Consider the following 59,143-nt stretch of genomic DNA (forward strand, 5'->3'; position numbering starts at 1 on the left):
GGGAGCAGACCTGGCCCATCGAGAGAGGTTTGGCAGCAGGCGAGCCCCGAGCAGCTCCAGCTCTCCGCAGCCTCAGCATCTTTTCCCCGGGCTCCGGCTGCCACGGTGGGCATTAATCGAATAAGCGTTAATTTTCCACCGAGGACCATCTGCTGAGCACCAGCTCACGAATTTCTTTCAGAAACCAGGGCAATAGCACCATCTAGCAGAGCAGCCCAAAAAGTGCTGGAGGGACTCTGCCCGCGTTGAGGGGCGCCGAGGCTGGGCGAAGGCAAGGGAATAAATTTTTGGATGGGACCAGTGCCAACCACGCACACCGGCGTCCCCAGGTGCGAGCCTCAAACACCTGGCTCACGGAAATTTGCCATTTCTTTGACATCTTTCAAACCTCCTCTGGCTCCTCTGTGCCAGGCCCCAATTTCTCAGCATCGCTCCGGGAGAGCGAAGCAGCCGATAAGCAGCAGATAAGGGCTACAATTTCAGTAGAGGGAATCCTTTGGAAAAAAATAAAAATAAAAAATGAATCAAATCAAAACTGTTTTCTGAACTTTTTCTCCGTCCCTTATTTTTCTAAGAAGGAAAGGTTTCTTCCCCATTGGCCTCATTTAAGACCCCCGTGTAACATTTGCTGCCTAATACCATTATCAGGGGGAGATTAATGCTAATATTCCCCACTTTACTCTCCTGTAAAGTAGCTGGGATCTGGTTTTCTCTGTGAAGCTCTGTGAAAAGCAGGAACTGAGAAAATGTGCATCCCGGCCTTGTAATGAATGGAAATTTATACTTGCCAATCTCTTTCTTCTGTTTGTTTTTCGCTCCTCACACGGGGAAAATAATGGTATTCTCGTGTCTGGCAAACATCAGGCTCTGTGCTGTCCCTTGTAATTCCTTTTCTGATATTACTCATGCCATGAGATGAAGTCTTTGTTGATTTTATGCTGAAAGAAACTAGTGATGGCTTAAGCTGACCTCTCTGTTTTTCAGGGTTGATCAATTCTTCGCTTCCATCCCAGATTGCAGTCCAATTACGGAGTTTGTCTTCGGAAAATATGAAGCTCCAGCTCCGACCAAATCCCATCACAACCCCGGAAAGGATGCTCTCTGTGTTAATTACCCTCCCAGCAGGGTATGTGCCTCCCCTGCCTCGTCTGAAATTGTTCGCTTCAAGCTTTGTCTTCTAGGGAGCTCGCTGATTTTTAAGGAACATCCTTGCCTTTAGAGGACGTGTTTTCCTGGAAAGATTGTAACTGGCTCCAGATTTATTTCAGAAAAAAACGAGTAGACTTTCTTCTGCTGGGGTACAAACCACCTTTCCGGGGGTTTTTGGTCCTCTGATCCTCTCTGGCACATCAGGGATTTGCAGACCAGCTCAGATCAACAAGCGTGGTAAACAAAATGGATTTCCTTTCTCCAAAGCATCCCGAGATTCATGATTTGGAGAGATGAGTTCTGAAGAGGCTAGCTGAACACGTATTTCAAAAGAATATTTCAAAGAAAGGATATCGAAACCCTTCATTTCCAACCTTTTAATCCTAAAGAAAACATCTCAGAAGCCCTCAGACTGCGATGTTTTGTCCTGGTTTCCCAGAGTGAGACAAATGCAATTTGTTCCGAGCCATCTGAACATGAAATTGCATTTCCCTAACCTGAAATGCCTTTAGTCCAGGAGCTGGAGGCCTCATCCAAGCGGGCTCAAGAGTGAGGATGTCCTGTATGAGCACGGGACACCCGGTGGAGCACAAAGTTTGGCCTTTTGGTGCTGTATGGAGGTTGTGGTGCCAGTCTCATCCTCCTCAATTTACGTCCCAGGATGAATATACCCCATGTTTTATGGAAAGGCCGGTTGTTCTGCTTGCCTTCACAAGACATATGGTTTTATTACATCGTAGGAAATTTAATAAACCCCCAAAAACCATCCTCCAGGGAAGAATTCAAGCTAGAACCGTCACCTTCATTTTCCAGGTCCCTATGCTACAGAAATGAGCCTTACCATTGAGGGGAACAAAATACAAAATGAAATGATTTCAACGAGGAATCCAATTGAGCCGTAACGACTTCAAATGTCAGGTCTATGAAATCTCCGTGCTGCCACCTTTCCTGGGCAGACCTGCTGCCTTGGGATGTCTCTAGCACAGCTCCGATCCCGTCTCTATTTCAGGATTTTTTTAATTTTGGTTGGAAAATGTGTTTTATTCTTCCACCGCCCAAATAGCACGGCTATTTCAAGGCTGTCTATACGATTTTCCAAAGAGGCCGTTTTTATATTCGAGCAGATTGCATCTGCTCCGAGGGAGGCGCTGGGTTACTAGAAATAGGAGACAAAACTAGTGCTCACACCCAGATTTTCCCCAATTTGCCACGAAGAGCATATGGCAGAGAAGTACCAGCAGTTCCCAGAACGGCAACGAGAGTGCCTAAATACGAGAAGTTTTGCTGGGACGACCCAGAAATGATTTTTCACTTGTACATCTGTTGCCCTGTGTGCTGAGCTTCACAACTGCCGTGGTCTCAAGCTTACAGATGCCCTTCTCCCATTGAAAGGGAATGGCAAAACAGCTTCACCCACTCCCTTTCCATGTCCCATAGGTCTTCTGGGACCTCCAAAAGGATTAAAAGAAGACCTTGAGGTACCCAAAAGAGATTATGTCTCCATGATACATAGAAAAGCCAGCAAGACCCCAATAGGGAGTGATGGAAGACGGCTGCAAGGAGCTGTCGAGTACCAAACAGCAATCTGTCATACAAAAAAAAATAAAAAATGGTTAAAGATCAACCATCCTTCTCCTTTCTTGTGTCAGAAACCGCCCAGGCGTTGCACTGACTGGTATTGACATTTCACTCTGCTCGTATCTCGTGTTAGAGCAGCACATTTAAGCTCCTGTAGATAAGGTTGGGTTAACACCACCATTAAAAGCTCCCCCCGCTCTTTCCCTGGGGGGTGTGAAAGGCTTTCAGCCTTCCTCTAAATACTTACTCAGGGATGAAAGTTGGCAGAAGTTGTTTTTTTTTTTTCCATTTACAAGTGTTTTCCTCAGGATAAATTTGACCGTTTCCTTTAGCGAAAACCCCAAACTACGGAAACTTTTCAGGTGTTCCACGGATTTTCTTGTGAAAATCCTCTTCCCCAATTTCCCATTAAAACCATCACAACCCAGATGCAGACCAACGCATCTATCACACTCCCATCACTTCTCAGTTCATCCTCACGAAGCCACAGGCTCCAAATAATTCGGATATTGCTTCTTGGAGATCCATCTGCCACTCAAATCTCATCAATTCCCTTTTGCTTTTCTCACTGGTCAGGGGTATATCCGAACCTACTCCCAAATTCATCATTATTTGCCCCACTTTCCCCTCCTCTGTGCTTTCACAGGTTGCCTGTTAAGCTCAAAGGATTTGAGGGCACTCGGCAGAAAGTTCTTCCTCGACTCACTTTTTCCTCCTTTGATTTCCATTCACTTAACATCCACAGGGTTATAAAGCTTCGGGTGATGCAACCTTTAAAAGTCCCCAGATGATGCAGCAGTGGTCAAGGCCATTTTCCTCCCCGCACAACGGAAGCATTGCTGCAACCGGACCAGTTCAGCTGATGGATTTCAGACCAGTCATCACCTCTTTGTCTATTGAAATGGGGTCAATATTCAATTATCTGGAGCTCGCTACACGGTTTCTGCATTAGGAAAGCCTCATATTTCAAGATTTCTAAGGACGCTTTGTAACCGAGTGCCTCTGAGGCACAGCTAGTGTTCCCGGGTTGAAGTGGCATAAGAAAATGCAGATTAAATTCCTCTCCTCTGGACGGAGACCAAGAGCAGAGTTCACCCGGCAGCTCGCCCCGCAGCCGATGTAGGGATCCGTGCCATTTACCCCATCCTGGGGCTGCTGCCACCCGTCCTGGCATACAGCACGTCAAAAGATGATATTTTAAGCAGAAATTCAGAGCAGTCGGTGATGCTTTAAGAGCTGAACGTGTCTCAAAATATCCTTATTCCCCATCCAGTCCCTAAAAACAAATGGTTTTAGTATTGCCCGGCCGGGTGACCCACCACAACTCAACTTCTCGACCAAGTCCACGAGGTTTCCTTACAGATGTGGGCACAGCCAGTCCCTGCTCACACCAAAAACCTTTACAAGAAAGGTTTACAAGAAGGCGTTTTGATGCACGTGCCTTTCTCGCTGCTCTGGGTTTGGCTCAGGACCCTCTCCAATGCCTTCTCCATTGGGGAAGTCAACAGAAAACCCCGTTGTCTTGTCCCCTCTTTTTCAGCTGCATTAGTCCCGGGTTATTTGGGATAAAAAAAAAAAGGAGTGCTACCCAAAAACCTGCAATCCCTGCACCAGAAAACCCAAATGTTTTTATTCCCTCTGCTCAGGGCTGGTGGTGCCCCCAGCCCTCTTCCTCCACGTGCTCCTTGCAAATCTTTTCAGCCAAACAATTACTCAGCAACTATTTATCTTTCCCACTCAAGGATGGAAAACTTTCAGAGACACTCTTATCAGGAAAAAAGATAAACTTTCCAGGCACCAGGCAAAAAGGGGTCTTTTAAAAGATACTGGAAAATTACTCGTGCTGGTTTACAGGGGCCAGATCCTCAGCTCCTACCTGGAGCAAGAAGAAGCCTCCTTTCCAGAAGCTTCCCCAGGTGAGCAGGCTTTTTTTTGGCCAGTCTTCTTTTAGGTTTCATATCATTACTCTCATTATCAGTTATCTTTAGGGAAAGGGTGAGCAAATGGATTATTTTTTTCGCCTGGGCCACCAAGTTTCCAGAAAAGCTTGTGATGCCTCGACATCCTCGATATCCCTCACTGTTGGATATCCTCGATATCCAGCAAAGCACATGAGAATTTAAATGCACAAAAAAAGCAAAAGAAAGCTTTTTTTTTCCATTTTTTCATAGCACATTTTGAGTTTTTCCATGGCTCCTTATTTTGATGTAGGGACCACTCATGCTGTCCCTTTCCATGCACGTCTCTAACTCCTGAGGGCAAGCACAGAGGTTCACGAGCATCCAGATGCTGGAACCCAAAGGAAACACGGGGTTATTGCCCAAGAAACACCACCAGGCTCCCTTCCCACCAGTTTTTGGGCTGGAAAAGCAGATAACGGCTCCTCCAAGCTCCACGGCTTGCAGGAAGGCAGCCACCCCCCGGGTGGTGAGCGGCGCCTTGGGTTACGCTGGGACCGGGGGAAATAATAAGCCCCAAAGCTTGAAAGATGAGCAGTGGCTTAGGTTGTGCCGGGACTGGGGGAAATAACAAGCCCCAAAGCGTGAAAAGCATTCGGGAGCTGGAGAAAAGACAAATGGAGCTCCATGAAAATCGGACAGGAGAGCGCTGTTGCGCTCAATTATCCCCTTCAAAGCCACGATGGCATATTTGTATTACACTTATTAACGTCTTCCTCTCCTCTAAAAAAATCGCACCCTGTCCACAGGGTATTAATAGCTTAATGCCTGTTTTTGTTGCTAAGTATGATCATTTTTAATTCAGCTTCTTTATTTCACTGGCGCACCGTCTAAATCACTCCGCCAAGCGCTCGCCCTGGCTGTTTCTTTGCTGTGTATTTAAGCCAGCAGCCACGGATGGAAAAATAAATAAAATAAAATAAAATAATAAATAAATAACAGCCTTTCCAGTTGCTTGCAAGTAATTCAATCCTCAGCCCCAAGTTAAATCGATTAGAGCCGTGGTGCTGGCATCCGTCACACAGGCTCGCGTAACTCCAAGGGTTTTTTTTTCTTTTTGCTCAGGGTGGTGGCACCACCAGCCAGCGATTCCCAGGGTGAAAACTGTCCTCCCTGGCCGTCACTAGCAGGAGAGCTGGAGGGTGAAAAGGCAAATACAAGTTCAAGAAGTTTGGCCTTTTCCGCTGAGTTTCTCATTCGCATCCCCCTGGGCGCTATCCCTGATGCTCAGCAATCCCCAAAGCCAAAACACCTGGCTGAGCTGTCCTTTGTCCTTTGAGTTGCAACATTCATATATATATTCCATGGCAAAATCATCTGTACAGCCCCAAAAAAACAGCCCGAAGAGCCTGAGCACCCAATGAGCAGAGCGGGCTTTAATTTTGGGGGAAGAACCGGGCGTTACGAGAGTTTGTGTTTCTTCTTCACAGCCTGACCCCAGCTCTGCCCAGAGGGATTGAGAGCTGACAGCCCTGAAAAATAAATAAATAAATTAATTAATTAATTAATAGATAAATAAATAAATAAAGGTCTGTTAAACGTCAGTTGTTGTGTCGGATTTTGGGGGGGGAAACCCATAAAAACGTTCCCGTTTGCCATAAACTGGCAAAAAAACTTCACGGCGCATTTCCGTCAACGATTGCGGCTCCGTGGAAGGAGTTATTGAAGCGAAACTGTAAATGATTTCCGTGTATAATATCCATAATATCCCTTTCCATTAAATATTTCTGCATCACACCAGCAGTTTCAAGCAAAGGAGTAAGCAAACACGCCTCGTGCGTGTAACGCATTCCCATTAAGTGCATCCGTAAAGTAGAGATTTTTGTGATGATTATAGTGATTTTTCCTTATTATAGTGATTTTTTTTTCCTTCGGAAAAGCCCCATAAGCATTTTTAATCCATTCCAGCTCGTGGCAGCACCTATTTACGTTTACGGCAATCCTGAATTTTATTTTGCACGAATTTTTATTCTCCCCATCTGGGGGGAAAACAGGCCCAAAAAGATGCCTTGTGGGGAGCCCGGGAAGCAGGAATCTGGCCCGTTTTGCATATTTTTGGCCATTTTCCCAGGGAAATGAGTCATGCGGTTCGTCTGTCGGGTCCCTCCTCCACCTCCCCGCGGAGCTGGAAGGTTTGGGTGGCGTTCGTGGCAGCGCTGGATCCAAATCCATTCCCTCTTTGTTATTCTTTTTTGAGCACGGATCAAACCGGGACACCCCCGTGCCTCCTGTGTGGCCTCCTCTCTGCCTCGTTTGCCTTCCAGCAGTACCACGCAGAGCTACTGTAGGATAAAAAAAAATAATAATAAATAAAGTTTGCACCTCCCATTGTCTTCAGCTTTTTTTGCAAATTCTCTTTTGTTCCTGGCAGAGGAGTGAATGACAGAGCGCTCTGTCAAAGTGTCAAATTGCCGGTTCCTTTCTTTTCATTTGAAAACTTAAGCTATATTTTATTTAATTTTATTGTTTAACCCCCCTCTTCGTCTTTTCTGAACCAAATAGCACAAAGGATGGCACGCAATTGTAACCTTTGGTGCTTGGAAAAGAAAAAAACCTCCCAGGATCCAGCAAGAGCCCAGAAAAATCTCCACAGTCTCTGCTCCGGAGCCTCAGCATCATCCCTGAGCAAAGCTCCAAATTGAGGGCTTAGACCAAAAATGGGGACCATTTCTGACCTCCTTTCCCATTTCTCAGGGATTTGGCCCCAAAGGGACACCTTGGAGGGTCAAGGTACCCGGCATCAACCTGGTGGCACGTAAAGGACCAGAAACACCTTTTTCAATGGGTTGTTTTGATACTATTATCAAAATATTTGGAGATTTTGAGGAGAAGCGCTCATAATTTCAGGTTTCCCTAATAAAATCGGTGTATTTATGGGAGAAAGGACCCAGAGCAGCTTTATTGTGGCCGGTTTTGCTGAGCGAGCAAGGAGGCGATGCTTAACCTGCACGATGACGCCCGCTCCTCCTGCAGTTACCGGGGTCTGCAGTTTGGTGGCGGAGGCAATCGATGAGTCTTGGCGTGAGATTTATCGTGTCCAGGAGGGCAGCGAGCGCCTTCCCCAAGTGCACGTCGAGCCCAGCGAGCTCGGAGAGCAAAGAAATAAGGCCGAGGTGAAAAACCCCAAGCCCTTTTTAATTACAAAGCGGCTGCCCTCTCGCTGCTCGCCCGATCCACTCGGAAGCAGCGGGTTAAAAAGCGGGGTAAAAGGTTACGTTTGCTTCATTAAAAAAAAAAAAAAAATCAGGAGCCAGGTTTTGTCCTTGATGTGCTCTTGCTCCACTTTCTTTCATCAGCTCGGGCTTCGGGAGAGTTACAGGATGTCACCCACGGAGGATGCCGAGAAGTAGGTGCTTAAAAAAAGTTACCAATTAAAGCGCCCTTCGCCGGCGCTGCTCTCATTTCTGCACGTTCAAAACCTGGAGAAAAAAAAAAAAAAAAAAGAAAAACATAAAAAGTGATGATTTTCTGCCGGATTTATTCAGCTCCCGGCAAAGAAGCCGGCAAGTTTGGGATGCTCTCCCTCCTCAAAGCTCGAAAGCGATGTAAATAAGTCGGGGTGAAACCCATTTTGGCAAAAATGTCCTGCCCAGGAGGAGAAGGGCAGGAAGAAGGAGATGCGTAAAATATAACAATGTTTGCCACGTCCAGGACGTGGCACAGGCACCCCAATTTATAGCCCGTGCTCCAAATTAAAATCCAATCAAGCTCTTACAAAGGCTGCCGGAGGAGGCGCAGGCAGCACGGAGGGAACACGACATCTGCCGAGCACGCAGCCAGGTGCAGTCCCTTTGCCCCACCACAAGAAAAAAAGCTCATTTTCATCACGGATTAGCAGTGTCGGGTGTTTCCAGCACTCCCCTGCTCAATTCCAGTCCTTGCAAGGCATAAAACACGCCAGGAGGATGATATTTCTGGCCCTAAACCCCAGAAGACCCTGTTTAGGAATAGGATGTGATGCTGCGCGACGCGGGTGTCTGCGAGGGTTAATTAACGTGTCCGAAGAGCCCGTGATATAAAACAGCCATAAAACAGCTGTGCTATTGAAAACAGCGGAAAATATATTTAATAAAATCGCATCGAGTCGATCCCACAGCTCTGTCCACTCGATGGCAAAACTCTTGGGGAGCGGACGAGCGCCCAGAGGCAGCGATGCCCCCGCGGCAGACGCGGGGAAGGGCCAGCAGCAGATGCCTGCGAGGAGCTTGCCAAGCAGCGGCGCCCGTCGTCACAGCCCGGCGGGGGACAGGAGACAAAAAGACGTCTGTGGAAGGCCACCGAGCCGTGACAGGGAGCACAAGGCACGGCTGGGGACGGCGGGACCCGCACCACGCCGCTCGCGAGCTCTTGAGGAAAGTCAGCCGTACGCCAACCGTGCAGCTGGGGGCGGCCAAAACCTTGCTTCGTTCTAGGGAAGCAGGAAAAAATAACTAAAAATATAGATTTTCTTAACAATAATCCCGTTTCTCTTTTATCTGCAGGTGATGCTTGAATCCAGAAGCGAGCCTGCTGCCGTTCAAGTATGGTTTTTAAAAGGCTCAGCCGTGCCAAAAAAAAGAAATAAATATTTCACACATCTCAATATTTCCTCATCTCTTCCCTGGTTCTTTCTCGTTGTTAGTGAAGCGCTTCAATCGTCACCACGAAGCAGCAGAAAGCCTTTCTATTTCCTTTCTATTTCCTTTTTTTTTTTTTTGATTTCTTCATGCCTGTCAACCGCAGCTTTGCACCAGCTGTCTCCGTTTGGGACCGTCTTTGGTGGAGGACGCCGAATAAGTAAAAGCCTAATCAGGCAAAACAAGCAAAATTTCGGTAAAATGTTGAAAAAAAACCTACCGAGGCATAATTCCTTTCCTTTATTAGTGAGAAGAGGTGGTTGATTTCCACAGAAACGTTTTTCAGTGACCACCGTCGAGCGTGTAATTCTCGGGATTTAGCTCAAAATCCTGCATGGAGGCGCAAATATCCTCACTCACCTCTCACCGACTGCCTAAATTCTCCTCAGCAGAGACGAGCCACTCAACACGGGGTCCCCTAAATATATTAATGAATAACATTTGGCTCAAATCTGTATTTTAAAGCCTTTAAATCAAGCTAAAAGCAGGAGAAATGCTACCACGGGTGCTGGCACCCGCCGGTGACCGGCCGGTGTCTGCAGGGACAGCAGCAGGCCCAATTCCCCCTTCCAGCTGGAAAACCTGAATATTTTTGTAGGATTTCATCCAGCTTCGGCTACAAACAACCTCTTTTCCACCCTTGCTGGGGGTTTTATCCGTGCCAGGCATCGTGGTGGCGACCCACATGGGGAGGATGCTCGTGGATGCGCCCCGGCCGGCCGGGCACGTGCCCGAAATCCCCAGCAGAGAGCGAATTACATAAAGCCAAATTCCTGGCGTGACTCGGCTGCCTTGCCAACCCCGCTGCCCCCGAGAGCCGCAACAATTAGTCCACTGTTGGTTCGTGAGATTAAAGCCAGCGAGGTGTAAAGCAGCAGCTGGGGCGCCGAGCGCCAGGCATCATTTCGCTGCCACAGCCCAGACCCCAACGCTGGGCTCCTGGCTGGGTCTGGGGATGTTTTCTTAATTCCCCGGGGGTGGAGGAGCTCCCTGCCTGCTCTTCAGCTGCACGGGGACGAATCCATGGCTTTAGGGATCGGCAGGGTCCCTCCTCCACGAAGGCAATGGATTTGAAGACACGTTTCCCTTTTATAACCCCACTAAAACTCCCTCCTTATGCAACAAGCTCACTGGGGGACCGGTGTATGAGAAAGGATTATTTCAGAATTACAGACCTAGAGCCCGCAGCCTTTCCTTTCCTCTCCTTTCCTCTCCTTTCCTCTCCTTTCCTTTCCTTTCCTTTCCTTTCCTTTCCTTTCCTTTCCTTTCCTTTCCTTTCCTTTCCTTTCCTTTCCTTTCCTTTCCTTTCCTTTCCTTTCCTTTCCTTTCCTTTCCTTTCCTTTCCTTTCCTTTCCTTTCCTTTCCTTTCCTTTCCTTTCCTTTCCTTTCCTTTCCTTTCCTTTCCCTTTCCTTTCCTTTCCTTTCCTTTCCTTTCCTTTCCTTTCCTTTCCTTTCCTTTCCTTTCCTTTCCTTTCCTCAACATCTCCGGCTCCAGAAAGTCTCCAAAAAAATGTGCTTGGGGAGAACTTTTTAAAGCTTTACCAAAAAAAAAAAAAAAATGAAGCTCGGGAGAAATTGGACCACCTGAAAAGCATCCTTGCTGGTGGGATATATTTATTAGTCACCTCGCTCCCCGCAGAAGGTGGTGGCAGCACTGGTAGTCGAGTGCTTAAAATAGGCTGAGCGCTGCGCAAACACCCGGGGCTGAGCTAAACCTCCATCTGAGGCGCTGGGATAAAAACGGGGTTTGGTTGAACGAAATCTGCCAGATTCGGGCCAAAAACACGACGTGATGCGAGGGACTTGGGCTCGAGCTCTTCGGGAGCAGGGCTCTTTTCGAGACGAAGGACCAGACTGCACATCCCCAGGACGCCGGGGGCACGGCGACAACAAACCTGCTTCTTTTTCTACCCTGTGGTGGGTGAGAAAGAGCCAAGCAGCAGGGTTTTTGCCCCGTGGAGGTGTCCCAGGCTGTGCTGCTTCCTCTATTTCTTGGCATCGTGGCCCTTCACATCGCCTCCACCACCTCCTTCGTTCACCTTTCCACGAGCCCTTGAAGGAATGTGCGTGTTTGGGCATCTATCTGGAAAAAAAAAGGACATTTTTTTCATGGAAATATCTGCATTTGCAAGCATCCAAACATTTCACAACGCCTTGAAGTCTGCAAAGCTGCCCAGCACGGAAAGGAAGCGGTCCCGTGTGACAGAAATCACACCCACGACGAATAATCAGCCTTAATAATCCACGCGCTTCATCAGCGGATATTAATTGGTGTATAAATAGGATAAAAAAAAAAAAAAAAATCAAGGCTCTGCTGTTTATTAAAAAAAAAAAACACCAAAATCAACCCACGGTGGGGACACAAAAGTAAAAGGAACACGGAGCTATCGCAGCGATTCCTTTGCCACAAGACACCATCTGCCTGCCAGGCAAAATCCCAGTACATGCTCAGGAGGAAACCAGTTTGCTTGCCGGCCCCGTAACTGGTACAAAAGGAGAGGGTTTGGGCCAAATGGATTTCATCTTTACAGCAAAAGCCAGCTAGAGGGGAGCAGGGCAAAGCTCTGCCCTAAAAGCCAACCCCCTCTGCTAGCACTGTGAACACCAGCATCTCCTCCAGCTTCTAACCAGACTGGGATTTTTCCCGACGACCTTTTTTCGGGATAACATCCTTAAGGAACAGCTCTCCCGAACGAAAGCTCCCTCCGGAGCATCCAGCGAGGCAAACTCGTCGTTTCATTCACCTGGTAGGGTGTCCTCCTGCTCCACCCTGCATTGCATCGCATGAATTCCCCCGCACGAGCTAACAACGCCGTGTTTGGATAGGGATGAGGGCTGAGATAAGCCCAAACAATAGCTCAATAAAGAGACAAAAGAACAAAACCTAAGGATGGCATCCGTCAAAGGCTCATATTTTGGAAGTGAAGGTGAATTTAAACCTACTAAGAAGAGGTGTGGGGTGTTTTTTTTTCCTAGTTTTCCTCCACAGCTCCTCTGGAAGTCCCTGAGGACCAGGGGCTGAAAATTGCTGTGGTAACCTGAGTTTGGGATAAGTGTTGCCTTCTGAGACACCTCCATGGGCTATTCTTCCATGAAAAATTAGGGGAAATGGGCTAAAGTTGTGCTAGGGGTGTTTTAGGTTGGATATTAGGAAGAATTTCTTTACCGAGAGGGTTGTGAGGTGTTGGGATGGGCTGCCCAGGGAAGCGGTGGAGTCACCATCATCCCTGGAGGTCTTTAAAAGACGTTTAGATGTAGAGTTTAGAGATATGGTTTAGTGGAGGACTGGTTAGCGTTAGGTCAGAGGTTGGACTGGGTGATCTTGAGGTCTCTTCCAACCTAGAAATTCTGTGATTCTGTGAACTTAGTGATATTGTTTAGCGGAGGACTGGTTAGCGTTAGGTCACAGGTTGGACGTGGTGATCTTGGAGGTCTCTTCTAGCTGAGGTGATGCTGCGACCTCTCCTACATCTACGCACCAGACCCCACCAAAAAATAACACTAATAATTAAAAAACCTCCTCATTTCCAACTTCAACCTCATTTGACACGCCTCGAGGCCGTTCCCCGTGCTCCTCTACGAGGAGGGACGACCTGCTGAGGGGACCGGGGGGGGAGCTGAGGGGGACCCCGGAGCCACCCCCAGCCCTGCCCAGAGCTGCCTGGGGGAGCCGGGGCCGGGGCGGGGCGGCACCGCCTCCTCCTCCTCTTCCTCCTCTTCCTCCTCCTCCTCCTCCTCCTCCTCCAGCGCCGCCATGGGACAAAAGCAGCGCTGAGGCAGCGAGGGCCGCTCCGTGCCCTCCTCGGCATGGCGGCCCCGCGCCGCTAGGCTCGGCCGGGGGCTCGCCGCCTCCTTCTTCTCCTTTCTTTTGCCTTTCTCTCCGGCCATGCCGAGCGGTGGCGGGGCTGCGGCTTCTCCCCCTCCTCTCCCTTCTTCTTCCTCCTCCTCCTCCTCCTCCTCTTTCTCCTCCAAGGGGCAGCCGCCGCCTCGCCTCCTGCTGCCGCCGCTGCTGCTCCTGCAGCCGCCCGCCGCCCTCCTGCGCCATCGCCTCGCCGGGCTCGGGCTCCGCCACCGCGGGCAGCCCCCGGGGAAGAGGAGGAGGAGGAAAGGGGACGGCACCGCACCCCCGGAGCCCCCCGAGGAGGAGGAGGAGGAGGAGGAGGAGGTGGAGGAAGAAGAGGAGGAGGAGGAGGAAGCCGAGGAGGGAGACCTGGAGCTGGACGAGGAGGAGGAGGAGCTGGAAGGGGAGGAAGAAGAGGAGGAAGAAGAAGAGGAGGAGGAGGAGCCGGCTGCGCTGCTGCCGCCCTCCTCCTCGCCCTCGCTGCCTCCTCTTCCTCCTCCTCCTCCTTCTCTGCTGCCGGGGCTGGGCTCGGTGCTGCTGTCGCCGGCTTTCGATGCCCGGGAGGCGGCGGCGGCGCTGTACGGGGCGGGCGAGCCGCGGGGCATGATGGCGGCGGGGCTGCCCCCCGCCTACAGCAACGATGGAGGAGGTGGTGGAGGAGGAGGAGGGGGAGCAGCCGCCACCAGCGGCGAGCAGGCGGCGCTGCTCCGCCGAAAAAGCGTCAACACCACCGAGTGTGTCCCCGTGCCCAGCTCCGAGCATGTGGCCGAGATCGTGGGGCGCCAGGGTGAGCGGGGACAGCCCGGGAGGGGAGGGACGGGGGACGCGCAAAATGGCCGGGAGGGAGGGGAAAGGGGGTGGGGGGGGGGGTGTTCGCCTCAGCGCTGAGGCGCACGGTGGCTGAGGGAAAAAGGATAAACCCCCAAGGATTAAGGGGTGTAGAAGAGCCCTGCTGGCATGGGTTGGGGTTGCAAGGCCCCATATGGGGTTTCGGGTGGGTTTGTGTGTGGAGAAAGCTCGCCGGGGCGTTAGGGCTCGGTGGCTGCTTGGTGGGCTTTTTTAGTATATAATGATCCCTTTTTTGGTGTAAGAACAGGAGGGAAAGGGGTTACTGGGTGCCTTTCTCACGGCTCCACGTCTCGCTGAGGCCAGGGAGCGATGCAGGCTCTGTGCTGTGCGAAATCAAGGGGCAGGAGCGAGCTCGAGCTCAGCTCAGCCTCCTGGTAGTTATGAAGTGTTTTCTGGTAGTTCTGAAGCATTTCCCAGCTCTAAAACCCCACACACAGCCCAAACAGGTGCTGGGGCTTTATTCTTCACCTTAACGTCCTCAATAAGCCTTTCCCTTCAGGAGCTTGGCGCCGTATTTCACAAAACCCTACGGGCGCAGGGGCTCAGCCTGTGGCGGCATCCCCCTCGCTCTGCCCGCGTCGCCTCCAAGTTTGGGGCACGGTTGAAAACTTGCCTCAAGTGTCCACCCTAAATGCCGAGCAGGACTCCGAGGAGGTGACCCGGCGATGGGGAAACGAGCCACCGACAACCCCTCGCTGACTAAAAACGTCTGCTGCTGGTTTCCTGTTGATTGCCAAATTTCGCGGGCCCCCGTTGGGCCTTTACGTAAGAGGTCATCCCTGCGGTGTCCCTTGTTCGCCTCACACCTCCTATTCCCCTGAGACCCCACGGATGTGTTACACCAGCTCTCCAGCAGCAAACCTTAAAAAAAAAAGAGCTTTAAAAGCTCTTTTCCTACCCAAAGCGAAGCGCAGAGCAGTGGCGAGTGTAGGTGTGGCAGGGCAGACGGGGTAGTTTCTCTCTTCCTTTTCCCTTTGTGGGTTTTTCTGGCTGGGTTTGGGGGTTGTGTTTCTGGCTTGCTGAGCAGATAATGAGATGTTGGGCCGTCTGGGCTCTTACATCAGCGTGGCTTTAGCAGAAACAGGCAAATCAGTAAATCAGTGTGGCACCGGAGAGATTCAGGCACTTGTTTCCTCATCCTAAATTTATTGGGCTTTAAACATTTTTCATCAAAGGTGGGTTTTCTGCTGGGCGTTTCAAAAACCCGAAGCCTGTGCTGTAGGAACTGGCGTGTATGGGGTCAGATACCCATTCCTGAGACCGAGGTGGAAAATATTTACCCGTTGTTAAAACAGTAAGTGGCACGTCCCTCCGGTACGTCGACATGTGCAGGCTAGCCTGGCAGCCGGGTGGCTTTCTGCGCCCTTAAATGCAGAAGCACAAGACATCTTTTCCACGAAATAATGCTCGAATGATTTAGGGCCTTGCTTGTGTGTCACTGGGGACGGGGGGCAGGAGGAGAGCTGGAAAAGGGAACTGAAAACCAGGGATTGCTGCAGTCCTTTGCGATGAAACGGGGGAAAATGGGGCACCGAGGACCTTTTAGGATGTGGTGTTTGTTCTCCACCGGATCGGGATCGTTCTCTGTAGTGTGTTCCTCAGCACTCGGAGTCCCTTCAAAACAAGATAATGGAGTTTGCATAAAAAGAGGATCGTTGTTCCTGAAGAGTTCGTGTGCTGCTTCTGCTTTCCTTTCTCATCTGATGTCACGCTGTCGGGCTCGTGATCCAATATTTAGCCTCGGCGGAGAGGGATTGTACCGCAGAAGAATTCGGGCTGCGAAAGAGGAAGGGGTAGAAGGAGGAGAGCTTGGTGTAAGAAAACTTTACCAAATACATTTGCATGAAAGCTTTGCTTAAGGAGGTTTCTTGTCCTTTCCATGGCCGTCTTCGTGGGGTACAAAAAGAACTCGAAACGTCCTCAGCCCCTGAAAAATCAGGAGTGCTGAGTTTGATCTGGGCTTTCCTGCCGTGTCTGAGAGCGAATTTATTGGAAGCACTGCCCCCCTTAAGTGGCAGAATAACGATGAATTGGCAGTTTTGGCTGCTATTTTAACCAAAATTTAAGTTTTAGGCAGAGGAGGCAAACTTCCAGGTGGTGTTTATCAGCCCAGAGGAGCCCCCTGGTTCTGGAGAGCTCTGTACCCAAGCAGGGTGAGTTTCAGAAGCAAATCCAGCCCTCCAGGCGGCCAAGTGGTGCTCCCGCAGCCCCTGCTGTAGGTAACGGGATGGCAGATGCCCGCGTGGGGGGCTCTGCTCACCAAATCTGCACTGGGGAGCTGCTCGCAGGCTGGAGAAGGTGCCCAGCGCCTGAAATGTAAGCTGGGCTTTAAGGTTTTCGTGTGCACCCCGAGCTACGCCGGAGGATGCTGTTTTTATGGGGGCAGTAATTCAACGTAGAGCTACTGGAAGCTGTAAAAAGGGCTCGTGGAAGGTTTTCTTTTGACAAACAGGAGGTATTTCTGCTTTAAAAAGGGAAACAAAATACTGCAGTACCTGGATTTGTGTTTTTTTTTTAATCTCAAGTGTTCTCAACCTGTACTTACACGCTTTGTACCCCCAAAAACGAGCGTATCAGACCTGGTTGGGGTAGTGTAATGTAACTCCTGGGCTTTCTTCCACTTCAGAGCCCCCAGAGGTGAGCAGCAAAGGGAGAGGGATCCTTGTATCCTTTTATTCTTGTTTAGGCATGCGACTGGGAGCCAGGAAAAGTAGATTCCAAGCGTGGCATTGCACAGGCGTCCTGTGTGGGTTCGAGCTTGCTGTTGAATCCAGCCTTCAGCGAAGCGCCTGCACCTGGTGCTGCTCAGAAAAGCGATTTTCCTTTCCTCTTCGCGGCTGAAAATCCGCCGGACGACAAGTTGCCTTGCTTTAAAAAGTCAGGAAGTTGGGGGAAAAAAGCACCCTGGAGAACCGGGAGCAAAAGCAAGTTGCATCTCTTGGTGAGGTGACCTCGTTTGCCTGCAGAAAGCCGGGGTTAGCCCAAAGGATGGCTGCGGATCCTGAAGCAGGCAGGGCGGTCTCCAAAACCCCAGCTGAGTAAGAGGAGGAGGGATGATATCATCCCGTTTCGGCTGATTAAATCGATAATGACAAATCTGCTCGCAACGAAAATAACCCGGTGATGGATATTTAATGATCCCGGACTCCCCTTTCGCCCTCTCTCTGCTTTTGAACGTGGGCTCTTGAGCGAGAAAATCATTCCTTTGCTTAAAATAATCCTGCAAATTGAAACAAACAGGGGGAAAAAAAAAAACACTGATAAGCAGGTAGCTTATCAGTAACGTAGCCCAACGGCCAAATACAACCAGCTGCCGCTCTTGGGGAGCGGAAACGGTGCTAAAACAACCCGAAAGCTCATCCTGACTACAGCACCTAGGTGTCCCGTGGCAGGATTGAAAGCTAACGAAGCAGTCGGAGGGAAGATTTTTGGGGTTGTGTCTTTTTTTTAAAGCAAGCACGTTATTAAATGCTGTGTGAAATGGCTCGTTCTGAAGCCTGAAAGTGTAAGCTATTTGTTGAAAGCCACTCTGAAGGCTTTTATTTTTCTTTCTGGGAAGTTGCTGCACTTTGCTTTTTACAGCCTGGGACCTGAGGAACCGAAACACGTGAGCCTGCCAGAGAGCAAGAGAAATCTTGAAGCCCGTAATGCAAATTCCTCATCCTCTGGCTCTCTGCTGCTTGTTCGAACAAAGGCACGACAAAATCTCGTCTTTTATACCTTAACCCAAATCGCTGCCCTCTGGCTCTCCTGCTGCACGGAGCTTGTTTACCGAGCTGCCATCTGGCTCGGGAAGGGGAATTTGCCTCTGCCCGTGCAGTTTTGGGGTTGATAAATGACCCCAACCTGATAAATGGAATTTATGTGATTGATGCGGTGTACCCGGGAAGCCTTGAAAGTGGCGTGTGTCGACTTGTACCCGCGAAAACACAAAGCAGGGGCCCAAAAAAATGGTCGTTTTTGATTCTGGAACGGGTAAGTGTGATGAAATGATGACGGGAGTAACATCGGTGGCTATACCCAGCACGAGTCATAATGAAACCTTCCGCGGGCGGGCACGGGGTTTGGGGAGCTGCGATGTAGCCGAAGGCCTCGGATTGCGGCCGTGAGTTAAGGAAGGGGGGTCAGGAGGCGGGGAAAAAGGGTGTAAAATGTTCATCCCGCGTGTCCAGGTCCCGCTTCTGGTCTCACCCGCTGGTTTTTTGAGCCTCCGAAAATAGGTTGGCTTTCTTGTGGCTTTCTCAACTCGGCCGCCTCGCTGAACTTGGCGTGTTTCTCCTTCCTCCCGACAGGTTGCAAAATCAAAGCGCTGAGGGCCAAGACGAACACGTACATCAAGACCCCCGTTCGCGGCGAGGAACCCGTCTTCGTCGTCACCGGCCGGAAAGAGGACGTCGCCATGGCCAAAAGGGAAATCCTCTCAGCCGCCGAGCACTTCTCCATGATCCGAGCGTCGCGGAACAAGAACGGCCCCGCCTTGGGAGGTTTGCCCTGTACCCCCAACCTGCCCGGGCAGACCACGGTGCAGGTCAGGGTGCCTTATCGCGTGGTGGGGCTGGTGGTGGGACCGAAAGGAGCCACCATCAAAAGGATTCAGCAGCAGACCCACACCTACATCGTCACCCCCAGCCGGGACAAGGAACCCGTCTTCGAAGTGACGGGGATGCCGGAGAACGTGGACCGGGCCCGCGAGGAGATCGAGATGCACATCGCCATGCGGACGGGCAACTACATCGAGCTGAACGAGGAGAACGATTTCCACTACAACGGGACCGACGTCAGCTTCGAGGGAGGCGCCTTGGGCTCCGCCTGGCTCGCTTCCAACCCCGTCCCCCCCGGCCGCGCCAGGATGATCTCCAATTACAGGAACGACAGCTCCAGCTCCTTGGGAAGCGGCTCCACTGATTCCTATTTCGGAAGCAATAGATTGGCTGACTTCAGCCCCACCAGTCCCTTCAGCGCGGGCAACTTTTGGTTCGGAGAAACGCTGCCTTCCGTGGGCGCCGAAGAGCTCGGGGCCGACTCGCCCGCCTACGACTCCTTCCCGCCGCCAGCCCAAACCATTTGGAGCCCTTTCGAACCCGTCAACCCCCTGGGCGGCTTCGCCAACGAGCCCGCGGGCACCGCCAAGCCTCAGCGCCGCGGGAGCCAGCCCTCCACCCCTCGCCTGTCGCCCACCTTGGCGGAAAGCCTGGAGCACCCCTTGGCGAGGCGAGCGAGGAGCGACGATCCCACCGGCGCCGCTCTGCCCGTCTCCATCCCGGCTTTTTCCAACGGTACCAACAGCTACTCCTCTTCCAACGGGGGCTCCACCTCCAGCTCGCCCCCGGAGTCGAGGCGCAAGCACGACTGCGTCATCTGCTTCGAGAGCGAAGTGGTGGCCGCCCTGGTCCCCTGCGGCCACAACCTCTTCTGCATGGAGTGTGCCAACAAGATCTGCGAGAAGGAAACGCCCTCGTGTCCCGTTTGCCAGACAGCTGTTACTCAGGCAATCCAAATCCACTCTTAAGTATATATAGATGCTGATATTATTATTATTATTATTATTATTAATTATTATTATCTATGGACATCTAAAGGCATGGGTGTAACGGTACCCTCTAGTAAACTTCCGAAGTCATTCTGACTGTTGGGCTTTCTTGGGATTAGGCTAAAGTTTGTTCCTAAATACCCGTTCCTAAAAGGCTGCTACGGTAACACTAAAACCTCGGGGCTCTCGGCACGCTTAGCAGAGACGCACCTGGTGTGAAACGGGAAGCTTGGAGCGCCGACACGACCGCAACGCCGATTTCCCAGGCTTGCCGACGGCCCGCGCTCGAGCGTTGGGACTTCTGTGCGCTGGCGGCGCCGAACCTCAGAGCCCGAGCACAGAAGCCCGCTGCGCGGAGGCTTCGTGGCATTACCAGTACATCGAAACGACACTTCCAATGCTGCCTTCTTTACACTGCCAGTTTTGAAAACAAAAAAAAAAAAACAAAAAACAGGTTTGGGGAAATCTTTTTTTTCTTTTTTTTGCGCCTGATGCAACGACTTACGCCTAAGTCTCTCCAGCATCGCGAATGCTTCTTTTTTTTTTTAAATGGATTTTTTTTTTTAAATGGATTTTTTTTTTTTTGGATTTTTTTTTTTTTTTTTTAGATGGATTTCAGGAAGGGCTTTGGGATGCACACACTTCGAGGAAGATGCTGACATTCCGTTCGTTAGTCCGATCAAGCTGTTCTTAAATCGCGTTTTAGGGTGCGTAGCTCCAAATGGGAAGCCTTTTTACGTTGGATCCGCATTTGTCTTGCACATACGTAAATATATCTTTTATTTTTAAACAGAAAGGAAAAAAAAAAGGGTGCGTACGTGCCCTCGTGTTACTCGTGACAGTGGCCCCGCAATCAGTTGACTTCATTTCGAACCCGTCTTTCCAATCATCGGGCGAAACGCCTCCGGAGCGCGCTTCGTACATTTCAACCTGTGGATGTTCCTCGTTTTTTTGGTTTTTGTTTTTTTTTTCATCCTCAGTACGTTCCCCAATCTGTGCTGGCATCTATTAAACTACAAAAAAAAAAATACAAAAAAAAAAAGGACACAAAGGGGAGTTCCGGTGGATTTTTCTATTTTATTTTTTTTTTTTGAAGCATTATTTTCCCGAGGCGAAGCTTTTTTCTCAGTATAACAGGTAAAAAAAAAAAAAAAAGAAAGAAAAAAAAAGAAATTCTACGCGTATCGAACTCGTAAATATACAGAAACTTTATTTTTTATTTCCACTTGAAGAGTTACATTTCGTATCGAAGTTTACAGCTCCCGGTTTTTATTTTTGGGATTTTTTTTTTTTTTTTGTCAGTCTGAGAGGTGCCTTGAGGGCACGCCGACCGTGACGCAGAACTTTTTCAAGCTCCTTTGCTTGTAGGGATCTAGCTCCACGTCAGTATTGAAGCCGAAGCTCTAGCTGCAGGCGTGTAGGTAACGAACCGGCCTTTCCCCCAGCATGGTCTTTTTGTATTTTAGCGCATCCTACACGGCAACTAATAAGCCAAGGAACCGACGAGACGTTAGGTGCGTGTACCCTTTCTATAAACCACGAACTAAGAATGGTTAAAAAACAACAAAAAAAAAACAACAAAAAAACTCTCGAGCTAGTTTAGGATTTGCTAATTTTACTACACTTTTTGTTATGTATATGTAGGGAGGTCGTAGGGATTATGAATTCAATTTGAGTAAAGTTTAAAAAAGAAAACAAAAACAAAACATATATTTTATGATAAAAGGGCCTTTAACTTATGACGGCCAAAGCACTGATATTATATATTTGCTGTAAAGAGAATTATAAGAGTTTTATTTTTCTGATATTAAAAGTTACTTAATAAAGACTTGTTTCCATTACCTGGCGCCTGGTGATGTCTTCGGGGTCCTGGCTTTGGGATTTGGGGGTGAGGAAGGGGAGGTTTTGTGATTGTCGGCCTCACCTCCTGCCTCGGTGAACCCAAAACCAGCCCCTCTGCCTCTCCTTTTCCCTTTTTTAGTGTTCAGGAGCCCTCGGCCTCATCCAGAGCAACCTCTAGGGGCAGTGATGTCCTTTAAGAAACCTCTCGGTTGATTTGGGGGAATAAAAATGCTGTTAGTAGGGCTACTGGAAGCAACCCCAATGATTCTGGGCTTCTAGGATGGGCTGAAAGCGCAGCGACCCCACTGTTTCCCCACAAAACGCCCGCCCCGGGGCTGCTCTCACTCGTTCTGGGAATAAAATAAAAAAAAAATAAAAAATACAGAAGCCAAAAGGTGTGAATCTTTACCTTTTTTAATCAAAAACATACTCTGGTACAGAATTTCCGCCGAGTTTACTACAGGATATTATCCACAAACTAGGGCTAATGGAAAAAAAAAACAAAAAGGTACAGGAAAGCTACAAAGGAACTACTGGGAATTCGGTTGACCGCTTATCAAAAGGCAATGGCTGAAAGGAGAAACGTGGAACCAGGCTTTCCTGCCCCCAAAAAAAACCCTTTTACGGTGAGTTTTGGGGTTGTGGGTGTTTGGTGGCGCTCAATCCAGCTGGGTTCCACCTCGGCAGCGCTACCAGGAAGCCCCAGGACAAGGTGCTCATGTGTGAAGCCCTAAAAAAAGAAAAAAAAAAAAGCTGCAGCTGCTCTGACAAACGAGATCGTTAGGAGAGAAGGGAAAACGAAAAAGGGTTTCAATGTAAGGCTTCGAGGAAAGCGAACGCTGATTTTTTTCCAAACATCAGGAAGCCACACAAGAGGAGAAAATGGGATTTCTGTAGGAATTAGCGTGAAGAAGTGTTCATATTGAGAAAATTCATCCAGTTCTGGCCATCGCTCTGGTGTCACCTGTCCTCTGTGCTGAGTTTGTGGAGCAGAAGCACCGACTGCCGCCTCCTTTCCCAAGGATTTCAGCACGTGGGGGCAGCAACACCTCAAGGCTGCGCCTCACAGCCCCGAAACCGTGCGAGAAAGAGAAATCCTCCTGTAGGGAGAAGCAGGGGAAGGAAGAAAAATTGGACTGGCTTCCCGGCAGACGGCAACCACCACCAATTCCTGCTGCTGCTGCTGGGCTGGCGAAGGAAAATAAATCCATCCTTCAAGATCAGCGGTTCCAAGGTGCAGAATTACGTAAAAAAAGCCAAGTGGATTTATAAAAACTCAGGGTTTTCATAGTTTTATTTATACTAGTAACTAGAGAGAAAGCATACATATTGTATCTGTCATACAGTCAATACATTTGCATTTTTTTTTTGTTTGTCTGTTTGTTTTCTACTATAAATTCTCTATACAAAGTCATTGCCAATTGATACGGTCGTTGATGGCAGAAGGGCTTAAAAGAACCGAGAGGTATAAAAACAGGTTTGCCATCTTGCCCTGAGTGGAAATGGTGAACGGGTACAAAAAGTGGATCCTAAGCGATCGGTGGCACTTCGCACGTGATCGAGTGGCGGATGCGAGTAAAAAAGAGGCGGGCGACTTGGCTTTTGCGGTGTTTAAAAGCCCTGCCGAGCGGCAGGCGGGTAAAAGCAGCAGTAGTTATGAAAAACGCGTTCCTGCCATCAGGTTCTCGTTCCGCAATTTCCGTGGCGCCTTTGCAGCAAGGGAATTTCATGAGATTTGAGCTGCGTGCCAGCACTGAGAGCATCCGTTTGGTTTAGTGTTTTAAAACTCACGTGTCCGTGGAAATAAAAAGCTCAGATCTCTTTTTTTTTTAAAAACTAGTGAAGGAAAAGCGACCTTTCTTTTCCTTGCTATTTTTAAATCAATGCACGTCTCATCCCTCACTTTTTGTTTTTTTTGCTTTTTTTTTTTGGCAGCTTCTACCTTTTAATCTGGAAAAAATCATAGCGAGATAGGCGACAAAATAAAGAAAAAAAAGTCTTCTGTTAACTCTCGTTCCCTAAAAAGAACATCCCGAATCAGCTGGAATTTAGTTGCTGTCACGTAAATAATTCTTAGAAGGAATTTTCAGATATAAATATATATATATAATATATATTCTGCATACAAAAGGCTCCCGTGAGGCTTCTCACCCAAGAGGCCGTGATGGAGAAGGAAAAGTTGCAAAGGGCACAACCCCAACACTGTCAGGTCTCTCTGGAAGGCGTTTACCTTTCACTTCAAGCCCTGAGCCACGTATCATGACAACTAAGTTCAGAAACCTAACCGCAATCCAAATTCTGCATGTTCAGGTTCTTTTTCTGCTAAGAGCAAGGCGGCAAACACATTTTTAAAACCCGGTTTTCGGAGGTTAAGCAGAACAAAAAAAAAGTAAAATATATCTTCAGGTTATAAACAAGAGTTGTATTTTACAATCCACCATCCTCACAACACAACGGCCCACAGCAGTGCAGCAGAGGGAACCTCAGTCTAAAGGTTGTGGGTCGGCGATCGGCATGGTATGAAGTACTTCGTCTAGAAGCTGGAGGGCACGGTGCAAGTGAATTTCGATCCAGCACGGGGTCTCTTTGATGCTCTGCCTCGGGTAATCGGGTCCCCAACCTTTTACAAAACTCATCCTGAGGATGCATAAGCGGCGGAGGTCGTCCACGCCGATTCCAGCAGCAGCTGACAAACCTAGAGAGGAGAGATTTCAAGTAAGTCTTTCAATTAAATGTTTGCAGACACACTTTTTCTTTTATCACTTGTTTGTTCAGCCATTCCCGTTTGCTTTCTTGCTTCTCCAAATACCCGTCCCTCTCCCCACAGCCAAGGCCCATCGGTATTTCTAGGTCTCCGTCACCACAGCTCAGCAATTATTTTGCCTTTCTTCCCACTAAGTTTTCCTTCTCATCGTTCTGCCATATTGAAAGGGTGTTAAAATACAAAAGGAGTTGGATCTAAGAGTGTCAGTTGTTACTCCGACTAATAACAAGCTGAACACAGCCGGCAAGCTTCAGATCACAACCACGTCTGGAAGAAAAATTGAAATACTTTCCCCAAAATGCCTTCAGGATTTTGGAACATAGCTGGAAAGCTCCGTTTGGCAGCGCAAGGAATCCAGAAGTGGCAAATAAAGCAGCCCCACACACCTAAATACTCACCATTTAAAAAATATTTAAGCGTAACATCACGGAAAGAGAATTTAGCAACTCAGAAAACTCAAAAAGCACCGTTACAACCTCCTCCTCTTCTCGAGAACCTTATAAATTTTAAGTCTTGCTAAAAGCTGAGCTGTTTTCAAAGAAGAATAAAAAAGGAGAGCAAGCAGTTAATTTACTTACTAATGGCTGGGGCTATTCCACCCACTGATCCCGGGCCGGGGATGTTTCCTGCTACTGCTGCAGCTTGAGCAGCAGCGGCGGCTTGAGCAGTGGCAGCCTGCTGCTGCATCTGACGGTGACACTGGCGTAAATCAAACACCTTTAAAAGAAATAAAAAAATAAATAATCAAACTCCGTAGGTTTACCAAAATCAACGAAGGAACGGAGTCCTCAGCTCCCGCCTCCAACAAATTGGAGCTCTCCGCTCTCCGGAAGAAATTCTTCGGTCGCAGGCTGATGAAATCCCGATTTTTATTAAATTCTGGGATTGCCGGAAAATAGGGCACGCAAATAAAAAAGAGATGCCAGCAAGTCCAGCTTCACTTTGTCAGGCTTCACCCATTTTTCGAGAATATGCTAAATTTTGGGCAGCAGTTGGTTTAAAAGATGGAGATTGCTTGACAAAATACGAAATTAGCTACTTTGACGGTATCTGGAGGATACTTTCCGCCGAGATGACTTTTTAAATGACTCTAAAGTGATTTGTCAAATGGATTTTTTCCCCTAAAGATGACTTTTTAAGTGAAGTTGGCGATTCTAAGATGATAACAAAGCCTCCGATTCCACGTTTGATTTATTTCAGTGCCTCACAGCTTCCCTACGATGTGCACGAACAGTCCCCCTCCCCCAGTTTTCCTCGTGGAGCATCCAAACCAACCTTGATGTATGCACTTGGGTAAATCTTGTGAACAGCATCCCCGGGCGCACGCCCTGCTTCTCTGTCCAGGTAGTAGCTCTGAACGAAGACCGCGTGGTCGCTGAGGCATCGAACCCACACGTCGCCTTCTCCTTTGCACTCCAGCTGCACCCCTTTCCCTATGTGCAACCTTGAAAAGAAAAAAAATAAATAAAAAGAGGTCCTGATTTAGATTCTGGAGGAAAACCACACGCGCTCCACTCGTACGAGGACTCGAAACCGTGGTTATCATCGTGAGGATAACAGAGTGTGCGGTTAGGCGAAATCTGGGAAGTCAAAAACCATCTGTGAAGCCCCGGAAAGACATATGGGAAACACAGAATGCAGAAGCGATGGCACTCGAGCAGCACGAAACCCACTCGCTGACAATACGGAGCTGGGATCCCAAACACATTCGGGGTTCTGTTCCCAAGTGTGAAAATCCCACAAAGTGCTCCCTAGCACGGAAAGCGATTGTCACAATGCAACAGCTTGGGTCTTATTCCTTCTTTTCTTCCTTCTTTTATTCCTTTTCACTCCGAAGAAAGAAAAAAAAAAAAGTCCTAAGATCAGCTCTCTGGGCTTTCAAATCAAAGCCTGGCGCACGTGTGGTGAGAATGAATGAAAACTCCAGCGAGCTCTCCATCAACCTTCCTTTGTTCCTTTGACAAATGTATATTTTGCAGTCAGTTCTCGCATCGCTGGGAGATGGAGAGCTCATTTGCAGCTCGCACACAGTTGCTAATTTTATCCTTGAAGGCACAGCAAGGAGAAGCAACGTGCTACGAGGTCCTTGTCACGCAGTTGGCGTTCTGAATGCGTTACAGCAGCGGCCTAAAAACCGTGCCCTGTGGTTAATTCAGTTTTAAAAAAGAAAATGTATTGAAAGGGAGCCAGGCGCTGAAAAAAAAAACAAGAAAATATCAAATATCACCAGCAGCTGGAGCTTTTTGGGGTGCAAAATACCTTGCTCTCTCGATGGCTTCTGTTCTGTGCACGTTGGAAAGCTGGCCCAGGCAGAAGCGGTCTCCTCCGGAGGGATCCACGTAGCCATCGACGGTAACGATGGGACAGCTCGAAGGGACCTTGAACGTCTCCCCGACTTGCACGTCCATTTCGAAATACGCGATTGAACACCAGTACTCTGGAGCTGGAGAGGCAATCAGCCGGGTGAAACGCGCAGAAACCCCAAAAAAAACCCTTACAGGCAGCCAGGCAGGCTTGCTGCAACTGCTTCTTGCTTTAAATAAGCAAGGAGAGGCAGAGAAACCCTGATCCCGTAAAGGCTGCCACTGAAACCCAAGCACTCAAGCAAGGTTTGCTAAAGAACATCGTGATTTTGTTTACGTGTATCAAGTGCTAGCTGGGAGCAACTGGCTTGTCAAACCTCCTGCAAGGTTTGCTGCCTGTTGCTCTCTCCAGACACCTTAAAACCTGCAATTCCCCGAAGTTTAAATTGCTCTGAGCTCCTTTAAGTTTTGTCATCTTCGAATAAATACTCGTGTGCCTGAGTGTCGTGTCATTATTAATTTATATGAACGTCTTCTGTCATTATTTCTAAAACACAGAGGTCCAGATTCAAAAGAAGGCGTCACGAAGTGGTTCCTCTCCTTCTTTCTTCCCCTTTTGAATTCCTCCCACTAAATTCAGAGTACTTCTTATTTAAAAAAAAAAAAAACAACACAAATTCAAAACAACTTTGTCAGCCTGAACAATCCTTAGCATTCATTTTCAGATTTTACTTACCAGGATGATTTGATATAGGAGGCTGGAATGCGAGTTCGTTGTGAACTGGCCCTTGAAGAGGAAAAAGATGCAATTTGTTTTACACGAGGAAAAAATAAATAAATAAATAAAAGATCTTTCTTAACCTGTTCTGGGTGAAAAAAGGACTTGCGAATGCCACATACTCTAAATCTCAGGGATAGCTGAATGAAGAGGCCAAATCTAGACAAAAATGCCCACAGAATTACACATTTAGGTGTTTTTTGAAAATTCAGAGCTCCACTAGTGGAATGTGGCCACAAATCGAGGAAGGAGAGAATCATTTTATAGAGGTACGTGATACAAATCTGTCAGAAACCCAACTTCATTAGCTCCTCGTTCACAGAACAGGTTGCCCAGGATGCTACGGAGTCAACTATAACAAACCCTCCACGGAGATGGGGGGGAAAAAAAAAATCCCAGAGAACTTGTTTTCTCAAGAATAAATAGTGAATGTGGTCTCGGTAAAGGTCAAGTCAATTCTTTCCACTTTGATAAACTGACTGGCTTCCTCGCAGGCAGACAAGAAGAAAAGGCTTCGATGTAGTATTATAAGCACCGGCAGCTTTTGCAACAAGATGTCAAAAACAGGCACAACGCTGGGAGGTGTCAAAAGATGCCACTTTCTGAAGCGAGAAGAGGCAGCAGCCAAGAAAAGCTGTGTGGTACCACCAGCCAGTTACCAACATTAATGATGGAAAGCTACGTTCGCACACAAAAAACATTTATAGAGTCTCTGCAGCAGCGGTAAAGTTCTGAAATCTTGGCGTTTCTGACAAGTAAGGAGCGAAACGAGGTGGGATCCTAACAGAGCAATAAGGAAATTTGATAACTGGACCTAAAACAGTTTTTCTGATCAAGATATGTTGACTTTTCTGCTTTAATTCACATCATTTTCTCCCCTCTCCTAACAACAAATATATATATCTATAAATATATAAAAATAAAAATAATATATCCAGCCAGAAACATCCATATTTTGAAGGAAAAACAGATCCAAGCAGCAAATTCTGAATCAGCTTCTGGCCAAATGTTTTTCCACAGCGGAAACGTTTACTCCAAGACTGCAAAGTTTTCTAAATGATGGTTTTAGAAAGGAAATGCTTTTTGTTAGATATAGGAAGGCATCAGAAGTATAGGTGGGATCACTAGAGCTGTGTGAATTTTTAATCTCTGCTGTTTTAATTGAGGAAAGTACAAGGAGTTCTTACATTTAACTGTCAGAATATATTAAATAAAGTGAGAGTGGTTCTATAAAAAAAGACACGGGGGTAAAAAAAAAAAAATCAATCACAGGTGACCCAAACAACCATTAAACCAAACTGAAAATGAGGAACGTGACTTGAAAATCTGGAGCACTTACAGTAATGTCCAGGATGCATAGGTGGGTGATGCTGAAGATGGCCATTCTGGTGGTGAGGTATGGTAGGTGTGTAGGCTGCCGTTCGACTTCCAGTCCAAGTTGTAGTACTATCTAGAGAAAGGAAAAAAAAGAGAGAGAGAAAGAGAGAGAGAAAGAGAGAGAGAAAGAGAGAGAGAAAGAGAGAGAGAAAGAGAGAGAGAAAGAGAGAGAGAAAGAGAGAGAGAAAGAGAGAGAGAAAGAGAGAGAGAAAGAGAGAGAGAAAGAGAGAGAGAGAAAGAGAGAGAGAGAGAGAGAGAGAGAGAGAGAGAGAGAGAAAGAGAGAGAGAGAGAAAGAGAGAGAGAGAAAGAGAGAGAGAGAAAGAGAGAGAGAGAAAAAGGAGCGGTTGGGTTTTAAGGGAGTTTTTCTGCATCTCATCTCTACATCCTCTATTTCTCCTCAACATTTGGAAACCGCTTTTAGCGAGCGAAGAAGAGCGCAGGCAGGTGTATACTCACTGTGATGGTAAGTAGCTGGCTGAGCTGTAAACCCATTCTGCTGAGTTCCTGGCTGAGGCCCTGAAGCAATCTGTAAGAGTCCATCACTATGGCTACCTGTCAATATACTGGGAGGTTGACCTGGTAAAAGAACACACTACCTATTCGTCATCGTTCCACAAGTTGAAGGCAGAAGAGCTCAGCACTGCTGTAGGAAAACGCACCCAACTCAGGGCTCTACAACACAACAGTTCCTAAGAGTTTGGTTTCAGATCTTTTTTTTTTTTTTCCACCCACCAGAGCGTCTTAGGAAACTGGAAGATGCTTTGCAGCAGCTCGTTTCGACTCTGAGACACCCTTATTTATTTTATTTTTTAAGAGAAGTGTGCAGAGAACTGCTTTAGCAACCACATCTTTTTGCTCGCATCTCATTTTTCAGTCTGAAGGGAAAGAAGAGACGGCAAAGGTTTTAGCCAAGAACTTATCGGGAGGAGATTTGGGCTGAATCCAAAGATTTGGGATGAATCCAACAGCGTGCCCAAGAAGCTGCTGATTTTCAGCAGGTTACAACAGGTTCCTAGGGAGGACACTTCAATCTACGTCCCTCCAAAACATATTGAACGGTATTTTTAAAAATAGTGCTGGAATACATCACTGGACTCCTTCCTCAGAAACTTGTTTTTGTGTTTGGTGTTGTTTTTTTCCTCCCAAATAAATTTTCTAAGCTTTGAAGGAAAACTACAGGTATTTCAGAACAGGATTCAGGAAGGCTTCAGCTCAGCCATTAACACTAAACCGATCAGCACTCTCCAACTGGTCCTGCTGGCGGAGGTGAACACGTTGAAAACTTATCCTAAAACTTAAAACTTTGGGTTTTTTTTTTATCCTGTCCACTTGGTACCAACAATTACAGCAACGACGAGAAAAAGTTATGGAGTGCAATACAATTAAATCACCTATCCTTTTTTTTTTTCCTGCTGGAGACAAATACAGACATCAAACCTCTGTTTTTAGGTTTAAACAAAGAAGTCCTTGCCTAAAATTAAAGAAGATAATTGCACCACCACGTCACCCTGATTTAAATTAACACAAAATCCATTACATTCACACGGCCTTGATATTAAGAGTGATGAAGAGCAGGTGGAAACCCCCTCCCACTTCATGGTTTCCCTACATGAGGGCTGCAGGATGTCGTGTAAATAAACAGGGCTTCCTAAACTGAGGAATGAGCTTGGATGGTGGTAAAGCAGATTCTTCCACTCGTACCAAACACAGACCAGCAAGAAAAACTTCACCACAGCACCCTTCTGGACTCCTGAATGCATTAATCGGGGCTGAAACTCTGATGCATTGGACCAATTTTAAAAAGTTGTGTTAAAACTGGAAGATAATTTTAGTGAAACTCTGAAAGAATTGCCTGGAAACGTCTCTACACTACCCCCCACTAGTAAGTCGCTTGTCCCACTTGCTGTTGTAATAAAATATTAAGGTTCTTCCGTTCCTGTGGCATTTATTCCCCTAACAGCCACACTTTATCAGTGGTTAACAGCTTAACATCGTGTCACTGAACCTTTGGAGCATCCAGTAGAATGAAGACAGGGTTAGCAGGCAAACTTATTCAAACTACTCTGTGATTTAAAACCTTATTTTAATACTTAGAAGCCTGCCACTCGCTTTAACGATGCAGTTTGGCGGCAGCACGGGTCCAAAGCGAGATCTGCTTTGGCCAAATCGCTGGTTATCCCTGAGCTTTCACGTTTTTACGTGTTTAGGGTTGCGTATAAGCTCAATGATCTTACTTGTTGAAGCCACAGGAATGTTGGGAAAGTTAGTGGTGCTGGTAGTGCTAGCCTCGGTGGGAGCTAACATGGCCGGGGTGCTGTAAGGCTCCGTAGACGCCCTGTTACTCGGCGGGTGCTGGATGGTTTGGACTGAATGTCCTTCAGCTGAAGACAACGATGGCTGCGCCTCGTAATCGTGAACGTATTCGTCTTTCACCAACATGCTTGATGGGGCTGCGAAAAAGAGAACATTTAAACATGCAAAGCAAACTTATTTTCAAGATTTAGCTGCACTTTGCGCTTTTCGAGTGCAAGTTTTTTACTTTCAAGCACTAACAATGCCAATGAAACTACGGGGGGAAGAATTTAACCGATATAAATACTTCTGAAACGCTGAGAGAAACATCTTTAAATTACAAATAAGCACTGGACGGCAAAGCAAACCACTTACTTCGTTCAAACTCCCATCAAAATTGACTAGAAACAATACACACCACAAGGAACTTACTACCATTTCCACCAGAACTTGTTTCTATACATCTTTTTGTGCACATCCAAGTGAAACTCTTACACTTCATTAATTTCCTTGTTCGTTTTTAAAGTAACCCTAAATAGATTAAAATCCGACTGCAATTTTTCTGTTTCCTGCTCCAAAACCAGCAGCGTGACAAGGAAACGGGTTAAGTATTTAACTTCTGGTTAGTAAGATTTGATAATGTGCAAAAGGATCATTATCCAGAAGCCACTGCTAACACAAATTAGCAGAGCTGAGCACTAAGTTAAAAAAAAATATTAAAAAAATCAAACTTAAAAGCTTTTGAAGTCATTTTTGCTCATTTTCTAGTAATGTGCTAATAACATGGGATTACTCAAACTTTATTTTTGAGTTTCTTCTGGAAGAAATAACAACATTTTTGAAATAAAGCTGTTATCAGCTGCACAATCTGACTTCTGAGTAAGACCCACTGGACATTTGATGTCCAATTTCTCTCAGTTTTCAGGGAGGTAACAGCATCAACTGCTTCATTCCACTGCATGTTAATGACAACATGTCCTATTTGCCAATCTGACCACTTGCTTGTTAAACTGCTTATTAAATAAGCATCCATTACAGCCAACGCAGCTAATTAGTTAATTACCCAGGTGTGCTTCTTTCATTTTGTTGGGGTTTATGAGTTGCAGGCAATGGAAAGAGAACAAACCTGCGAACTGAGCTGAGGCTTCTAGTTAAATTTATCAGCACGCTTGCCTCTCGTACACTACGTAGTTAATTTTCCAAAACTGGGGAGAAAAAGCCATTTCTGTCTGCTCTTTATCCTCCCTCCGTGCATAGAAATAAATCGTGTGCATATTGAAGAGTATTGAACACAGTTTGTCCCGAAAGAAACGCGGCAGGAAACAGAACTGCTTACCAGAACTCTGTAGTGTCAGTCCTGAGAGATCTTTAAAAAAGAGAAAGGAAAAAAAAAAGGGAGGGTGTGAGGAGAATTATAACCTTTAACAGTGTTTGAACATTTATAAGCCTTTACAAATTGATGTTATAGACTATTGACTATGTTATATACAGTTCCCTTCTATCACTACACAACTCCCCGTGCTAAATTATTTCTAGAATATACAGTAACAGTGTGTGAAGCAAACCAAGGCTCGGCCAAAAGCCACAAACTGCTCTTTAACACTGGAAAGAGAGGTTAAAACAACGATCCCATCAAGCAGATGTACGAAAACACAGAAGAATGATTTATAATCAGATCGTTAACAGCGAGTATTCTAACGAGGTCTTTATTTTCGACATTCCACAGGCAAAAAAAAACATTTCCCATTTCATTCCCACCACTGTTCCCTTCCGAAATCCAAAGGCTACTTACCGATGCCAGGCGATACTACACGCTCATAATGGTAAGGGTTTACACAGACACTGTCACATTTTAAGTCAAAAGCATACTGACAATATTTAACATGCTTGAGTTCATTTTTATGAAGATCGGGCCACCTCCAAAGACGGGCGTAAATCACATGAGGGAATCCCTTGCGACCGGCCACCTAAAAAGTCAGACACAAAAGGTGAGTGGGAAAAGAGCACGGCCTTGCCTTGTTACGGAGCGAGGAGCAAAGCTGGGGGAGGACAAACACAACCTGTCTCCGGTATCAAAATACGAGGGGGGAACAAAAAAAAAGAGGTGGTAAAGTTTGGTAAAGTTTACTCAGTTTCCTCGAGTTCTGTGCTCAACGGGAATATGCATCTGGTTAAATCAACCCCGTGGTTTTTAAGGAAAAAAATAAAAAAAAAAAAGACTGCGTCCAAAATGGCAGAAGCAGAGTTTGTGCTTAATGTCGTGTGTACGTTCACCTTCCCCACCGTGGCTGACGAGAGGAGCTTTGCCCCCAGAAGAAGAGGACCGAGGCGCTAACCTAACCCCGGAAGGAATTTCCAAGTAGCAGAATGCCAATCCGTCAAAGTGACAAAAAAAAAATATAAATAAAAATAAAAATGAATAAAATGCTTCGAGGGTAGACAGCGGAGCTAGCCAGCAAACACGACATCTGTCCTGGAACGAGGAAATCGCAAGCCAAGCTCTGCAGGTACTGAGTACTGACGACAGAAGGCTAACGAACACCCTCGGAGTACCTGAGCAAGGGATCTTAGCTCTTTCTTCCCACTGCTGACCACCACAGAGCGAACAGAAGCTTGTCGGGAAAACCCCGGGATCAACAGCCGAATTTGGTAACGTGACCCTGCTTTTTTTTTTATTATTATTATTATTATTATTATTTCTTACTGCCACACACACACACACTCGTTTAGAACGGCTGATCCACCACCTTCTGCTCCTTTTGGGAAGAAAAACGGCAACAACAACAACAAAAAAAATCAACTACGCTTCCTCAACGCGCTAGGATCCTGCGTCACTCACTTTTGCTCCAGCTTCGCTAGGAGGAAAACATCTGATTTGTCACTTGTACTAACCTGAAGCCTCCCATCCAGCGTTCTCTGTATTGTAACGCACTTGCTAGGATGAGCTCCATTTGTGGTTATAGCTGTAATCAAAGAATCCAATTCATCTTTTTTCTCCTTTAGCTTTTTAACTAAACTTTCAATTGCGCGTTTGGCAAAAGTTTCACTCTCTCCACCTTGGCGATGGCACATCAAGCTGTGAACAATGCTCAGACAAGCATCATTACTTGTTGGCGTGTTAGTAATAGACATATTGTCCATTTGTCACAGCTTTCTCTTTCAGATCAAATGTCAGTTTTGGGGGCTGTTATGATTCTCAAGCTGATGAACAAGAGATGATCCAAGTTAAGTGTTAGATGTACTGTCTCTTGGTAAAACCTAGGAGGAAAAAATAGCTCCATTAGAATTGTGTCTTTAACAAATTGCAGCTCATGTTTCTAAGGAAGCCGGTGGCTTTTTTTTTTTTGCTTCTTTTATTCGCAAGCTAAGTGCAGGATATTAAAAGCACATCAGGAAAAAAAAAATCTGCATCGCTCGTCCCGTGATAGCTAAAACATGCTTAAGACACTGCCTGCACAGGTTTAGAAATGAGATTTTTGGTTTTTTTTCCCCCTAGTAACAGCGGTTAAATGAAGTTTATATCCACGTACACGGAGGGTGTACATCTAGGAAGGCAGGAAAAGGAGGAGAGGGGCTTCCATCTCCTACGCTTTGCACCGGGAGGGTGCAGCCAAGGAAAAACATCGCCTGGGAATCCGGGGGGCGCTGATTCCCCCAAAATTCGGGAGAGCCAAGAAGCACGAATGCAAACCAGCATCGCCTTTCATCCTCAACTCCAGCCAGCGAGGCGCTGACTTCAGACTCGAGCAAAAAGCTGCCCGTCAGCTCAGCTCACTCTGAATTAACCCTGCTTGTGTCTTTGTGCTCGGGAGCTCCAGGCTCTCTCTCCTCGGTTGTTTCCAGCTCCTTCTGGGTCAAGATAAATCAAGCAAAGTCGCTGAGAGCCTGTTTCCAAACGGGCTCTGTCAAACAGAGCGGCTTGTACTAAAGGTACGGCAAGGAGCGAGCTCGCCCTTACGCGTTTAACCTCTCAATTTTGTTTTAAAGAAGAATTTGCAGCGGTTTGTGGTCGTCGTGGCACTCTCCCAGCTAGCAGACCTCCTCTTTGCGAAGTTATTTCCTGAAATTAGAAGAGCTGGCCTGATTTGGGGGATTCTACGTGGACTGATTCATGGGTTTTATCGTGGTTTATCCAGAAACACAGGACAGCAGGTGTCGAGCAAAAAAAAAAAAAGGAGTCTGATGTTTTCCCAAAGCTGCTCTGCCCGAAGGCGCTCATCCCACCGCCACAGCCCTACAAACTACATGGGATTTCTCCCCCGGCAAACGATTCCCTACAAGTTTGAGTAGGATTGCCTTACCTAGCCCTTCTAGTTTTTTTTTTGGCGCTTGGACTCGCTAAAGCCTCTTTTGAAAGCCAAGCCCAACCTGCCAGTCCTTCTCCATGGCAACCTGCGCTCGTAAGAAAGCCGCCAAAGCTCGCCAGGACATCGTTCGCCTTCAATACGAGGCAGCATCCCGGAGAGACACGCGGAAATCATCAGGAATAAGGGACTAGATAAAGCTAGCAGCCCCCAAAAAAAAGCCATAAATAAGCACTTAACACCAGGAAGGCGGCTCCACGCGCCTCGAACCGGGAAGAATTTCGCTCGCTGGCTTGCAGGGGGATAAAATCCCGCAAACAAATCCTTTTGGAAGTGGAACGGTCTCCAGAAACGTTGAGTCACACCCCCCCCCCCCAGCTGCCACCGCACTCAATAGGAGCTTCTGAGGGCTCAGCAGTTTTCGGAAAGCCGGGCCACTTGTTCGGGATTTGCGACGCCGCTGCGGGGTCATTCGGGAGCCTGGCTTACCAATCCCTCCCCCCCCGGGTTTAATCTTGGGGTTTTGAGCCCCAAAAACCCGGCACCTATTGGGAAACGCGGTGAGATTTCTCGGGAAGTATCTAAAGCATTTAAGAGGTCCCCTCCGGTTTGGGATTCCGCTTTTGGGATGATGAGGAGAGGGAGCATGAAGCAAAAAGCTGCAGGAGGCAGCGCTGGAGCAAAGCTGCTGGAACGAGACCCGAGCGGAGCACGGGAGGAAAAGGCACCAAGTGTTTCACCCCACCTCAAGGAAAGTCATTTAAATTGGGAAAAAAAACATATTAAAGGCACTCTGCGTCCCGTAACGCAAAAGGGATCCTCGAGGGAGGAAAATAAAGCAGCTAGCACGGCCAGGTAGCTAAAAACACCTCTGATTATCCCCTGCGAACACGCCCCTATCTCGAAACCAACCCCAAACCACGACCGGGACGCCGCACGCTTACGGAGGTGACACGAAGGAACACGAGCCAGCGGTCCCACAACCCCCCAGAGCTCGGGAAAGAGGGTTAATCCCGGCCCCACGGCGCCCTGACACACTACCCGCCCCGTTTACAGTAGGGTCGGAGCCAATCGCACCCGCGGAGGGCTCGAATTCCCCCAGGAACTCGGGCTCTAAAAATGTGGCCGGTCCAAATGCCACCGGATAAGGACTTGAAGGTACGGGCAGAAGGCCAAAAACCACCCCTCACCCCTCCGGGGCACTTTGGGAGCACGTTTTATCCCTCGTTTGCACCATTTTCACGGTAAAACCGCTTCTTTTCCAGCCCCGAGAGAAACTGAGAGCCTTAAGGCCGTTTGCTGGACGCATCACCCCATTCAGCAGGGTGATTTGGAGCGTTTTAGGTTAAAAGAAAACGTTCAGTGGCGTTATTTTTAAAAAAAATCAAGTGTTTTCTTTCTGTGTGTACGGGTATTTATAAAAACACGCGCGTTTTGCAGCCATGGCACAACTGGGAGCAGCGTTTCCGTGCAGGTGGCAGGGTTAACGTGGGGCTTTTGGGAAGCTTTCGATGCTGAAACGAAGCAGCCTCGCGGGCAAGAAGCTCCCGATACAGCGGTGAAAGCCCAGAAGGGGGACAAACATCCCAAATAACAGGGCGAGGGGACCCTCTGGGGCCGGGGGCGTGAAATAAAACGCCAAAAGCACTCCAAATCCTAACCATCAACTCCACGAGTCCATTTTAAAGCAAGCGCACGGCTAGAAAACAAACAAATAAATAAAAATAAATAAAAATATAAAAAACCATGAGCCTCTATCTCTTGCTGGAAGAGACTTCCCGGGGTTTTAGGGTTCCAGGTATTCAAGGAAGGACGGCGGCGGCGAAAAAAACACCACCCTGGCACCTCTCCTCTTTTCAATACAAGCTTCTGCACGGTCAGAGAAAGAAGCACGAGACGAGGAAGGGAAGCGAATTCCTTTCCAGCTGCTCTGTCTGAGCCGCCCAGCGGGACTCCGCGCCCGTCCCCCCCTGCCTAAAAGGGGGGTGAAGGAGAAAGGGGAAAGAGCCCTCGTGCAGCAAGCTGCAGGTGGCAGGGCCCCTTGCCACAAAACCCGGGCCGGGCTCTCCCTCGGAGCATCCTACAAGCCCCATCTTCCCGCAGGAGGCTTCCCTCGGCGAGGGCAAACAGCAATTTGCCCGAACCTCCCAAACAGAGGCAACAATTGCGGCCCAAGCCAGCAACACGAGGCGCAGGCACCGATTCCTCCCTCTCGGCCAGCGTTTTTTGTTGGTTTGGGTTTTTTTTTTTCCGACGCCCCGGCACTGGGGTGTGCAAAGTAACGTCTGCTCCTCGCCGGGATAATGAGAAAACAAAAAAAAGAAAAGAAAAGAAAAGAAAAAAAAGAATCGAGGAAGAACTCCGGGGAAAAGCCAGCGTGGAAAAGGCCAGCCCTGAGCCAAAAGCTGGGGTGGTTTTTTGGCGAGGTTTCCGAGGCGGGCAGCCGGCGTCCTGATGTTCGCAGCGGACCCTAAAGCTTTGTTCTTTCTCCTCGCTCCCAGCTCGGCCGCCCATTGTGCGAGGCGAGGCGAGGCGAGGCGTGAGGAGCCTTCCAAAGCTCCTGGTGAGGAGGAGCTGAGCTTGGAGAGCAGGCGAGAAAACTTTCTCCCAACCCGCTCGCGACCAGCCAAAAGCCCCAGAGCTCCTTCTCGGGGAGAGGAGGGCCGGGCGTGAAGGATAAATAAACCAGCAGCTGAGGGAAAGGCGCTGCCAGGCCTTGCTGAGAGCTCCCAGAGCCCTCCCAAAGGGGATGAAGGGGGGGGGGGGGGGAGGCAGCGAGGCTCTGAGGGGAGCCCGGGGGGGTGCAGCCCCCTGAGGCCTGGCTGGGGGTGCTGAGGGGGGGGCTCAGCGCTGCTGCCGGGCGCGGATGTTACCTGGGGCCGCTCTCCAGGCTCGGCCGCGCTGCCGGGGCCGGCCCCGGTGCGGCGGAGCGGGGCCGGGCCTCGTCCTCCTCCTCCTCCTCCTCCTCCTCCTCCTTCCTCCTCCTCCTCTTCCTCCTCCTCAGCCGCCCCCCCCCCCTCCCAGCCCCGGCCCAGCCCTCCCCGCCCCGCTCCTTGGCGGCGGCGGCTCTCGAAGGGCAGGGCAGGGCCGGGCCCGGCCGCCCCGGCACGGCCGCGGGGGCTGAGGCGGCCGTGAGGCGATGGCGGCTGGGGCGGGGAGAGGGGGAAAAGGGGAAGGGAAAAAGGCAAAAAATAAAATAAAATAAAAAATAAAAATAAAAATAAAAGGGGGAGGCCGGGGTTATAAAGGGGGGGAGGGGAGGGGGGGGGGCGGCCGCGCTCCGGCCGCTCGAGCTCCGCCGCCGACACGTCCGGGCCGCCCGCTGCGCATGCGCCGCATCCGGGAACCCGCCGAGCGCTGAGGGGATGGAAAAAGGGCGGGACCGGGAGAGGAGGGAGGGGGGGGGAGGGGGGAGCGCTGAGGGGGTTTGTGGCGGGGAAAGGGGGGAAAGGGGGGAAAGGGGTTGCCAAATGGCCCCACAACGGTGAAACCCCACTCCTGCAAGGCCCCCCAAGTGCAAAATCGCCCAGCTAGCAAACCCCACAACTGAGAAGCCTCACAACTATAAAACGCCTCAACTGCAAGACCCTACAACTGCAAAACCCCTCAGCTATAAGACCCCACAAAGCCCCACAATGGCAAAACCCCTCAACTACAAGACCCCACAACTGCAAAATCCCCCAACTACCAAACCCCAGAACTGCAAAGCCCCACAACTATAAAATCCCTCAACTGCAAAACCCCCAAATTATAAGATCCCACAAAGCCCCACAACTGCAAGACCCCCCAACTACAAGACCCCACAAGTGCAAAATCCCCCAACTACAAAGCCCCTCAACTGCAAAAGCCCACAACTGTAAAACCCCACAAAAGCAAAGCCCCACAACTACAAAACCCCACAAAGACCCACAACTGCAAGACCCCTCAAAGCCCCACAATGGCAAAACCCCACAACTGCAAAGCCCCACAACTTCAAAACCCCCAACTACAAGACCCCACAAGTGCAAAACCCCTCAACTGCAAAACCCCACAACTACAAAACCCCACAACTGCAAGACCCCTCAACTGCAAGACCCCAGAAGTGCAAAGCCCCACAACTACAAAACCCCACACATACAAAACCCCACAACTGCAAAATCCCCCAGCTACCAAACCCCACAACTACAAAACCCCACAAAGACCCCCAACTGCAAGACCCCACAACTGCAAGACCCCTCAACTGAAAAACCCCTCAACGCCCCACAATGGCAAAACCCCGCAACTACAAGACCCCACAAGTGCAAAATCCCCCAACTACCAAACCCCACAACTGCAAGACCCCACAAATACAAAACCCCACAACTGCAAGACCCCACAACTGCAAAATCCCCCAACTACCTAACCTCACAACTACAAAGCCCCACAACTGCAAAACCCCACAAGTGCAAGACCCCACAACTACACAGACCCCACAACTACACAGACCCCACAAGTGCAAAACCCTGCAACTGCAAAATCCCCCGACTACCAAACCCCACAACTGCAAAGCCCCACAACTTCAAGACCCTACACATACAAAACCCCACAACTACAAAGCCTCACACATAGAAAACCCAACTACAAAACCCCACAAACGCCAAACATCACCAACAAAACCCCAAGAAGTGCACAGCCCCGCAGAGGCGAAACCCTTCAAACACAAACACCGCAAATGCAAAACCCCACATGTGAAACCCCAGGACGTGTGCAGCCCCACAAATGCAAACCCCATAAATGCAAAACTCCGCGAATCCAAGCCCCACAGATGCAAAACCCTGATAATTCAAGCCCTATAAATGCAAAACCCCATCGAATGCCACAAGGCACCAGCGGACGACGCTTTTGGGGCCGGTGCTGCCGCCTTTGGGGCATCTTTCCACAGGGCAGCCGCCTTTAGGGGCGACATTTTGCTTGTTAGGGTTTGGCTCATCGCTCCCCTACAGCCACGTACGCTCTTTATTGAAGAAAATGCGAAGAAGACGGAAAAATTATACACGAGATTTAACACCCCAGCTCAAAACCTGCCAAATTTGTGCATTTTTATTAGGTTTGTTATTCAAAACCTGATTTTTTTATTACGTTTTTCTTTCTTTCACCTTTCAGGAACCCACGGCAAGGGAAAAAAAGGCTCGAAAACGCCTTTAACGCTCATTTTTTTCCAAAAAAACTTGACTTTTTCAGGGGGATTTCGAGCGTCATCAAGTCCTCGGCCAACGCCACCTCTTGGCCGGCCAACGCCGCCTCCGCCTGCCTCTTCAGCTGGGCGACATCGGCGTCCCCCTCGCCGACCCCAGCTTTGTAGCGCTGGCTGAAATGAGTCAAAAGCAATTTTTGAGCCCCGCACAGCTTGGCGAAAGCAGCCGCCGTTTTTGGGGTGCTGTGGCCGTGCTCTTTGGCCTTCTCCTCCTGGCTGTCGTCCAGCGTGGCTTCGTGGATCAGCAAATCGGCTTCGCGGCAAAGCTCCGCGGCTTCGTCCCCGACCGGCCCCGAACAATCTCCTAAAATGCAGATTTTTCGGCCGGGCACCGGCTCTTCTAAGACGTCCGAAGGAGAAATGGTTCTGCCGTCCTCCAAAACGAGGGAAATTCCGTTCTTCAGCTTCCCGTACGCCGGACCTGGCTGGACTCCTGGCAAAGAGAGGCGAAAAAAAAATCCTTCAGGGCGAGATTTGGTGTATTTAGAGCTGTCTTACCGGAAAAACACGACCTCAATGCAAGCAGCACTCGACAATTCATACAGCTCGTACAAAATAAAGCGCGTGCAACCCTATCGGGAAGTGCTTTTGAAGAAAAGTTACGTTCTTCAGAGGGAAATCAATAAATTCCTGCAAAACGCGCTGCCGTCCCTTCCTCGGCTAAGCCACAGGGTGCTTTTTAAGGCTTTCTGAGCTTGGTTATTCCTCCCCGTACCGGAACAGGCTGCGATTTTAACTGGCATCGGTGGTTTTTACAGCAAAAATTCAGATTGCTGCCTTGCTATAAACGCATGAAAAGCTCTGCTAGAAAACAGAAGATGGAATCTGAATGGATTACAGAGCGGCGCAGCAGCCCTGATTTAACAGAAACCCTACAAAGGTGGCCACAAAAAGGTTTCAGCTGCTTAACCCCACGGCGTTAAATACGCTGGAAGCTGGAGTCACGAAGCTTGAACCTTTAGGCCTTTCAAAATCAATTAAAAAGAGGAAAAATAAGTAGTAGGAGGAAGTTACCGAGGTCTTTCAGTTTTTCTACGTTGAGTTTCCCGGGCCGGGGCTTCTCTTCCACCACGAAGCCGAAGGAAGGCACGCGGTGGAACAGGCGAAAGGCTTTCACCACCAGCTGCTCGTTGTCCACCAGCAAGTAAGAGTTTTCCCCGGGATCCAGCTGGAGAATTCTCCCCCGGGCTTCCCGGGGAGATATCTCGTCTCTCAACAAAGAAAAATCTTTAAATTCTTCCGCAGGGCACTGGTCCCGCGTAGGGACGAGCTCGTGGACAACGTAGGGGAACGCGAGTTGGGAGTGGGAGAGCTCCATGGTCCTCCGGATGAAGTTTCTCAGTCCGATCGGGCCGTAAATATCGAGGGGTGGCTTGGTTGGCTCGGGGCTGCTTTGGAGGCTGAGGGTACACAGCAAGCCGGGAAGCCCGAAAAAGTGGTCGCCGTGGAGATGAGTTATGAAAATCTTGGTTATTCTGCCTAGGGATCAGGACAAAAGAGAAAAAAACAAGGTAAAAAATAAACGAAAAACGGATTTAGCACGCGAAATGATCTCAAATAATAATAAAAAAAAAGCATCCAGTTTTGATTTCAAAGGGCTTTAAAATGCAAGAACCTCGCAGTCCCCTCCCGATTGGTTTTCAGATGGAAAAACTTCGCGGCCCAGCTGAGTTTGTGGGTGTCCTTTGGTGTCCAAGCCCTTTGGGGGCTTTTTCTCCTTCCAGGGAAGTCACACTTAAATTAAAATGACACCACCAGCAGAGAGATTATTCCAATTACCCCGCTGTTCCTCATGAGGGTAGCCACTTTACGTTTTCCTCCATCACTTCAGGTGCTCTTTTCTGCAAAGCGGGCAGCCACCAGAACGTGCAGCGTCTCCCCTGTGGCAGTTTGCGGACAGAAAGAGGTCAGGGAACGAAAAAAAAACACAGTTTTTGCGTGACCGCAACCCTTGGCAGCTGTTTTACCATTTTTATCACATGTTAAAACGCCACAATAAGAAGGACCAAATGCCTTTTGGTTTCAGGACGATTTAGGAATGATCACTACTTCGGTCTGTTGGCTTGCACGCTAAATCTGTAGTTTAAAACCAGTCTCTGCTCCCCGTTTCACGCTGCAAAGCCGAAGAAATTAATTCAGGAGAGCTTCGTTCAGAAGAGTTTGGTCCTCAACCACAATTCGGCAGCGCCGAGCGATCAGGGACTACGGCACAGCAGGTTCAGCAGCCGCCGCCCATCCGCAGATGCGCACGCGTGTTTAGCTATGCATTCGAGTAACAGGAGCACGAAGGGCAGAGTGTTTTGCTCAGATCTCAGGAAACTTTTCGGCACTCACCTGCTTTCAGCTGGCTTTTCATCAGCTGGGTTTGCGTCCCCTCCCCGCAGTCGAAGAGCCAGCACTCGCCTTCTCGCCGAAGCACCAACGCGGACGCCCCCCTCGTTGGAGAGGGATACGCCGAGCCCGTCCCGAGGAACGTTACATCCATCGCCATTTTAAACGTCTCGATACCTGAAAGAGATTTTTAAGTCCCCGAGCAGATGTATTTATGCGGAGAAAGCACCAAATGTTGTTCTTTTAAGGGAAGGCGCCTGACGTATTTGAGAGTGCCTTATTTTCAGGTGGGTTTCCACTTCACCTCAGCCTTCAGGTGCCTCAACAGTGCTGGGGGCTGAAAGAGCTTCAAGCTGTGGCATCCCCAGGAGGCAGATTTACAGATTTCTCTTCCTTTAGCTGAGGATGTTGTGGGGATTAATCCCTCCGAAGCTGAAAAAAAAAAAAAAAAAGAGAAGAAACCAGACTGGGGCCTTACGCCCTGCCTTTGTACCCTCCCAGCAGCAGCAGGCAGAGGCTGGGGGAAAGGCAGGGAAGCTCAGATGAGCTTTCTCGATAGGCAGGATCAAAGTTTAATAATTTTTCTATTTTATATCTGCGTGACAGGAAGGTTTCAAAGCCCGCGCCCGGCGCTGCCACACGGCGCTGCCTTCGCTTTCTCCTTTCAACCTCTTGGCGCCTCGCCCCGGCTGGCTGGCGTGAAACAGCATTTTCAGGAGTTTCAGGCAGGAGAAGGCAAAATAATAATAATAATAATATATATATAAAAAAGCCACGGTGAGGGCTTTGAAGGTTCCTCCGGGAGCAACGCTACAGGTAGGGCAAGTTTTAATTAAGAAAATCCGCCGGAGAGGCGGCCAGCTCCCAGATGGGACCGCCTCTTGCGCGGGGAAGCCGGGCTGCGCCTTTGCCGGCCGTCCTGAGGCTTTTCTGAAGCGAAAATGAGGGAAAAACGGGGTTTTTAGGGCCGTGTGGTGACCGGGTGTGAGGGGGGGGAGGGCTCAGCCAGCACCTCCATCCACCCGCCCTCAGCACCGCGGCCGTAACGGTAATAAAATGCAAGCCACGACCACGGGAGCCACCAGGCGACCCCCTCGGGCTCCCCTCAGGCTCCCCTCGCTATTTGGGGTCCCTTTTGTCCCCTTCCCGGCCCCATTCCCGTTCCCTTTCCCGGCCCTACCCGTGCGGGTGGCCCCGGCGGCGGCAGGCGGAGCCCGCGCTCTGTGGGGCCGGGCCGGCGGCGGGGCCACCCCCGGGGCCTCGGCGTGAGGAGAATCGCGCCCCAAGCGCCAATTTTGGGGGTTTTTGGGGTTTGCCGAGGGCCAAGCGGTGTGGCAGCGGGCTCCCAGTGGGGTTTGGAAGCTGGGAGCTGTGGGAGCGGTGGTTTTACGCCATTCCCGGCCCTGCTTGTGGCAGCCGGCGGGCCGCGGTTTCCTCTGAAGGATGCAAACTGCCAGGGGACACACGCACACAAGGATTTTTCTCTTCATCTTACACATTTCAGCAACAATCCTTACAAATAGTCACAAAAATGTGCCTAAAACCTGATAATTCACGTCAAATATCCCCCTCTTCCCCCCCCCCCCAATCCCAAACGCAGTGTCCCAGTCATGCCGGTAGCTGCCACAGCCACTTGCACCTAAGACTTGTTTGGTTTTATACTTTTTTTTCCTGTTAAAAAACACCTAAAGGTTCTTCAGACCCTTAAAGGCTTCAGTGTAGAGTGCTGTGAAGCAGGCAGATGTTCCAGAAAAACTTCTGAGAGAAAAAATTTAATCGTTTTGCTTACAGTCCACGTCCCTGCTTGGTCCCTTTTGTCCCGTTATGAGGGACAAAAATCAAGCAGACTAAAGAAAAAATAAATAAAATTTTAAAAAAATGTGGGAGATTTGGGTGATTTCTACATAGGTCAAGCATTATTGTTGTAGAAGAAACAAAACCAAATGTAATTTAGGCAAAAGGGAATGCGTTTTACTAAGAAAATAGAAGAGCAGAACACACATTTCAATAGAATTACAGCGTAGAAAGGAGGAAAAAAAAATAAACAGGTCACATTTAAATACAATTTTAGTTTCAACGAAGCAATAACCCTCCAAAAGTAAAGCCAGCCCTGGATAGATCAGGCTAGGATCTCACAAGCACTGCAGCACGGAGTCGCAGCGTAAGGTAGATGTGCCTAAGATAGAAATAATTTTGCTGTTTTATTTATTTTCTCAAAAAAAGTCGATCTTACCGCTCTGCGGTCCTAACAGGATTCGTGTTTTTGTTTCAGAAAGGAAATATTTAAAAGGTGGAGAAGTCTGGTGCTGGATTTGCCTCACAGTTCACCCAGAAGGGGCTTTCTGCTGCCACGGTAAGATGTGTTTCAGGTCAAGGTAGCTGCATGCGGAATTAGATGTCCCTTCACCAGAGGCATTGCGTTACTCAACTTCAGCTGTCAAGCGGCTGTAACGAGAGCTTTGCTCTAGATTTTCTCCTTGCTCCAGTGTTCAATGTAACAGCAGTCCCTGCCTGTTACAAGCATCTGTTAGGAAAGGGGACGGTGTCGTCTTAAAGAACCCGAAAACGGCAGCGGGTCCTCCTCCTGCAGTGTTCCTTCCTGAGCGGCAAGCTGAGAAGCAGCAATTAATTCAAAGCTTAATTACGGCTGAGGAATTGACCAAGCTGAGATTGGATCTATATGTTTTATTTAAAAATAAAAATAAATCGGAGATGAAAGGGAGGAGTGAAAAGCAGTTAAAGTGTGAGCTGACGTTCCCAGCTGCTGATGGAAAAAGGGCTGCACCTTAAAGGCAGAATTCTGCAGAATACTGCAGATTAGAGACGACTCCTGTTTTCCTAACGAGGGTCAGGAAAAAAAAGGATGAACTCCTGGCCTGAAAAAAACCATCAGAGCGAAGAGACGGCTGCAGAACTTTTTTATTTTGTAAAGCCACGTTCGACTCACGGGCTGAGGGCCCTGCCTTTGCCATGGGGCTCAGCCAGGATGCGAGATCGGTGCGTAGGATCCTTTCAGCACTCTTCTGCCTAACGAGGACGGCGTCAGAAGAGGCGAGGAAGTGTGCGTTGCCGCTGTCTTTCGATTGAGGGAGGCAGAACCCCGCCGCCGGGCGGAGCTGCGCTTTCAGAAGGTAAAAACAATCGTCTGCTAAATAAATAAATTCCTTTTTTTTTTTGTTTTGTTTTTTGTTTTTGTTTTTCTCGGTAAGATCACGAATTTAAATACGCTAAAAACAGGCATAGCAAAAATAGATGGAAAAAAAAAAGCACTCTTTGTAAAAACATCACGTGTACGCGTTGGTCTTTTTCGTGTATACGCACATGGACAAGCTGCAAACCACCAAACCACGTTAGGTGGCGACGGGGCGCTCAGAGCCCCGCCGGACAGCATTTTACCACAGTTTGAACGTGCAAAACGTTCCCCCCCCCTCACCGTTTTCTGCATTTCGATAATCAGTCTTCTTTCCTCACCTAGGTAAAGCCTTCCAAAAAGCTTCCTCCTCTTTCTCGTCGTTTTAAAATCGGAGGCTAGGCCAGAGATCACGTCCAAAGAGGTACAGAGACGGGCAGACAACACAGAAAGCCCACCAGCCTTCAATTTGTCGTGAGCCGCCCCCTTCTTTTGTTCCTGAACGAATTCCCTCTGCTGTTGCCACAAAGAACGCTGCGCGACACGGCGATTAGAAGACTGATTACGGAAAGCAGAAATGAGTGGTTCTGGAAATCAGCAGCGACGAGAGAGCAGCACGCACATGCAGCTACGACATCGTTAACCAAATGATTGAGCGTGGGGAGGGCTCTAAGGTAGAAACGCGACGTCCTTTTCCCAATTCATCCTCGAGAACTCTCTCGATGGGTGCCGTCCTCCGGACACAGTTCACCGGACGCTTTGGGGGGAGCGGGGAGCGACCTACGTCAAGGGAGAAGGGCAGAAGAGCCACCGAAAGAAGTGAAAATAAATTACAGGACTCAACGGGCATGATTTCAATTGGTCTGAAAAAAAAAAAAAGGGATCCCTGCAGAGTAGGAGGTGCTGCCTGAGGAGCGAGAGCTTCTGGTCCATCAGTGAACCTTAGACTCCGGCCAGTCGTAGACATCTGGCATGAAGGATTCGTATTCGTAGGTCCAGACTTTGGATCGAATGTACCGGTTCTTGTCCGCAGGCTCGGGGTAATGGAAAGCCATGTTGTTGGCGTACAAAAACTCCATCACCTGCGAAGGTAAAGGAAAAAAAAAGCACCGGGCTACAGCCACGCTAATAATATTATAATAATAATATTTCGGACTTAGCGAGACAAATCGCAAAATCTTTTCACAATTCCTGCGTGATCGGGGTCTGAAAATTTCCTTTCAGTTTGTCTTTCACACTCACCTTGACGGCGATGTAAATGGAAACTTCCCTGATATTGGACAGCGGAGGGTAAAGCCTTCCCTGGGCGAGCTCCTCGTCAGTCAGCTGCTCCGCCAGCGCCTGGATTAGAAGAGCAACAACTTCTCACCTACCAAATAGGGGCAGGAACGTGCTAAAATACCCGAGAAAACCCTGTTGGGGTGCTCTCACTACTAGAGTTTTCCTAAAGCACTGGGAGAAGACGGTCAAAAATAATATTCTCAGAGGTCAAATCTACAATCCGCGCCCGTAGCAGGTTTTGTTAAATATTTAACCGAGTTAAACCCATTTTTTTTTTTCCCCCGACAGGAAGGAAACCGAAAGAAAATCCTCGAGTTTCAGCGAGATTAAGGTAAGCTCCCACGCTTACCTTAGCGGCCTCCAGGAAAACCTTATCACTAATATGTCGAACGCTGCTGAGGATGACGGCGAGAGCCACGCCTGCAACAAAAGCATCGCCGATTAGGGGCCACCGCGCTAACTAGGGAAGCCAGAAAAGCTCCGAAGATTTGTAATGTTTAAGATTTAATACCTGGGAAGATGTAAGCGTTGTTTCCTTGGCCCGGTTTGAAGGTTCTTCCGTCTTCCAGGGTCACCAGGTCGAAGGGGCTGCCGCTGGCGAACAAGCAGCGTCCCTGTGGAGGCAAGGGAAAGAAACCATCAGCCCCAAAAAGACCAAAAGAGACCAAAAAGACCAAAATTAGAAGCCAACAAAAGCCCACGCAGTACAAACAAGCGGTGGCAGAGGGCACTAAAGCGCTGTCAGGCTTGCAGAGGAGCCACCTAGTGGAAGAAGAAGGAGGAGGAATAAAAACGTAGCGGTGATGGCTTCGTTTCCTTCCAGACTTCCTGGTTTAGCGAAAAAGTTCACAGCAGCCAGGATCCGGCTGCTCCTGAGGAGGAAAAGATGAAAAACACCAGCAAACCTGGTCCTGATTCCTTCCTCACGCGGTTAGATTTTGTTCTGCCTAACAAAATCTCTCTGAGACACTCAATAATCTTCATTTTAAAGCGTTTGCTACCGAAAGCTGAGGTGCGGATTTCGTCCAGGGGCTGGCGTGATTTCCGCCTAGGGCTCGTTTTGGAGCCGTTAGATTCGGGGCTGCACTTACAGAAAATAAAAAAAGGCTTTTTGAAAAGCCCCACCTTGAAAGTTTATGGTTTAAAAATAAGAGAGGAAATTCCCAGACAGCTACAGACACCGGGAACGCGAGGAGAGAGGGTGACCGACCGATTATCGTGAAGCGGCCACCACGTACCTCTGTCAACGTATAGGCTTCCTCCGCCGTGCACTCAGCTTTCACCGTGGGGTTGCTCAGGGCGAATATGATCGGGCGCTCGTTGATGGAGCCCATCGCCTTGAGCACGTCGGGGGAGAAGAGGCGCCCGGCTCCCGCGACTCCTGGAGCAATGAATCAGCGATTTATGAGTTCGCAGGAGCACACGGAGCCGAAAGGAAAGAGAAACGGAAGCGATTGGGCTCACCGATGATGGCGGAGGGTCGCAGCACGTTCACCGCGTCGACAAATGTCTTTGGGATCTGCTCCGGAGCCGGGTGGGTGAACGGTTCCTGGTTGGAATCCACCTTTTGTTCTCGGCCCTGCAAGGAAACGTGGATTTTAGCCGTGAGGACACGTAAAGGAGGGGTATTTCTGTGGGATTTTAAGGCTTGGTGCAGCCTTACCTGAACCAGCAATCCGTATTTGTCGAACATCCATATCCTCTTGTAGGCTTCCTCTGCTGAAACACCGGTTTCCATCATGGCCATGACGATGAGGTTCGCGATTCCCAGGGCAGCCTTGGGGATAAAAAGCCCCCGGTTTTGATTTTAAAGGATCCCAAAAAGGGCTCTGTCGTCACCACCGTCTTTCCCTCCACGCGGGGCTGAGTTCAGCAGGCAGAGGGAGGTGCAGAGCAGGGCTGGAGGCTTTTTGCAGCTCATTAAGTGATTTTGTCAGCACCCTAGAAGCAATTTTGCTGACAAACCAAGGAGCACGGCGCTTCTACTGCCGCTACCAAGCGTCTGCTGCAACCAGCCACTGATTTAACTTCCTAAGAAAACCACGGCCTGTTCCTCCGTAAGGCCATCAAAATTAACAGATGTGCTTCCTCCCTTTCCTACCGAATCATCATTTCATGGTAAAATCCCCCTCACCTACACAGCTCCCTGCTGCTTTGATAAATCCACGCTAAAAAAGTGAAAAACTGAGCCCTGGCAGGTGTCAGGCTGCTTTCGGATAGCATTTTTGCAGCAGCTACTCCCTCCTGTCGATGCAGAATCTTTTTTAAGGCACGGTGAAATGCAAGGAAATTCAAAGAATCTGCAGATCCTGCGAAACCAGGGAACAGAACACACTTAAAGTCTCTAAAACAACGCAAGATCTAAGAGATCTCACCTCTCCTGCTCCCAGGAACAGCACTTTCTGCTCTGAAATCGGCTTGCCCGTGGCTTTCTGTGCTGCCAGCAGCCCCGCCAAGGCCACCGAAGCCGTCCCTATAAAAGCAGGACAAAGATGAAGAGAGTTGAACAGATCTACGCGGCGGATTTTGTCCAGGAAACGTTTCAGCACGTCCACGAGGAACGCAAAGGGCGTACCTTGGATGTCATCGTTGAAGGTGCAGTATTTCTCTCGGTATTTTCGCAAAAACCGAAAAGCGTTGTGGTTTCCGAAGTCTTCGAATTGGATTAGGGTGTTCTGGCCGTACCTACAGAACAGGGCAAATCGTTAAAACTCACCAAATAAACGGTTATTTTACAGCAAAGCCCGCCCGTTTCTCTCCGGACAGGGGATTCAAAGAGCTCCATCTCCATTCCGTGCACGTTTAACAGGTAACGACAAACAGGTCACAGAAAAAAAAATTGCTAGAGGCAGAAATACGACAGCATCTCTTGCCATCTACTCATTTCTTTAATCCTGAAGTGGTTCTTACGAGGATGGAGTGTCCTGGAGTTTTCTTGCCAGCACTTTTGGCCGTGCAGAATATTCGGGGTCATACCTGTCTGTGATGGCCTCCATGAACTCATCGATCAGGTCGTCGTAGACCTGCGAGCGATCCCTTTTTTGGTACAGGCCCATGTAAAACGGATCTTTTAAGAGGGTCTGAAAGAGAGCACAGCAGCAGGGTGAAGCGCTTCCTTTGAGTTCATTTCCCAGAGGTCGCATTTTACACCATTTTCAAAGATTTATAGGGCTGCTCTATCTGCTTCCAGCCTGTATCAACGCTCAGGAACTTCAGCTGCCGCTTGAGGTCGGTTAAAAACTAACTGAGGTTTTTCTGGGATAGGCATTTTATTTACATTACTGGACTCCAAATCGCTTCCCCTTGCTCCAAATGTTCGGTTTTCAGGCGCTGAAATAAAAAATCTTCTCTTACAACACCAAAAGCTCTTAATTTGATGTTTTTTACAGCGCTAAGTTTCAGGCAAAGCGTTGGCCAACTCACTGTGTTGTCAGTTCCAACGTCGATGCACACAGGCAAGCATTTATCTGGATGGATTCCTGCACAGGCCGTATACAAGCAGAGTTTCCCCACGGGAATTCCCATCCCGTACACCCCGAGGTCTCCGAGACCCAAGATCCTTTCTCCATCAGTGACAACAACAGCCTGAAAACAAACAGAAATCAAGCTATCAACGATTATTGAAATTTTATACAGTTTATAGCGATACAAATTGTTTTTTTTTTCCAGGCAAATAATCAGGTATATTTGTACGGTTAAACAAAGAACACATTGCAAGGATTTTCTTTTCTTTTCTGGATTTTTTTCAGGATTTAACTCTTCAAGATGTGCCTTATCTTTGTTAGCTCTGGTTTGCAATCATCCTCAAACGACTGCCAAGGACGCGTTATTCAGCGCTTAGATTTCCCTCAAATGCTAGCCCAGAAGCCCTGCTGGGATTAAAGAATAAAAAGAAAGAAGAATCACACGATGGCAGTACCTTGACGTCGTTCTCTGGCCAGTTATTCACAATGGACCTGATGTGACCTCTGTCTGAGATAGAAATAAATAACCCTCTGAAAGAAAAAAAAAAGAAATATTTGATGGGTGACAATCAGGAATTTAATTTGGCTTCGTAAAACTGGATTCTAAACAGCGAAACTTTATTAAAATTGAAGCGTTGCCATCACTGACACTAAATATTCAGAGGACAATTTGTCGTATGCATTTCTGTTCAGTTATTTGGATGCTCTGGAACAAAACCACAGAGGAAATACTTTGCAGGAGTGCTTCTCTCAGGGAAAAGGAGAGGCAATGAAGAAGAAAAGAGCCCAGGTGAAGAGCAGAAACCCCTCCTGAGCTCCAGGTGAGGCTGGCTGGCCTTCAGAGATCCCTTTCAACCTATTCTTGCCTCCAAATCCTCAGGAACCTCAAGGAAGAAACAGAAAACAACAAAAAATATCAGCGCTATCCATCTCCTGCGCTTACTTTGGTCTCCTGAAGATGTGTCCGTACTGGGAACAGGCGAGGCCCACCGTTGGCGTATACACGATGGGCATTAACCGCTCGATGTCGTCTTGTAAAACCCTGTAGAATAACTTCTCGTTCCTCTCCTGGATTCCCATGATGTAGATATACCTGAAACCAAGAAAAAAAAACAACATGGATTTAACAATTTTCACATTTATGCTTGCTTAAGACAAGGTGAAAATGATCGAAGCAAAAACTTCACGTGATTTCTTCACGAAATTCCTTTTTCTGCTCAAGCTGGACACGTGGATAGACGTAGACACATACGAAACCAGTGCCAGGATGCTAAAAACATGCTCTTTGACACAAGAAACAAGCAAAAAAGCTTAAACACCAGGCAAAAAAGCACTCAAAAATAAATAAGTAAATAATAAATGAACCAAATGACCCCCCCACACACTTTTTCATCCAACCTGAGGGTTACAAACAACCGAAGAAGGTTATTTTGGATATTTAACACCATAAAATATTTATTTTCAGCCGTTTCCATTTACTTGCAGGAGAAAAGAAGGCCGGCGGGGCGCTTACTTCTCCAAGGGGTCCGTCATTTTGGCCAAATTCTTGTGGAAGCGTAAGGCTTGAATGTCTTGGGTCTCTATTTTGGGAGGAAGAAGCCCTTGCAAGCCGAGCATCTGCCGTTCGTGCAACGTAAAGGCCATCCCCTGAAAACAAAAAGAGAGAAAGGGCAGAAATAACTTGTCTGTTATTTTTTTTTTTTTCTCCAGCATTTCCATTTCTCCTGGATTTTTTTTTTTTTGCCATTATCCACTCCCGGGACGTTCGTGGCTGGAATATCCCAAATGTTATCACACCAGGGTGGCTCCGGAGAGCTATTTTGGGGTGGGTGCCCTGCAGCAGCTGCCCCAGGGCACAGATTTGGGCATTTTGGGCTCTCCTGCGTGGGTTTCCCTCCTGAGCACGGCTTTTCCGCCGCGCTGAGTCCTCGGGTGCCCTCTCCCAGATGTCGTTTCCCTCTGTGAAACGGGAGAAGAGCGACGAGATTCCACCGCAGATGTTTAGGACTCAAACCACAGCTGGCTCTTGAAACATTTCCCAGAAAGAAAGGGTTGACCAGAGCATGGGGAGGTCACCCAGTCTGCTCCTTACGCTCACAGCCACAAAGAATCTGCATTTTCCCACTTATCTGCACTGCTCCAGACCCCAAAAAGTGACCGAGTCACCCTAATAATTCCGCTCAGATCACATTTCAACCCAAATCCTTCGTTTTTTGCTCCAGGCAGTGCCCGATCCCTTGGGACTGTAACACTCGGCGACCAAAAAAGCCTCATTTTGTCACAAATTCCGTTTCAGAAGAGCTAAATTGAGGAAAAAAAAAATTAAAAATCCCATTTCTGCCAGGAAAAAAAAGAACAAAACCCATCAGCTATTTTGCAAAAAATACTCGCAAATACTTGGATTTGCAAAGCGTTTGACCCTAAAATACCTTATTTATTATTATTTATACGATACTTGATTTTTGACAACCTTCCGTGGAATAGTTTTGACGATACTGAGCTCAGCTTCTCCTTTTTTTCTATTATCTGCAGATGATTTGTGAACCATTTTATTCTTTTTTTTCCTAGATCTGTTTCGGTTTCACTTCCACATCCCTCGCACGAGATGCGAAAGGACTCCCTGGGAACGTTAAGCTGCAGGAAACCACGGGCAACCCAACTTTCTTCCCCTTTCCCTCTGCTGCCTCCGAGCTCATCGCCATCAGCAGTTTATTTCTTCTCTAAAACAACCACTTCTCTGCGGAACACAAAATCGGGGGGAAAAAGAATTGAGGACGTTGAGCTAAGGACAGCTGGTAAACAGCTGCGGCATTTCTCCCATCCCTTCAGGCTCCGGGAACATAAAAAAACGATGCCGAAAGGATCAGGACACGAAGGAGAAAAGAAAAAATAGGTTTGAATTCTTTTCAGAGCACGCAAAAACCCGGGTGTTTTGTCTTTGGGGTTGCAGCTCGCTCCCTGCACAAAAAAGAAAAAAGAAAAAAAAGAAAAAAAAAAGAAAAAGCAGCACCCCCAGGTGCGAGGGAAGGCAACGAAGCGCCGACAGCTTTTTAGGATCGCTGACTCCTGCTACAAAGAGCAAGCGGCGCTATAAATACCAGCCCAGAGGAATTCCTGTTGCCCACTAGGCACAAAGGTGAACGGGAGACCATTCACCTCTGGGTCATAAACCTTGAAATCGTAAGCGTTTTCAAAAGAAAAAGCGTTTTATAGCGCTTTCTGGACTTCCCATTTCCTGAACTGCTTCTTTTGGCTCGATCCCAAAGTCCACTCTTGCACAAGGGATCCCTTGGAGCAAATGAACGCAGTTCATCGCTCGCACGAATCAAAGGTGTATTCGCTATCTCGGCCACGATTTCAAAGTTTGTGTTTATGGGCAGAATAGGGATTGGATTTCTTGGATTTCTTTCCTCTTTTTCAACCTCATTTCGTATCTTTGTGTTTGTTTGCTTTTTTTCCAGAAGCAGCGGGATGCGACGGAGGAAGCCAGGCTGCACGCGTGCTAAAATCCGGCCAAAAAAAAAAAAAAAAAAAAAAAAAAAAGGTATTTTGCTCTCATGGAAAAGCTTTGCTCACTCCTCCCATCGCTACGCCTTGAAATCCACGCTGAAGCTACGAGAAGAGGGCTGCTAAACCCATCGGGCAGCCCCTTTAGGGCCCTAAAACCTCCGAAACCAGGCAGGTTTTCCCTTCCTTCCCTCCCCCAGCCGCCGTGCCTGGGGAGCAGAAGAGCTGACGGCAGTTAAACGGGGGCGCACCTTTGGTACTTACACCTCCTCTGCGACCAGGAGATCATAATAATAAAAAAAAAAAAAAACGAGTTATATATTAAAGAGCTCCATCTCCTGCCACAGCTCAACCCCTTTTGAAAGCACGCACGCCTCCGGGAAGCTGATAAAAGCTGCAGAAGCAGCAAACACCCGGTTTTTATTTTTTATTAGCCGGTTTATTTTCATCCAGCCAGCTTTATTACTCGATTTCGTTGAAAACGCCGAACCTGGGGGTGTTTCAAGCGCCCAACAGGTTTAAAACCGCTGCTTCAACAGCGGAATTAAAAGGCCCCGAAGCCACTGAGGTGTCACCTGAATCCCTGGCGCCAGCCATCAAACATCGTGGCACATTTCAAACAGCCACGGGTGGCAGCGGGGCAGTTCCAGAGCCTCCTGCAATTGTTTGGCTGCAGCAGCAAGGGCGTTACGGATATAGCTCGCGACCTTTGCCGAGCTGCCCCGACAAGAAACGCTTCAAATCGGGAAGTTTTTCATGTCCCCTTCTTCAGTATCGCTTCTCAGGGACACTTAAAAATTAAAAAATCACCTGCTGGGAACATGCAGCTCTCCGTTCTTCCTTCCCCCTCGAGAAAAAACACCGTGCTGTGCTCAGAGAGCTCCAGTCTTCAAAATAAAACTTAAAAAACCCCACATTTAACACCAGAGGAACAATAAGAACGGCCCTATTGTTTTTGCCTCCCAACGCCGTTGCGTAATCAGCGCTGGGAAAAGCTTACGGGGCTCGAAATCATTTCCACTGGCCCGGCGAAGTGTTTATAGCTCAGAAAACTCTTGAGCTAATCTGATCGGGGACCAAACACGCCCCTCTGTTCTTCCCTCCGCCCCCGACACGCTTTCATTCAGCCGGCCTCCGACCTCTGCAGCAGGCAGGGAGAGCGTTTAGGGTGAATTGGGAATAAAAAAGCATCACGGGGGAGAAAAAAGCCTAAAATCAGAGGATAGGGAAGAAGAGAAACGATGGACATTAAAAACGGGGGGTGAAGTGGTTTTAGTTTACAAGTTGGTTCGATATTTTCGGATTATTTCTGCCTCGGGGCAGCAAAAATAAAGAAACTGGGGATGGGGAGGGAGAAATTGGTAGAGAAAAGCAACCAAACAACAAAAGGACGGTGTTAGGAGTTCCTCCCAACGCAGGGAATTTTCATAATGCCTCTCTCCCTCTCCGCTAGCTCCATTCAAAGCTTATTTTTAGATGCTCTGCGTGCCCCTGCCCAGGGATGTTTCGCGTTGATATGGCTCCGGCCCAACTCCCGGCAAAAGGCAGGAGCAGGACGGAGGAGCTGGCGCTTTTTACAGAGGCAGGAATTTAAATTCCCTCCTGCCAAGTCCGAAACCCAACTCCCCGGGGTTGGTTTCACCCCGGGACAAGGTCCGCCGAGCTGGTAGGAGCTGGAAGATAAGAAATTTGCTGCCAGGGTTGCCACCGACCTTGTTTGTCCGAGGGTTTAACATCAAGGGTTTGCCTTTTTCTTTCGTGTGAGCCCCGCGCCGCGCCAGCGAGCAGGGAGCGGCGGCCGCCCTGATCCGGGAGAGCATGGCTGGGGGTGCTGCACCTGGAAAGGAGGAAAAGATATTAAAAAAAAAGAAGTTGAGATAGTGAAAAGAGCTGAATCGATGCTCCTGTTCCCACGCCGGCTGTTGGAAGGGAAGTAGGTGTGTGTTTAGCGAGGCCTTTCACTGGATTTACCCCAGTGATAACCCCAAATTGCCTCGCGGCAGGCAGGGAGGAGAAAAGGGAAGGGTTCCCAACGCAGAAAGCGCACGATGAGAGGCGAGAACAGCCCAGGGGAACAAAATAACTTTCTTATCGTCTTTTAGCCGCACCATAAAGCCACGATAGAGCTGCTGTGAGCAAATATGAACCTGCTGTGCCCCCCCCTTCAACTGAATTCTTCATTTGTCCCTAATAAATACCCTAAATGAGGAAGTAAAATGCAGGACAAACACTGCACCTTATCGTCCTCTAATTAAATTGAAATCCCGTCCTTGCACCTCATGAGCAAACAAGCTCGTGGCCCGGATTCCTCCTTAACTTCATCAATTAAGTCTCTAATCAAGCCGAGCTGGGCTTGATTTTGCTTCGTTAACCGAGGCCTCGCCCAGCCCGGCGTGACACAAACCAGGCACCCTCCCAGCCGCCTTCATCACTCCGGGAACGCTCAAGCAGTCGAAAAGGATTCCATCAGGCAAATTCCAGCTCCCAACGCGCCTCCCGGCGAGGGTTTTGCTTCAAAAAAAAGGAAGTTTCCCATTCTCCGGCGGCGCAGAAGGGGTTTTGTGGGGGATGAGGATGAGGAGAGCCCCAAAAAGGAGGAAGGAGCAGGGAATGAGGCTGGTGGCTCCCCTAAACTGACCTGAGGCTGGCGGGGAAAACGAGCAGGACGCCTGGTGTGGTTGTCTCCAGCAAGGTGCCGAGCGAATGGCATTCCTCAGGCACCTGGAGAGCTGCAGATGAACTGGGAGGCGGCCCCGCTACCACGCCCAGCGGCGAGCTGCCCGCTCCGCAGGCGTCCTTTGCCACCCTCAAGCCTTTTCTCCTCTTCTTTCCAGGGTGAATTCCCTCTCTCGGCAAACAAAAGCAGGGAGAGAAATCCAGCACCCGGCTTCGGGGCTTGTTTGCAGAAAGCGCGGCGTTATCTGAACGACTCGAGCCCGCGCCGCTGGCAGGCCGCCCGCAGAACAAACAGAAAACGGGGCTGAAACGTTCAGCGCCGGAGTCTTGCCTCGTAAAAACCCTCCGCAAGCATCACAGAGCCGCTTTCTGGACGTTTCGGGGGACGGATTTGCCTTCAGCATCACAAAATCCTCGCTCTTGTAGCCGTGGGAACCGCAGGAGCGGTACTTTCGGCTTAATCCTCCACAAAGATTTGGTTTTTTCCTGGATTTTATTTCGTTTGCCTTGCTGGGAAGGCTCCTGGAGCATTATTCCGGAGAAGAGGGACACGGATCTGTGATGTCTGCTTTCTCTTTTCCAAACATATGGATTATTTTATATAATTTGAGGGAGGAACAAGGATATCCTCACCACCTGCTGCTTCCACAAGGGAATTCCTCCTGGGAAAGTAACTCAGCAAGCAAACAGAGAATCGGGGCTGCTGGCTATTAAATAAAACACCTTTAGTGGATGTTTTATCTCACATAAACTCGCCCACCTCTTACAAACCTCGGCGTGCACTACATTTGGACTGACAAATCATCATTATCAATCCACAAATCCTAAGAGGATTCTGGAAATACGCACACGGACAACGAGCTGGCAGCCCCGGCAACGCTGAGGCGTTCCTTCTGTGGCAAAAAAAAAAGCTGCAGAAAAGGATTACAGCACGGATGAAAGCGTGAGTAGCAGGCACCCAGGGCCAGCACCTACCGCGCGTTTTAACACTTCCTCAGCTTGCAGGAGAAAAAAAAAAAACAAAAAAAAAACCTTCAAGTGTCGCCTGCGCTGCCGCTGCTGACTCATAACGCCGCTGCTGGGGGTTAGCAGAGGCTTTGTCCTCGGGCTGAGGCGTGTTTTTTTGCCTTAAATTAGACGCCGGGACCGTGTTTTTGCTCTTTTTACCTCAGGAGAGCAGCGCGGGAGATGCTCCTGGCTGCCCACCCACGAGTTGCTTGCGGGGCTCTCTTTGCATCGCTCTGGCGGATGTATCCTGTTTGCCACTAACTTTTTGGAAGGAAGAAGGTGAAGATACCACAAAAGGCTGCTGGGCTGGCTTCTTTATGGGCCTTTCGTGGCCACCGTGGGTGTTTTAGGGGGATTTAAGCAGCTGGACATCTCCGCCACCACGACCGAGGGGCTCTGAGGAGCCTTCACCTCACAGCGCTCGGTGGTGAGCGCCTGGCAGGACCCGTGAGGCTTCGCCCCGCCGCTTCTTCATCCCCGAAAAGCCGGAAAGTGAAAAAAAATAACCCCAAAGGATGGGAGAAGAGGGCTCCGGGCAGGCCAGGCGGCTTCCTCCTGAGGAGCCGCGGCGCTGCCCGGTTGGGGCCGGGAAGCAGCGGCCGCTCCTCGCCTCAGGGTGGACCCGGGGGAACCGGGGGAAGGTGCCCGGGGGGGGAACGCGGCCTCGGGGCCGCCCCCTGCCCGCGTTACCCCCGCGGCTGAGGCGATGCCCGCCCCGCCGCCTCCCCGCAGAAAAGGCCCCCGAAGGACGGGCTGGGAAAGGGCCGGAGGCCTTCCTAGCAATTGGAGAATCGTTACCGGAGCGCCGTCCGCCTCCTCCTGCTGCCCTCCGAGCGATGCCGGCCGAGGACCTGTGCCTATTGTGCGACAGCAGCTGCCATCCGCCGGAGCTCCGCCCGCCTCGGAACCCGCCACTGAATGCTGCCGGCGGGGCTGCGCCAGGGAGGGACACTCCGGAGGGCGGGGCGTGCCCGTGACTGACAGCGCCCGCAGCCAATAAGAAGGGAGGAACCTCGAGCGGGCGGCGGCGCTCCACCAATGAGCTCGCTGCTCCGGGGTTCCTCGCGCTGAGCTGAGGGAGGGCGGGCCGGGCGCGGTCGGTAATATGCAAATGAGCCGGGGCCGGCAGCGAATGGGAGCGCGGCGCTGAGGCGAGGAGCCCGAAAGGGGGCGGGGCTTGCGTGAGGGGAGGGGGCGGCGAGGGGAGGGGGCGCGGAGGGAAAAGGGCGGGAAGGGGCCGGGAGCTGTGAGGGGACCCCGTGAGGGAGGGGACGCGGTCATGGAGGGGACCCCAAATGGCTGTGGCAGCCATAAGGGGAGCCCAGCTCTGAGGGTGCCAGGCCAGGAAGGAA

At 49.0% G+C, this 59,143-nt stretch overlaps 4 protein-coding genes across 6 annotated transcripts; 1 reads left to right on the plus strand and 3 right to left on the minus strand.

Moving 5' to 3' along the window:
* Positions 1-13,062: 13,062 nt before the first annotated feature.
* LOC311426621 (RNA-binding E3 ubiquitin-protein ligase MEX3C-like) lies at positions 13,063-21,362 on the plus strand. Its single transcript, XM_084503102.1, has 2 exons — positions 13,063-13,929; positions 18,284-21,362. The coding sequence occupies exons 1-2, from the start codon at positions 13,188-13,190 to the stop codon at positions 19,498-19,500; spliced, it is 1,959 nt and encodes a 652-aa protein (XP_084359228.1). The 5' UTR covers positions 13,063-13,187; the 3' UTR covers positions 19,501-21,362.
* Positions 21,363-23,764: 2,402 nt separating this feature from the next.
* Positions 23,765-38,425, minus strand: LOC311426622 (mothers against decapentaplegic homolog 4). 2 transcript variants are annotated; one of them, XM_084503103.1, is made up of 12 exons: positions 38,056-38,425; positions 33,771-34,136; positions 32,671-32,845; positions 32,215-32,244; positions 30,821-31,036; positions 29,043-29,162; positions 28,548-28,658; positions 27,167-27,217; positions 26,387-26,570; positions 25,403-25,571; positions 24,706-24,844; positions 23,765-24,058 (listed from the first exon to the last, which is right to left on the minus strand). In XM_084503103.1, exons 2-12 carry the CDS (start codon positions 34,017-34,019, stop codon positions 23,847-23,849), a joined length of 1,656 nt encoding a protein of 551 aa, XP_084359229.1. In that variant the 5' UTR covers positions 34,020-34,136; positions 38,056-38,425; the 3' UTR covers positions 23,765-23,846. The 2 variants fall into 2 exon arrangements, with proteins under 2 accessions (XP_084359229.1, XP_084359230.1); XM_084503104.1 differs by lacking the exon at positions 29,043-29,162 and having other exon boundaries at positions 38,056-38,421.
* A 1,789-nt stretch (positions 38,426-40,214) lies between these two features.
* LOC311426623 (zinc phosphodiesterase ELAC protein 1-like) lies at positions 40,215-44,278 on the minus strand. The gene is made up of 5 exons (XM_084503105.1): positions 43,906-44,278; positions 43,030-43,157; positions 42,729-42,902; positions 41,409-41,873; positions 40,215-40,827 (listed from the first exon to the last, which is right to left on the minus strand). The coding sequence occupies exons 3-5, from the start codon at positions 42,883-42,885 to the stop codon at positions 40,349-40,351; spliced, it is 1,101 nt and encodes a 366-aa protein (XP_084359231.1). The 5' UTR covers positions 42,886-42,902; positions 43,030-43,157; positions 43,906-44,278; the 3' UTR covers positions 40,215-40,348.
* A 396-nt stretch (positions 44,279-44,674) lies between these two features.
* On the minus strand, positions 44,675-58,841 carry LOC311426772 (NAD-dependent malic enzyme, mitochondrial-like). Of its 2 annotated transcripts, none has more exons than XM_084503401.1 (16): positions 58,590-58,841; positions 55,820-55,944; positions 52,114-52,247; positions 51,544-51,693; positions 51,056-51,131; positions 50,560-50,721; positions 50,113-50,216; positions 49,712-49,821; positions 49,512-49,609; positions 48,800-48,913; positions 48,601-48,715; positions 48,375-48,517; positions 47,648-47,750; positions 47,486-47,556; positions 47,098-47,196; positions 44,675-46,937 (listed from the first exon to the last, which is right to left on the minus strand). In XM_084503401.1, the coding sequence occupies exons 2-16, from the start codon at positions 55,925-55,927 to the stop codon at positions 46,788-46,790; spliced, it is 1,737 nt and encodes a 578-aa protein (XP_084359527.1). In that variant the 5' UTR covers positions 55,928-55,944; positions 58,590-58,841; the 3' UTR covers positions 44,675-46,787. The 2 variants fall into 2 exon arrangements, with proteins under 2 accessions (XP_084359527.1, XP_084359526.1); XM_084503400.1 differs by lacking the exon at positions 58,590-58,841 and adding an exon at positions 56,746-58,163.
* Between the last annotated feature and the right edge of the window lie 302 nt (positions 58,842-59,143).

Source organism: Aythya ferina (assembly GCF_964211825.1).
Source record: "Aythya ferina genome assembly, chromosome: Z".
Lineage (NCBI taxonomy): Eukaryota > Metazoa > Chordata > Aves > Anseriformes > Anatidae > Aythya > Aythya ferina.

Bases quoted from the DNA above. Each gene is read 5' to 3' on its own strand.
- LOC311426621 (XM_084503102.1), top strand. From the start codon at position 13,188: ATGCCGAGCGGTGGCGGGGCTGCGGCTTCTCCCCCTCCTCTCCCTTCT. The intron at 13,930-18,283 runs GTGAGCGGGGAC...TCCTCCCGACAG, and splicing joins CGAGATCGTGGGGCGCCAGG to GTTGCAAAATCAAAGCGCTG.
- LOC311426622 (XM_084503103.1), bottom strand. From the start codon at position 34,019: ATGGACAATATGTCTATTACTAACACGCCAACAAGTAATGATGCTTGT. The intron at 32,245-32,670 runs GTAAGTAGCCTT...TCTTTTTTAAAG, and splicing joins TGTAGTATCGCCTGGCATCG to ATCTCTCAGGACTGACACTA. The intron at 24,845-25,402 runs GTTGGTTTGGAT...TTTCTTTTAAAG, and splicing joins ACCCAAGTGCATACATCAAG to GTGTTTGATTTACGCCAGTG.
- LOC311426623 (XM_084503105.1), bottom strand. From the start codon at position 42,885: ATGGCGATGGATGTAACGTTCCTCGGGACGGGCTCGGCGTATCCCTCT. The intron at 41,874-42,728 runs GTGAGTGCCGAA...CCTGATCCCTAG, and splicing joins GAAAAGCCAGCTGAAAGCAG to GCAGAATAACCAAGATTTTC. The intron at 40,828-41,408 runs GTAACTTCCTCC...TCTCTTTGCCAG, and splicing joins AGAAAAACTGAAAGACCTCG to GAGTCCAGCCAGGTCCGGCG.
- LOC311426772 (XM_084503401.1), bottom strand. From the start codon at position 55,927: ATGCTCTCCCGGATCAGGGCGGCCGCCGCTCCCTGCTCGCTGGCGCGG. The intron at 47,751-48,374 runs GTACGTGGTGGC...TTGCCTCCACAG, and splicing joins AAGCCTATACGTTGACAGAG to GGACGCTGCTTGTTCGCCAG. The intron at 47,197-47,485 runs GTAAGCGTGGGA...CTTCTAATCCAG, and splicing joins TTTTCCTGGAGGCCGCTAAG to GCGCTGGCGGAGCAGCTGAC.